At 26.9% G+C, this 68543-nt stretch overlaps 4 protein-coding genes and 1 pseudogene across 7 annotated transcripts; 4 read left to right on the top strand and 1 right to left on the bottom strand.

The window, feature by feature from the left end:
* The first annotated feature begins 9258 nt into the window (after positions 1–9258).
* On the top strand, positions 9259–36500 carry LOC145840309 (uncharacterized). Of its 4 annotated transcripts, none has more exons than XR_014370110.1 (23): positions 9259–9537; positions 9990–10137; positions 12212–12278; positions 12635–12662; positions 12970–13038; positions 13579–13743; positions 13907–13984; positions 14435–14497; positions 15269–15406; positions 15970–16117; positions 16525–16563; positions 16637–16696; positions 16850–16918; positions 18089–18196; positions 18885–18999; positions 19210–19346; positions 19582–19728; positions 21230–21361; positions 21932–22120; positions 23636–23795; positions 29801–29933; positions 30254–32371; positions 35712–36500. XR_014370110.1 is itself a non-coding variant. In XM_082947521.1 (22 exons), the coding sequence occupies exons 1-22, from the start codon at positions 9349–9351 to the stop codon at positions 35790–35792; spliced, it is 2463 nt and encodes an 820-aa protein (XP_082803647.1). In that variant the 5' UTR covers positions 9259–9348; the 3' UTR covers positions 35793–36500. The 4 variants fall into 4 exon arrangements, 2 of the variants coding, with proteins under 2 accessions (XP_082803647.1, XP_082803648.1); XR_014370111.1 differs by having other exon boundaries at positions 30254–32375; XM_082947521.1 differs by lacking the exon at positions 30254–32371.
* Positions 36501–41425: 4925 nt separating this feature from the next.
* LOC145841313 (glutamate--cysteine ligase catalytic subunit pseudogene) lies at positions 41426–43180 on the bottom strand (annotated as a pseudogene).
* A 6772-nt stretch (positions 43181–49952) lies between these two features.
* LOC145840919 (uncharacterized) lies at positions 49953–51133 on the top strand. Its single transcript, XM_082948277.1, has 5 exons — positions 49953–50052; positions 50195–50281; positions 50384–50431; positions 50627–50713; positions 50981–51133. Exons 1-5 carry the CDS (start codon positions 49979–49981, stop codon positions 51036–51038), a joined length of 354 nt encoding a protein of 117 aa, XP_082804403.1. The 5' UTR covers positions 49953–49978; the 3' UTR covers positions 51039–51133.
* A 2925-nt stretch (positions 51134–54058) lies between these two features.
* Positions 54059–56597, top strand: LOC145840797 (lactadherin-like). The gene is made up of 4 exons (XM_082948131.1): positions 54059–54366; positions 54881–55051; positions 55611–55795; positions 56389–56597. Exons 1-4 carry the CDS (start codon positions 54093–54095, stop codon positions 56530–56532), a joined length of 774 nt encoding a protein of 257 aa, XP_082804257.1. The 5' UTR covers positions 54059–54092; the 3' UTR covers positions 56533–56597.
* A 6865-nt stretch (positions 56598–63462) lies between these two features.
* LOC145841312 (uncharacterized) lies at positions 63463–64378 on the top strand. Its single transcript, XM_082948674.1, has 3 exons — positions 63463–63643; positions 63779–63963; positions 64277–64378. The coding sequence occupies exons 1-3, from the start codon at positions 63463–63465 to the stop codon at positions 64337–64339; spliced, it is 429 nt and encodes a 142-aa protein (XP_082804800.1). The 3' UTR covers positions 64340–64378.
* Positions 64379–68543: the final 4165 nt, after the last annotated feature.

Genomic DNA, 68543 nt, shown 5'->3' with positions numbered 1-68543 from the left:
AATAGCTTGGATTACTTAGATAATGTTCATTATAAGTAATAATTTTATAAATAAACATTTGATCTTTTCTCATTACTAGTGGTGTTTTAATTTCTTAAGATTATATTTAAACAAAGTATTTAGTGATCGCTTCTGTTAATCATGGTTGAATCATAGTCTAGCTTGCGTATAGAAGTCAATAAAAGCAATCTATTTCAGTATTTATTATCATCATGTGATTAATTATTTTTATTTGATATGTAAGCATTTTGGTTGAATTAAGCTATATGTTTTTAATATAATAATTAATTTTGTGTAATTTATATATGTAAAGATAGTAAAAAAAAATTAGCAGTATAGATTTTTATCAGTAAAGTATATCCTATATAACCCATCAAGGTTGAATCTTAAAAGTAAGTATTCTTTAATTGAACATAGTTGTTAACTCCTTGAAAAAAATATAGAAAGAAAAGTAAGAAAAAATTTTGAGCAAAAAAGGCCTCCGAATTCGCCCGCAAAGTTAATTGCTGTTTAGTATTTTTAAGTTGTTAAATGAGTTTGCTGAATATATAATTACTAAAAAAAGTTTTTTGACAAAAAATTTTTTTTTAAAGTAATTATTTCAGTTTCTTAAGTTAAGCCATACTAATGGGTTTTCTGAATATATAATTACTAAAAAAAGTTTTTTGAAAAATAAAAGTTTTTTTTAAAAGTAACTATGTCAGTTTCTTAAGTTGAGCCATACTAATGTTAGTCATCGTGTAAAGTTTGACAGTATTACTAAATGAGAAAAAAATTATAAATAACTATTTAAATATCTATATCCATGTCATGTTTAGGTAAATAAGTTAGTTAGTTTGCTTCCTAGTTTTGTTATGTAAAGTTATTAAGATAATTTTTTTAAATTAATGAGCTAATTTGAAATTTTATGATTTAATTATGTACTTAACACATATCTTTATTAAAAAAGTTGACATAAATCTTAAAAGTACTTATCTAATATTGAATCATAACTAAAACTTGATGTGAACAGAAATAATATGGAAATCAACACTGTATTACAACTTAAATTGAGTGGAACAACCCCACATGCCACAAGCAAAAGATGTAAAATGTGGAACTACAAGAACGTAGCAATGTTATGGAGAGAGCACTACGTGTAAAATTTAGATGATTTTAAATTTTTATGTAAAAAAATTATCTACAGCAAGAGGCATTTGGGTTAAGTGTAAATATTAAGTTTTGAGTTATTATTATTTTTTGCAATTATAGACTTAGTGTAGAAAGGTTTTACTAAATATATCTATAAATTAAAAATAAATTAGTTTTTAGACTCATTAAAGTAGTTAGTTCGGAAATGATTTACTTACTTTGTTTAAGTTGAAAAAAGTCTGATTTCTAGGATATGTTAAAAAGTAAATAATGTTGCTGATTGAAGAACAGCTTAATTTTGTTAAAGAGACTTGTTTTTAAATTCTGTATAGTTATTTAAATCATTTACATTTTGCATTATTGTTCCTTTCTAAATTCAATTAATTAACTAGTTACCTAACCACCTAATTACCTAGCTAAAACTATATAAATTTTTTATCCATTTCTACTTGTTAGTTTATTTGCTCGTGATCATCGCGTAAGCGAGAAACAATTGTAAAGCAATGAATTCAATAGAACTTTTGTCTTAATTATATTTTTTAAATTAAAGCCTAGCCTCTTGCTGTAAAAAGATCGTTTTTACTGTTTGTGTTTTTTTATTTAAATACTTTTTGCCGTTTGTATTATCAGCAGTTTGTAAAATTGTTTTATTATGAGTAGGGACAATTGTCTGGAGGTCTTAATATACTGTTAATGCTGTAGGCTTGTTAAATTTTTTTAAAGGGAATTAATGTTGACCTTTGATCAAAAGCTAAAGTATAAACCTATGGCCCGCAACCTTTTATAAGAAGCAGGCTGTATATGCCGCAGTATTGAAGAATAAGTCACTTATAAGAATATATCAGGGTTCGTGCGCGTCAGGCTAAATCAGTTTTTTTGAAAAAAGTTGAAAAACGTCAGGCTAAATCAGTTTTTTTATTTAAAAATTTGAGAATCTCAGTTTTTCTCAGTTCAAATGCTTAAAAATTTTTAATTAAAAAAAACTGAGTAGTCTTTTTAAGATCAAATTGATATGTGAAATAATTTCTATATAATGATTTAGTTATTAAAGACAAAATCAGTCAGTATTTGTAAGAATAAATGCTTAAAACCTTTTGTTGAATCTTTAAAAAATATATAAGAATCTTCATTATTTTGTTTTGAGTAGATTATAAACGTCATAATTATGAAAATTCATAAAAAAATACAGTTTAAACATTACAGTTTAGTTCAACAACTTAGCTGTTTGTTTGAATTTTAGTACTCGTGTAAGCGTTTCATTTTAAGTTTTAGTAAAACACGACAATGCTCGTCATTTTATTATAAATCTTCTGGTTATAATATTTTTACTTAGTGTTTAATTAAATTGAACAATTGTATTAGTAATATATATTAAATTTTTACACTAGTAATAGATTAGATATAACAGTTATTTTAAAACTTATCACTGCATTTGTTATGTTAAGGGGGGAGGGGGGAGTCAATCATCTTTTTCATAATTTAGTCCTATTTTATTGAGTTGTAACTAAGCTATGAGTTGTTTTTTGCAGATTTTAAAGTTCTAAATATTTTTGAGAGAAAGCTAGTAGAAGTCGGAGACTACAATAGTACTAATTAAGACCCCCAATATCTAAAATGACTTTTTAAGGGGATTTTCCTTACTTTGAAAAATGTCAGGCTAAATTGGTCCCAGTCAGGCTAAATGAAAAAAATTTCGCGCACGAACCCTGATATGTACAAGAGTTAAATTGTTAAAAAACATATATACACTTTAAACTTGCACTTACACAAAACTTGGAAAAACCTGAGTTGGACAATTTAGGCTTAAAAACCTGGAATTTGAGAAATATTATAAAATGATAAGTAGTAAAATTTAATGTGAATTATTTTGTTACAACAAAAAAATTGTTAAAAATCGGAATACGTTCAAAATCCACCCAGTCAAATTCGAAAACCGAACGAAGGTTAGGGGTGATAGTGAATAATAAATAAAATTTTAAAAATATTTAAAAACAAAGTAAATAAAGAAAATGGAAAAAAAATCAGGTGGATTTCGATAGTAGGCCTAGAAAACACCATCAAAGTAGTTAACAGTATCTGTTCAGCATTGTTATACAACTGAAAACAGTTTTCGAACTTATAATTACAAATAGACTCTAAAACGTGTAATTTTAAAAACCTGTAAAAATTTTACTTTATACAGTGGCTACCAGACATGTTAAAAAGCTCTGCTTTGTTTACTCGAGCGTGAAATTACTAACTTAAAACAAACCAAAGTTTATACGCTTCATTGCTGAATTACCATAGTAATTGTTAGCATTTTAACAAGTCTGGTGGCTACCCTGAATTAAAACCAGACCAAGATCTTCAAAATATTAACTAATAAAGCTAAGCTATACAAATTTAAATTAATTTGAACTATAAAGATCAGACTTCACCATGTACAAGGTGTGATTAAAGTTAATGATATCAGGTCCCCTATGCCTTAAAATTAATATTTCTGATTTTTGGATACAAAACGTTAAATATGTACGTTTTTCAACACAAAAGTTAGGCAACGTCATGTGGCACATTTTCTGTACTTCCGTGTACCTTATGTGCTTTAATACTCCGAATTTGAGGTAATGATTTTGCTCAAAGAATTATGTCACTTGTGTAAATTTTGAAAACAATTGAGTTCACCAAATTTTTCAATGCATATATATTCTTGACAAAAAATTATAGGAAGATTAAGTTATAATTTTTACACCAATTTATGTATTCACAAGTATCCCATTATATTTGATATAGAAAGTTATAAACTTCATGGATTTTGATTAGCGTACGTTATCTTAATCAAGTACCTGCTAAATTTTTAGATTGGTAAACGGCAATGAAATGTGCTTAGTACAATGATCAATACTCGCTCGAAACCTTAAATTGTAACATTATAAGTTGCTATACAAGTATATTTATAGTCACTATGTTAGACTTTCACTTGAATTGCACACTAAATTTTATAAAAATTAGAATAAATAGAATTTTGAGACACTTGTGGTAAAACATGTTTTGTTTACTTTTAAATACAAAAGAAATAAACGAATAAAATTTCAAACATGTTTTTATAATGATAACTGGCAGTTAATAATATTGTATACTAGAATAAATTTAGGGTGTTCGAAATTAAAATTAACTCTTCTTTCTGTACAGCTTTTCTCCGGTGCATAACTTATTTAAAAATACAACAAAAACATTTTATTTTTCTTAAATTTATATTAGTACTTTAGTATTAAGGCTGATTAGAAATCGTATCTTACTAAGTTAAAATGAATAGAAATTAATTCATACTGTAGTTTAAAGTTAAAAAATGCAAAATGCTATAATAGTCAAATGTTAAAAATAAACTAAATGCTTATGCTGTAAAAAATTGGTAAACTAATAAAGCTTCGTTAGATTAAAAACCAACAAACCAGCGATTAAAATTAAAACTACACTTTAAAATAAAATTCAACAAGAAACTAATTACTTTAAAACTACTTAATATAATGATTTAAAAAGTCTAGTTTGATGTACGAACTTTTTCTCCTTACATAAACTGGGCCTTAAAGATTGAATACATAAGGCTTCCAGAATATGTAGCTGAAAAGAGTTTTCCGCTCTCACTAAAACTGAAAAGTTCTCCTTTTTATAATTTTTAGCACATTCAGGATTGTCCAAACAAGTGTTGCCCAATCGCCGAGAAGTATTTTTTCGTTGGTTTCTCCCAATGGCCATCTTTTTTTACATTTATATGACCTTTTTTGTGCATATATTTATAAGATAAAACGAAAAAAAAATTTTAATTTTGTTTTTCTTCTAATTAAAACCGTATTAAGGATCTGTTTTCATATCGCAAAATCTGTATTTCTAATTTCTATCTAGCATTTTGGAGTTGGATTGGAGAAATCCGTTCAAGCCTTAATAATTTTTGAACACTGAACTTGAAAAACTGTTTACTTTTTCAGCTTAAGCTGTTGATAAGAGTAAGTTTGTTCAAAAGCTGGATTTGTCTTAGGATTAGGCATTTAAAATTAATCTCTATTGAGCTTCCTAATTGGCAAATAAGCATTAGTTTTGTTGCATAGAATAAAAGATAAACAAAGTCAATAGGAAAGCTTGTTAGTGTTTGTTATTTGGTTTTTGTTATAATGCTGTAATAAAAAAACATCAGACTCAATCTTTACACTAAAAGACTTTTGACAGTACCTTCAAAGTAGCTGAAATCGATCTAACTTCAGAAATTTATCAATAGCATGAATGCAACTTAAAAATGCTGCACCTTGAGGATACATAAAAAGCCATATATAAACTAAATAAAGTTGTGGTAAATTAAACTTAAAGAAGTTATTAATTGTTATTTTATATGATGTAACACACTTGCTTTTCCCAGAAAATGTTTGTCGCAAGGGGTAGAGTTTGAGACTGATGTTATTTACCATAAAAAGACAAAAACTTTCTTCCCTTTGCAAAAGTAACTTAGCTTCAGTTATAAATATTGCTTGCACTGCTATATAGCAGTTCTTCTTTAATTTTTGTAAACTTAGCTCAGATGTTTGGCTCAATAGCACAGGGACACTTTTGACATGGACCTCTTATCAGAGCATCAAATAATTTAATTGTTAATATATTTATTAATTTTAATTTAAAACTGGCAGATACGTAGTTTAGGATTTAAACTTCATAATTTTCTCATACTTGTGGTACTACATGTTAAATTTTTAACCTCTAGAGTGTTTGTCAGGACCAAAGGTTTTTTCATTATGCATGGTAATTTAGTTGTTTTCAGCGTTTTAATTCAGTATAGTCGTCACCATTCCAAGCCTCTAAGCAGCTAGATTACAGGCGCCTGCCAAAGCGCTTAGGTTTTTATAAAAAAGAATTTAAATGTTAGTTATAAAAGAGGAGGGAGATTATGTGGCCTGATGTAGTATGGGTCCTAATAACGTCTTTGAAAACTCTCTGAGTTGAATATTGGAATATCAAAACCAAGTGGTTGACACATATGTTTTTGATATGCCATAAAAAAGTTAAAAAATGAAAATTACTTACTTGGCATTTAAAAAGTTTAATACTGTAGAGGGAATGGTAAGACTGGATGTTTTTCTACGATAGAAAATATTTAGATTGAAGTTTTATATAAGAACCTTCTTTTATGAAAAGTTGCTATAACATATTTTTATAAATTTTTCTACACATGCTATTTAAGACCTTCTTAGAACTAATTCTTAAATTTAAATTGATTCATTCAGTAAATTTGGTACTGTTTATTGAAAGACAAAAAAAAGCACTCAAAATATTTAGCCCTAGGACTAAGTGCACAAAAATACCTTTTGGTTATTGAGTGGTACACCATTTGATTACCTTTTAACGTCATGTCCAGGACAAACAGTACCACTACCATTGTTCTTTTGAGTCTTACTTTTTATTCAGTAAACAAGTTTTTAATTTGAATTCATAATTACTTCATGATCAACTTAGAATTAGATAATAATTTTCAATTAATCTGAATTGAAAATTTTTACACTTATGTTACAATTAAAAAGAAAAAAAAAACTTAAAACTTCATAACTTCTTTTGAAAGAAATCTATAGTTGTTTATTGTTATCTTGTCCTTGTTAAAAAGTGTTTAATCAACACCATTTAAAATATTACCCTTTCAAAATTAACATATGTTTGCTAAGATCATATAATAAGTACTTATTTTAAGTTAAGTCTTATTGTTTATGTCATTTAGCACTTACTAACAAAGTTAAAATAACTACATCAAAATTGTGTACGATAGCTAAAAGAATACACTGTAATTCAGTTTTAGTAGATTAAAACACTCTTAGTTAGTTTTTTGAGATAAAAAGTTTCAAATACAAACTAATCTGCTTTTTTTTATAGTCAACTTTTTCAAAAATTTAAAAATTGATTGTAAACCAATCTACTTTTTAATTTTTTGAGCTAGAAGCCTTAAATTTTCAAGGAACTTTTCTTAAATACTTAATATGAATTGACATTTTTGAATTTCAAAAAACTTGAAAATGAAGTTTTTAAATAAAAAAAACCTAAAAACAGGTGGATTTTTAACAGAAAAATAACTTTTTTAAAACAAAACGTTTACTTTTGAGTAACTTTTTTAAATATTAATATCTGTTAATTAAGGTTGGTTAAGGAACAAAATATATAGATTTTAAGAAAAAAGTTTTTTTTTTTCTGTTTACAAAAAACCTATTAAACTTGGTGACTGTGTATCACTTATATTTCAAAAGTGGTTTTGAACTTGTTAATCAGTGATAGTTTTCTAATAGCTGAGATAAAACTATAAAATTTACTAAGACCAACTTGTAAACTCAAGGTGGACCCTCCTAAGCCCTTATTTTTAAGGTGTCCTAAGAAGGATTTTTCTAAACAGTTAGTAATTAAGTACAAAAGTAATGATAGTAAAATAGTTTTTAAGATTTTGTTTCAGGTTTTGTTGTCTAGGTTTGCTACACACTTAAAAAGTTTGAACTTTTGTGAAAAAAAAAACTAGGCTGACTCAGGCTAGTTACAGCTATTTTAAAAAAACTCAAGCTATTTTAAATACTTTTCAACAATCTTGTATTTTTTGACCCTGTTTTTTTACTAAGTCCCATTGTTATTATGTTTGAATCTTGATATGTTATTTTTACTAGTTTTTCGACCTCTTTTTATTCAAATTATTTTTTAATAAGAAATACTTACTTTTGATAATTTTTTAGTTAACTTGTTTCAAGGTAACTAACCAATATAAAATATGTGGAAGTTTGACAATTTTTGTTGAAATACTATACAATTATATATTTAATTTTTATCCTTTAAGCCAAAAACTAAATTTCTATTGCTTCTATAAATTTAATGCAATGTATTTACAGTCAGCAATTTAAATATTATTTCTCAATTTATTTTTACTATTCTTTTACTTTGCTGTGATCAAATAGTAAGTTAAATTTATATTAAGGACATAGGAGGGGGTAAGGTAATTTTTTCAAGTTTGTTTTATTTTAAAGACTTTCATTTTTGCTTGCAGTTGCTTTTTACTATTTAAAAAAAGGGTTTTTTAGTTTTTGAGAAAGTACAAAACTGGAGAGTTCAATAGATTCCTTGTGAAATAATCAAATTTAAAGGCAAAAAATACTAAGTTATTTATTTCTTTTATTTCTAACAATTTTTAGGCAACTATTCTTAAATTTTTTTAAGTTTAAATGTAACTTATGATAATAGTTCTACTTTAGGTTTTTGAAAATTTGGATTAAACGTATCATTTTTTTCTATCAAAAAATATTTTTGTTTTAGTAGAAGAACTAATTTCTGTTTAGGACTAAAGCTTGAAAATACTTTTTTGTTGATAATATTCTAATAAGTAAGAAATTATTTGACAATCTACAATACTTTTAGCAGGTTATCCAAAAAACCTGAAATATGACAATTTAGGCAAAAAAAAAAGAATTTGAGAATTTTTGAAAAAAAAAACTTTAAACAAAACTCATTGATAAATCTGTAATTTTAAACTATTTTTACATTTAAAAGAATGAATTTATGATTAAATCCAAAAAATCCATCATAACAACAAAATCTTTTTTGTTTCATTTAATTTTTTTTCACTAAAAATACACACTTATAGTAGCTAAGCTACTTGCGTTACAGTATCTTTTTAATTTTGTTTTACTGTTAAAAACAATTCTTTTTATCTTAAGTTTAATTTTATACTAAAAATGACCAAAACACTTGTTTTTTAAAAAGCGGGATGACATTAAAAAGAATACATTTGGCAATCTTGTTTTATTCAATCACTTTAAAAAAGTTTCTATTTATAAATGTATATAACTTTCAATTTATAATTTCCAACTCAGTTAAGCAAAAAAATATATATTAAATATAAATTTTGACTTAATTAAACAAAAAATAGTTAAAATACTAAAACCAATAATACAGTAAATTCGAAGAAACTAGATTTTGAGAGACTAAATGCTTTATTTTTACTTTTTCAATAATTAATTTAGAATGTTTACTAACAAGTTGAACAAGGAAGAAAGATAAATAATAGATTTATAGCAGTTTATAGCAGTTTATCCTTGTAATACAACTATCATTTGCATTTTGAAACATCTTTGACGTTTTAATCAGACTTTTAGTTTAAATGCTTGGAACTCTGTATTTTTGTTGCTGAAAAGCTTTTATGTTCCAACCCTTAACAAAACCAATTGAAATATCCTGATGGCAGCAGAGGCAAGGTTCTGTTGTCGCCCCAACTCACACCCGTTCAACGAGAGGAGAGTGGTCCTTTCTGACTCTGTGAAAATTGGCAGGTCGGTTGCCAAATGCAGGCCATCCACCACCAATGCAGTGTTTGACTGCAAAGTCCTATCTCGAAATCATGCAAAACTGTGGTTTGACAATGGAAAGGTTGGATTATGTTTTAAATTTAAGTGTTAGTAAAAATGTTTTTTTAATTTTTATTATTGAACAGTGAATTAACACAATAAAAGAAATATATTTATATTTTCTAATATGATAAAAAAAAAATTGTTTAACAAACAAATACTGCAAACTTTGATTTTTTATTAGATTAATGATTAAATTGGATATAAAATGAATAAAATTAAAACATTGCCATAATTTTTATCATGTTTTTGTCATGGGTCAGTAATTAGTAATTTAGTTGTTTTTCTGTCTTTCCGTTGAATTTCTTTCATTACTTAGACAATAATAAAATATTTATTCAATATTTTTTTGAAAATTTAGTTTTTGTATACAGTTTATTATTTCTACAGTATTCTATTTCATACACATGTAATTTTTTTCTCTTAAAAATGTTATGCATTAAAGTTGTTACTAATTGACAAAAAACCTTTCAGTTCTATTTGCAAGATACGAAAAGTAGCAACGGTACATTTGTGAACAACCAGAGATTAAGTAGGACTTCGGAGGAGAGCGCTCCAATGGAAATAAACTCCTGTGACATTGTACAGTTCGGTGTGGATGTTGTGGACACTACTAAGAAAGGTTTGATAATTTTTAATTTTTTCTTGATTATCTTTGGTAGGTATTTTGGTTGGTGTTTTAAAATTTAAATGAGTTTTAATTAACTATTTTTGACTTACACTGTACAATACATAGCACATATTGTTATAAAATAAGATAAGTTCTTTCAAACTATGTAATTAGAAATAAAAAGCTAAAGTCTAATTTGAAAAACACAAGGTATTAAGTCCATTAATAACTTAATTACTAAAAAAATCTAGATGCAGAAAAACCTGATTAGAATTAAAGTAAAAGAACAGTTTAATTAGTTCATGGTAGTTGAAATGAATTTTTAGTTGTATAGCTAGTTTTGTTTTTTTAATGAACAGAATAGTATATGTTTGTTTAGTTTTTCATTATTTTTAGAGTTTCTTCAGTAAAATATTTCAAAAGACTCAATTTTTTTTCAGACAGTTTAGTTTTTCCAAAAAAAGTATCCGGGACTTCAAAAAGTTAGTTATTTAAAATCAGCTTTCGTTTTTAATAGTAGATATGTTTTTAGCTAATCGTAACTTGTTTTTACTTTATTTTTTAAATAACAAGACAGTCTTCTGTTTATATTTCTAGTTTTTAGAAGTTAATGTATTTTTGTAAAGTGTAAAACAATTTTTTTTGCTGTTACTTACAAAAACTTAATATTTTTGTCTTTATACACACTCGTGCTAAAATTATTGTAGATAAGGCTTGTTATTAATTGCAACACAGTTTTAAGAATATGTAAATAATAAAGCTCTTATAATTAACACATAAAAATTTGTCTTACAGTTTAATAAGTTTATCTAAATTTCTTAGATCAACAAATGAAACTAATCAAATAGATATAACTCAACTTTTCCATTCAATAAAAAGAATAAATTAAGATTTGTGCTACATTTCCTAAAAAAGCTTTCGTTGTAAATACGTATCATAAGTTGTTTATAATTGTTTTAAAATAAAAATGTAAATTTTTTACACTGAGCTTTAAATTTAAGTTAGCTTTTTATAAGTTTTTTATTAAAGAGTTAAAAAAATCTTATAACAAATTATTAAACTTCATTTATTTAGGAAAACTACTCCAATAAATGAGCACGTTAATTTCTTGGTTAATTTGATATTGTATGTTAATACTTATGTAAAACTTTTTTTTACAAATTTCTACAACGTGAGTATTATAAAATTAGTTTCTGTTTTATATTAAGTATAGCACTTGAAATTATAACTTTAATTATGGTTGACGTAATACATTACGTAAAAGATATATGTTCCATGTAATTTGTAATCTATTTCACCCAATTAATTTGTTTAATACTGTTCCTGAAAAAAAAAATTAATTAAAAAATATGAAGTAACTGTTAAAGATAATTTTTTCGTATTTAATTAGTTTTTATTATAACCAGTCTAAAATGCTATTTTTTATTAATTACAAGCAAAAATTTAAAATCTAAATATAATTTTTCTATAAGTTATAGACAAAATTTAAGTTCTATGATTAATTACATAACGTTTATTAATGTAACACTTCAAAAATTAAGTTATAAATGTTGCATTACGTTAAGTAATTTTAACTAAGTTTTAAAAATAAATACTAAAAGTATGAACACTAATCAAAAACTTAAACAAGTTGATCTGATTCACAGATACAAATACAGTAATTTTTATATTGTAAAACGTTTAAAGATTCTGTTATTTTAGTTTGATTCTATTTTTTTACTCTGATTTTTTTAATGTTTTTTGGTTTGAAATATTATTATTTTTTTAAAGACTTATTTAAGGTTTGTTTTTAACTTCTACTTTAATTTTATTGGTTAAAAGATCTAATGCCTTTAATTTTTTCGTTTAATAAAATGAATACCTGAAAAAATTAGAAATAAGTTTTTATTTAAAATTTAAACCCATGTTTAAAACTATCAGCTTTGTATATAAAACTTATTTCTTGCTTTTCATATAATTTATACCTTGGTTATTTTTGTATAAACTTTCTTTAAAATAACAATATCATGAATACTACATTTCATACAATATTTTCAATTTTTTTTATATCAAAAATGCTCTTTAAATTGTAAATAATTTTATACAGTGACGCACGGATGCATCGTTTCTCAGATCCGACTTTTTCTTCCGAACGGAGAAGAGGCAAAAAGAAAGTTAATAAAGATTGAAAAAATATATGTGGCCGTAAAATTAATTGAAAATAAAAACATTTTCTTGAAATACTTAGACATTTAAAAAAATTAACGTTTTAATGTTTTTACTTTTGCTGTTGCTCATATGAATAGTTTTGTCATGACTGTTTATTGCATGAGGATAAATTGACAGTATGCTACAAAATAGTGATGTATAAAGCTAAGGAGTTTTACTTTTTTGTAACCTGTTTTTACTAGTTACAAGGTTTTTTTCTCTACATATCAAAGTTTTAAAGTTGTATAAAGTTTAAAAGCTTTTGAAAATGTGTTACAAGTAAAAAATAGAAGTTAGAAATTAATAAAAGTGTTTTTTTTAGTGTACGAACACCTGGAAGTACTGAAAAAGTAAGTGTTGTACTGTTATTAGAAAATAAAATTCGAAGTAAGATTTTCAGCATAGTGATATTTAAATTTCTTGTCAAGAAAACTGATGTGTATAAAAGTTCTATAAATAAATGCTTTTATTTGAATAAAAAAAAATTAATATCAATAGGTTACATAGTTTTGATACACTGAAGAAAAAAGTTGTGTTCAAGTTAAAAAAGTATTATAAATTTTATAGTAAAATTATTTAACAGTTGTTAAAATTTGATGTTAAGTTTTATAAAACTAATGTCAATTAACTTTCTAACTAAATATGAAAATTTATTAGGTAATTTCCAACTCTCTCATTCCTACAATCCAGTTTGAAGATTTATATCAACTGCAACAGTACCTTCAGGTTGCTTTTTAAATTTTACTTTTTGTTAAATTATATCTTACTATAGGCTAAAAGTTTTGAAATTTTTTCATGTTTTCTGTTTTTATACACTTATCTAAAAAATGTATCAGGCTTCAAGGTCGTGAAAATTTAGATAACTATTTAAATTAATTTGTGCATAAGACATTTATAAATCGTGAATATTTTTTTTAAAGTATAATTCCAAGAAATTACAATTTTATGAAATATTAAGATTCTTTTGTATAAAAAAGTTCTATAGATAATCCTTATCACTTATTTGTATCATAGTAGAAAATTAAATAAATATTAAAAAATAGTGTTCTCAAAACATATATAGTTGTTGATGAATTACATAAAAAGATTTCAAGTTCAAAAAATGAAAGAAAAACTAAAACGTTATAAGATTTAGAAATTTAAAACTTATAAAATACCTAAAATCTGTTTGATTTTGTGCCCGTACTGTACATCTTAGTGCAGCTATTTTTTACAACATCGCGTCAACTTTACACAAACTGAATCAAAAACAACATTTTCTCGCAGGAAGCGATGCACAGGGAGCAGATGCTGGAGCAGAAGCTGGCGCTGCTGCAGCGGTGCATAGACGACAGCAGCGAGGCGTCGAACAAGGGGTGGAGCGCGTTGATTGACGAGGACAAGCTGCTCACCAGGCTGGAGTTCCTCGAGAATCAAATACAATTGTACAAGGTACTTGGTGTGCTTCGGACTTTAAAGGAGTTTTCCGTGGAATTTTATAAAGGATAAATTAGTTATGTTAACACGATGTTCCTCAAAGTATCTTTTTGATATTTTTTTGAATTAAGTAAATTTGTGTGAATATTGTTTTTACTTTTGTGTTGTTTTATTGCAGACCAAAGACGAAAACACGCTTCAGTCTAAAGTTCTCAGTTTAGAAGAAGAAAAACATCAGTTAGAAAACACCTCTAAGGTATTAAAAACTCTTTAGTATATCAAAAAATAAGTTTTTGTTACTTAAAAAAAAAATTCAAAGCTGTTTTTAACCTTAAGAGCTAAACGTTATTATTTATAACATTCGTTTTATCACAAAATGTTGGTGTTCTTAATATGCTTAAAATTTAAAAGTTACATATTTGTAAAACCCTTTGTGCCAGTCAGTTTTCATAAGAAAAAAATTTTTGGCCTGTTTATTTATATATATATTTTTAAATAAAATATATTTTAAAGATAATTCTAAATTTCATGACCTCAATAGAATTAATAATTTCAATAATAACATAAATTAGGTAGATAACTTTTAAAAAATACTAAAAAAAAAAAAAATAATTTTTTTTTGATTTACTAAAAACTATTAATACTTGTTGCTTTTAACATTATTTTTAAATTAAATTTTAGAAATAAACAAAAAATTATTTTATAGGAAACCCTCTGCCAAGCAGTCAAAGAAAAAATGGAGGCCGCAGCAAAAGTTTCCAACCTCGAAGTATGAAATTTGTTTATTAGCTCAAATATTTTCTTGTGTTTTTCTTTACGTAATTATTAAAGTCGTGTTATTTAGTTAAAATCTCATGTTTTTACTTTTAGTGTTTAATTTTAAAGTTTATTTTTTTAGGAAATACAATTGAATGAGTAAAATAGTTCTCAATTTTTACTCATTTAGAATGTTTTTGTAAATTTGGTTTTTGATTTTTCAGCTTTAATTTTTTGAGTTAAATATTAAATTAATTTAAACCGAATAATAACTGTTTTTATTGATTTACTACTAGTTATAGTATTAACTTACTATACACCTCAAATATGATTTAATATACATACACAAAGACAAATCTAAACTGCATAACCACGTGTGTCTACAATTATTTACAGTCCAATTTATTCAATGATGTATTTTAATTTTGTTTTCTATATAAGCCAAATTTTTTCAATCAACTTTTCTCAAACACCAACTCACCACAAAAGTCGCATTTTTTTCAAATTTATTATTTATTTTAATTATTGTTATTGTTTTTATATTGGTTTTAAAAATTAGCTAAAATTTAAACCTCACCACCTAAAACTCAGTCTTAATATTAAAATTTGATTTGTTTAGTTTCTTAAGTAAAAATTTAGTTTTTTTTTAATTTGATTGTTTAAATGCTATTTTCCATGACTGTCACATACCTTTTTTAGATTTATTCAAGCACTGACGAGGTCTTTGACCGAAACTTAGTTTGTAAAATAAATTTTTGAAAAAATTAATTCTTTTTTTTTCAAGTTTCAAGTGGGCAACCTGGAGGACGAGTGCACGAACTTCAGGCTGGTTCAGGAGGAAACGAACAAGCGCGTGGTTGAAATGAGCAGGCGGCACCAGGACAAGTGCGAGCAGTACGACCGGCTTACCTCCGATTTGAAGGTGAATTTAATATTAAATAAAATATTGATACATTGTGTGGTTATGAAGTTTACTTTTCAAATAAACGTCAGCATAAATATTAAACAAGTACTTTTTAATATTTATATTAATATTTTTTAATATTTCTTGGACCTTTTAACACAAAACAGGCTACACTTGACATTAAATTAGTTTTTACTTAACTTTGTATGGTTATGAAGTTGAGAATTTTTAAAATCAATAAAGATTTACCTTTTGTATGTTCTTGTTTTATTGTAATGTTGACTGTGCGTTGAAATATATGAATAAGGTCAAGTGCTAATTTGAATTGTTTTACCTCGTGTGCCAATCATAACACATGACTTCTCATGAAAAAGTTTGGTTTAATATTTTTACGAAATAATTTTTCTGAATATGCTTTCTTATAGTTTTAACTTTTTAAATAAACGTCAGCATATATATCATACAAGTATTTTTTGATATTTCTTGGACCTTTCAACACAAAACAGGCTACACTTGACATTAAATTAGTTTTTGCTCAACTGTTCAAGTGTGAATTCTCTGAAATGTTGGTTTGTTTTCAGGAGTGGGAAACGAAGCACCGGGACGCTCAGAACAAAATTGAAGTTTTGACGAAAGAAAAGCAGGAAATGCAGGAAAAATACGAGCTGAACAGCAAGCAGCTGACCAATGAGCTTTGCCTTGCCAAGAGCGAAGTTGAAGACATTCAAAGTAAAAAAAAGTTTGAGTACATAGCAAGTAGCTGTTTGTTAAACGTCAAATTTTGCGTCTGTTTAGTTGGTTGTAAAGTTTATTGTCTCGCTCGTGTGGTTTAGCAATAAAAAAATTTCAAATACTAAAGTGGGTGTAAAGTAAAAGGTGTTATATAACTTCCAAAAGTTGTTTTATATTTTGAAAGCAGGACAATTATGTAAATTTGTTAGGAGCTTTCCGAACATTTTCACTTCTACTTATGTACATTTAGATTTAATCTTTGAGTTTAAAAATGATTTTCAAAGCTTTCTTATCGTTTTTAACATTTCTAAATTATCAAACAGTTACTAAAATAAAATTTCTAAAACGTAAGTTACACTTTTAGTCTCGTTTTTTATCTACAACTCACATTACTACTATTACAGACAGCATAAAAGCAAGGCTGGAAAATGTTGAAGACGCTGGTACGTTTTAAACCTATAAAAATAATCAAATAATATTTACTTTCATTAAAATAACTTATACAATTTCAATCAGAAACTCAAGTCGAAGAAAATGAGCTTCAGGAAAATAATTCCAACACTCCTGACTCTAAAGGTATAAGTTATTCAAATTTTAATTTATTAAAGACATATACCTTTTATTTTGGATGAAAAATGTGTTTTGTACAAATAGTTAATTTGTTGATGCTTTACGTTTTTCTGTACTATACTTAAAAAGTAGAAAAATGAATCAGTGTTAAATGCTTAGATGCCCTCCTAACAAAAGCTATTAAGAATTTGGACGAGCTTTTCACGTGCATACCAGAGTCAGAAAGAGGTATGTGTTTTTGTTTTTATAAGTTTACGTAAGAATGTAGAATTTTACGACAATTTTTTTCACTTTTTTGTTGCTCGACCAGAAACATTTAAGTACAACTTACAATACTTATATTAACAGTACGTAGCTAAATTAGTTGTTTTTGTAAATGTTGATTGAGAAATTTTTTGTAACTGTTTAACAAAAACTAAACTATTTTTGATTAAAAACAAAAAGGAACTTTAATTTGTATATAAAAATCTGTCGTTTATCTGGTTTGCATTTAATTTGATGGTATACATAAACATTACAAAACTAAGTCAAAATAAACACTAACCTACTTGAGTGAAAATCAGTCAATTAAAAAATGTTTTAAATTTTAAAGAATTGTCTACGTTGACTATAACATTTTGTATATTGTAAATAAACGTATAACAAGTTCATTGAGTTTATGGAAAGCTTGTATTATATGGATTGTATATTGTAATCAAATGGGAAGGTATTCAAAGCACATGGCAATTTATCACGGTCCAAATTTTTATCACGTCATGTGACCACTACTATTCTCTATGACGTCACTGTATGTTGTTTCAATTAGGTGCATGTGACGTGCGTTGTTTTTAACGGGACATAATTAGATACATACTAATTTCCATATTTAATCTGTTGTTCATAAAATGCGTTTATTACTTTTGTTCCTTTGGGGCTGATTCAGCAAGTATTTTACTCTATTAGAAAAATTTATGATTTTAAAAATATGCTTATTTAACTTTTATTTTGACAAGTTCAAGTTTGCTTGAGAAAACGTTAAAAATATGATAAAAACAAAATAGTTTTCAAATTTCTTTTAGTAAATAATTACAAGTGTTTTATTTACTCTGCATTAAAATAGCTTCGTCATATTTGAAGCAGTGCTGTTAATATTTGAAATTATAATTGGTTTAAACCAGGGGTCGGCAGGTCAAAAAGGAACGTTTTTTATGTGCTTTAAAAAACATATTTAAACATTTTTTTTTCGAACAAAAAAAATTTAGGCGATAGATTATCCTTTAAAGGTAACACTAATTTTTTATTTTTGTTTTTTGAGAATATCAATATATTAAACTAGATTAAAAAAAATTCAAAGTGGCCCGCGGGCCGCAGTTTGCCGACCTTCGGTTTAAACTCATAAAAATTGCTTTTGATTTTCAGAGGAAGTTTTTGAAACTATATGCGGAGAGTGCAGGAAGAAATTTACTGTGAAACAGTCCGACTGTGCCACTCAAAATTTACTCAACGAATCTCTAATAAATTTGAAAAGTTTGTTTTTTTTTGATTTTCAATACAAACAAGCATCTACAAAAAAAATTTGTGTTGTAATTTTATTTTTTAAAATAAATAAGTTAAGAATTTGAATTCATGTAATGCGTCATTCCCAAAAAATACTACTTTCTTATAGTCTTCATATATATTTGACATAAATTTTTGAAATAATAACTTAAAACATAATTTCTTAAAAAATTTGAATCTAAACAAGCTCATTAAATTAAAAACCAACTTTTTCAAAAGTTACTTATTTTATAAAAAATATAGACGCTTTTCTTTATTGTTATTATTATTATTATTATTATTATTATTATTATATATTCCGTCGAAATGTGAATCATATGATTTCAGAATCTGTTATTAACTGACGAGCCCTTTAAGCAAAACTTAGTTTGCTAAATAAATGTTTAGAAAATAAAAATACAAAGCAGTCAATGAAAAAAGTTTAGTATCTGCTTTGTATTAACCTCTGTGTAAAAGTTTTCGTAAAAAAGTAATATATTTACTTAAATTTTAATACCTATTCAAACAAAAATTATTTAAATTTTTATTTTTTAATTATAAAGGTCATTACTAATCTAGACATACACAATGCTGTTGTTTTTTTATTCAAACACCAATAGCACTAACATTCAAATATGTGTGTGTGTCAAAATGACCTAAGATTTATTTAATTTTTCAGATCACAAAACCGAAATAGAAAAGGTGACGCTGCAAGCTTCCGCGGCTCCCATTGAAAAGTTACCCCCTTCGGTCGAAAACTGTCAGGTTTCAGAAACTTCACAAGAATCCACTAGGTTGGTTTTACGAGTTGTGATAAACATGTTCTTTGTACTTTTATGATTGTCATTTGTGTCTTTAAAAATCTGTTTGGAATATTTTAGTAATTTGTACTAAGTTTACTATCTTTTTACTAAAACCAGTTCAATAAAAATAATTTGAGACACTTTTGCGTGAGTAATCTCAACAGTGGAAGTAGTTAAAGCGTGACTCACCTCAAATTGCAGGCCGCCTTCCAATGAAAAGTTAATGGCGGAAGAAAATCGGCTGAAGCTGCTGCAGATTGAAACTGAACGGCAACTGAGCATCATCCGCTGCCAACTTTCAGAATCTCACCAAAAATCACCCAACCTGCAGGAGCAAGGTATTTTACCGTCAATTTTTATTTTTCATCTCTTTTATTTTGTCTTGTGTTTTTTTTTTTGCATGTTTTTTTAAGTTGTGTTTTTTCTTCGACGCAATGTGACCCACACAAACAGTGATTCATACTTGTGTTTTTATAGTAAAGTGATTACTAGCTTAAATTTTGTCCAAACCAAACAATTTTCTTCACACTTTGCCCACAACCCCCGTTGGACATTAAAACGGCGTTTATTCAGAAAACTCCGCCGCCGCCACCTCCGCAGACCTGCCGCAGTCCTCCTCCGCCTCCAACCTCGCCTCCAAGTCGAAGAGCCTCCGCAAGAGCTCCTCCCTCATGCTGAAGAGCCTCCCGTCTGTGTTCGGGGGCAAGCGCAGCTCGAAAAGTGAGTTTGCACAAGGAAGCGCATGCCGAATAGGTGCCACACGAAACTAACTGAAATAATAACTGTCATGAATTAACCTCGAGTAGTTGCTTGATGTAATTAAAAAAAAAAGTTTTCTCGTGATATTAAAGTATGCAAAGTGTTTGTTATCAAACTTCAAAAATTTTACCATATTTATATGACCAACTAAAATAAATGTTGTGGAACAAGATGAAAAATATTTTTATTTAATTTTCTTTGTAGACTTAAAGTTTATACTGGAATAAATTAGCAAATGTGAATACTTTTTAATCTTGAGTAAATAACTGTAGCCGTATACTGTGTCATAACTAGTTTTTGAAGATAAAACTATATATGCAAAAAAAAAAACTTTTAAACATAAGTATTGATTTGCTTTATTTGCTGCATGTTTTAAATTATAATAAAATCGAATGCTGTTTTCACATATGTTTTTAGTTAAAATTCAATAACTAGGCATGAATAAGAAGTTTAATTTTTATCACCGATGCTTTTGTGTCATCCTTATACTGATTTTAACTTTTTATTTGCATGTTCATCTTGAATTTACAATTATAATTAAAAATATTACAATCTTAACGATACGCAAAAGATGCTGTTTTTTTGCGCGCCTGTTTAGCAGAAGCTGTTTAAAAGTGCTGCACCCAGCTCATCTGTTGCACAACTTTTGAACGTTAATCGTTCGCTCGCCAAAATCAATACCGAAATTTTCATCCGGTTTCACTCGAACTGCTGCCGCTGCATGAGTCAATGAAAAAGCCGCTCAATACGCGTGTGCGCGATGAATTATTTACAGAATGTTACGGACGCCCGCGATCGTTTGGAATGTTTTCCTGATTGTTTTTGTTTAATTCAATCTCGCCTGACAATAAATATTAATAAGAAAGTTTAATAGTTAACCTTTAAGCTTATGAACGTGCGCTTTGATTTTATATTTATTACAAATAGCTTAAATAATTAGTTAAAAGTAGTATCAAGTAAGAAAATAATATACTTCAATTTTTTTTAAGGCTTTTTTTTTCAGCATGTTTTGTTCAAAATCATCCTAGCATCCTGTTTAATAAAGTAGTGTTTAATTTGCATCTGTTTTATATTAACCTGTTATAAGTTTAATAATTGCATACAACGTTCAGAGCTATATATATATTGAAAATAGGAAGAATAAAAACTTTAAACAAAATTAGTTCGTTAAAACCTATTAACAAAGTCTTCAAGTGCTTTTTATTTTACAAATAGTAGCGTGTTTATGTGCATTAAATTTTGGCTCTTTTTTGTACCTCTTTAAAATTTTTCAAAGTATCTTAAAAGCTCACAAATATATTAGCCTGAAATGCTATTTGGAATACATAAAATATACAAAAATTTTGTTTTCGTATAAATTTTAAGCATATAAAAAGTTATTTTTTCCAGTTTAGTTGTTTTTTACATTTTTTTCCTCTACACAAAGCATAAAGTCACACGCTCATGAATTCAAACATTGTAGAAAAAGCAGTTTTGAGCGAATCAGACTGCGGCGAGGCGTCGAACGTCGTCGAAGCGGAGGAGCTCCACAAGGAAATAGCAATTCTCAGATCAACAGTCGAGCAGAGGACCGGCGACAACAAGAAGCTTGCGGGTTTGTTGTCTGTTGAATAATGATTTAGTAATTGCACTCAAACATGCTGTTTGCGGTATCAGTTGTAAAATGACCGCGTATCTGTTTAATTTGCGGTGGACAGCGTACGGCCCGCCAACTGTAATATCTGGCCCTACAGTTTTTATCTTAAATAAAATTTGTTAAAAATTATTGAGTTTTTTTTTTATGTTAGCATTTTTACTTAGATACAAGACCATATATTGAATTTAAAATTCTTTTAGGACCATATTTAATAAACTTTAGGTATACTACTAAACCTCTTTTTAACTTATAGTTTATTTTAAAATATTATAAATACAGAAAAAACTTAATCTGGCAAACATATCGTACATAATTTTTTTTTTGATTTGCGCTTAAGCTTTATGATAAGTCAAGTAAATTTGAATCTTTTGTAAAACTTTTATAAACGAATACTTTATCAATAAAAAGCTGTACACAAATGTCTTAATTCAAGTTAAATTTAGATTTTTTTTTCTGTATGAAATATGTGTACATAAATGCAAAATTTAATTTCCTTTATATACAGCAATTAAACTAAGTTTAAAACAGATCAAGTCGTAAAATACGAAGAAGACTTGAAAGAGGCCAAAAGCCATGCTGAGAAGCTGTTGGATGAGCAGAAAGAAAATGAAAATTTGCGACAAAAAGTTGAAAATTTCCAACTCCGCATTGCAGACGCCGAAGAAAAATCAAAAAAACAATTTGAGGAATATGACAAAAAGTACTCCGACTTAGAAGGTTGTTTTTTCATTGTACTGCATAGTTTTTTTTTTATCACATAAGAAGGTTTTAAAAAATAATAAAGTATTTAGATTTATGTTTTTATGTATCTAATTCATTACAGTCACCTCTTGCGAATCTACGCACATTGTGTTCACAGCAAAATTGCGTAACTATACGAGAGAACGTAACCAAACGAGAGGTAGCAAATATACCTACTATATAGTAATGACAAATTTTAACAGTACTTTTTTAAAATTAAACACATGTTTCTGTGTGCTAACAAGTTAACACACTTCAACGGAGCTCTGTAAAAAATAAATACTGTAAGGAAAGGATAGATGCTAAAGTAGGTATATGTATGTGTTTATTACAGGGTTACCACTTTACCTTGAAAACCTGGAATTCAACAATTTAGGCAAAAATTACCTGGAAAAACACGGAATTTGAGAAATTTTGAAAAAAAAATTCTGGAAAACTCTGGAATTTTAACAATATGTTCAGTAGTAAAATTTCAATTTGACTCAAAAACCTATCATAGATATAAAAAAATTTTGTCATCATCAAATTTTTTTTTATTAAAAAACATATTTAAAGTAGCTTTACACTATCTTTTCAATGTTTTTATACTATGAAACACAGTTTCTTACCTTAGACTTAACTTTAAACTAAAAATAGACCCAAAAATGTGTACTTTTAAAAACCTGGAAGAAATTTGGAAAACCTGAAAATTTTTTTGGAAAAACAAGTGGCAACCCTGTTATTAAAAGTAATAAATACTATAGATTATTGTATATTAATAGTTAATAATAGTTACAATATATAATGTTAAATCGGACTGTTATAAAACTATGTAATATTTGTAATTATTCGCACGCAGACCCGAAAGATACCAAAGCACAAAACTAAAATTGTGCTTAAGTATTAAAAGCCCTGAACAATAATTAAGTTACAGCACCGTACATAAAAACACTATAATAAAACTGTATATATATTACATATTAAGTAAGATAATTAATTATTGCTTTAGAAAAGGGCATTCGGGTGTTAGAATTAGATAGGTCTTATACAGATGTATTAAATGTATAATATATTACAATTAAATTGAAATTATTACAGTTTTGTTAAAAATCTATCTTCTTCTGTATTATTAAATTAAAAATAAAATTATCAACTGAATATATACAATATATTTACAATATTAAAGATTAATTTTTTTTTGTATTTTTAAGAATTCTTAAATGCGTAATTAAACGAGATTGCGTTACCAAACGAGTGCGTAGATTCCTGAGAGGTGACTGAACTTTTAAAATGTTATTTGTTTAATAATTTTTAAAACAGATAATAACTGAATTATAATGAAAATAAATTTCACTTTTGTAAGTCACTTTTTTTTGTACCCGTAAATATCTATAAATACAATAGTCGTATACATATTTAAGACAAAAAATACAAATGTTATTTTTAGAAGTTGGTTTGCAGAAAAACTAAATTCTTTTAATTAAGCTAACGATCTTCAACATGTCATAACAGACAAGTTAAAAGAAAAAGAATCAGAAGTTCGGTTGTCGTTGGAAACAGGGGAGCAACTGCGCCAGCAACTGGCAGTTTGTGAGGAGAAAATAAAAAGCTTGCAAGATCAGTGCAGTTCTAAAGATGAAAGTTTAAACCAACTCACTGAATGCAAAAACAAGTTGGTCATTTTTGTAAAAACTAATAACTAAATATACAAAATAAGTTCCCCTTAATTGATAACTTACCTTTTTTTGTTACCAATTGTATTCGTTTCAAATAAAACCTTCGGCCACTTAAGCTAGTTTTGGTATTTAAAAAGAAATCAGACTTGCTTAAGTTAGTTAGAAGCTTCATGCAAAGCTTGGGCTGGTTTTTTTATTTTTATGGAATTTTTACTCTATTTTTTTGATTTGTTTTAGTTATTTAGTGTTAACATTAGGTTTTAGTGTATATTATATAGGTCTTAAGATCTATTATCTACATTGTGTCCATTTAACCTCAAATAACCTGAAATTTTGAACAATTTCACATGTAAAGTATGTAATAAACTTAAGATTAGATAAGAAGTACACAAATTTTTTAAACTATAATATAATTATTATAAAACACTTTTTAAGCTTCATTATTATATCTTTTCACTAAGTTTGTTACATTTTCAACCTCAATTTTATTTTTCAACTAAATAGAAATAAGAAAACATTTTAAAAGTCTGGAAGAAAACCAGAAACTCTGTAAGAAATTTTTGAAAAACCAGGGGCCAACTTGTTTCTAATAAACTTTCGACTTTTAAGTTATACGAGTACTTCAACAATTAACATTTTTACATTAAAGCTCATTAATGAAGGCTTCCTCAACCTTTTTTTTTTATTCAAAAAAAAACAAGTTGGTAGTATACCAAATTGTAAGTTTTTTTTTAAACATCTAGTTATGTAAAGAAATTTTTAAACTAATGTGCACTATTATGAACTCTTGTAAATGTACAACATAAGATATTGTTTGCTTGATTCTTAAAAGGTTTACAGTATTCGTTTAAAATAAATTGGCTTAATTCATTGACAGCTTGTAGTTAAACAAAAATGTTTGCATTTATATAGTATTTTAGTGATAAAAAAGCAACTCATTCACACAACGAGCGCAAACCGAAAAGGTTTTCAAGCATCCCACTTTGCACGCAATTCAACTGGAACGAGCGTTTCACACATTTCAAAAGTGACTCATCAGCAATACACGACCCTTGCAAAAGCAAGCGGCTATTCAGTGCGCAATTTCTTACGCATTTCCTACACAAGCTCAGTATATACATTCAAAGCGCAGCGAAAATCAATATTTGCGTTTCTGCTGCGGCGCGCCGTTTCGATTTCAACTGCCCCCTTTTTTTAGTTTGTCGTCGTGTGTTTTACACGAAAGCACTTGAAAATATCGAGCGTTTCTGTTGTCTCAGCCGCCTAAAAATATTTATTGTTCTTTCCTTGAAAATCGCACCGCGTCAAGGTTTCTTTTTTTCTTTTCATACTTTCCATTCTGCTGTTAGGGTCTACGTAGAAAATCAAAATGTGTACTGGGTTGAAAATTTTAACTGCAAAATATACAAGTAGTAAAAAATTTATACTGCAATTAAATTATAGTTTCACAAAGAACACATAAATACTTTTCCTGTCTTTAGATTTTTTACTTTTTCTTATAAAAAATATTTATAAAGTGTAACAGGATATACTGTATGATTTAACTTATTGCTGTGTCTCCTAAACTTTGATTTACCTTATACTATTCGTCTTTTAGAAGGTACTAGTTGCTAAAGACATATAAAAACACATTGTTTCAACTTTTCAAACAAACTTTTGTTTCAAGAAAAGGTACTTAATTATAAATGTTTTTTTTAATATTTTTAAAACTTGTGACGTTTGTTTATTAAAAACTGAAGTGAAATTTATGATCATATATATTCAAATAAGTACTTGCTAATAGTTGGTTAGTAAAAATAGTTGGAATATTCAGTAATAAGATTAATTTGAGCATTACTTTTCTTAATTTAGTTATTAACCAGTTTTAATTAATTAATTAATAAAGTTAATCTATACAGAACAAGTAATTTTATATTTTTGTCTTTAAAATTGGACATGGTTTACATTTAATATAGAAAATATTGATTTCGAACTTAAAATTAATAAAAAAAGTATACATCTTGGCTATAGGTTTATATAAAATAATTTAACCTTTTAGCTCTGATTGAAATTATTATTTTCACAAACATATTAGGATTTTGGGATGTTAGATTCAATCAAAGTCATAATATATGTTTTATAAAGTTGCTTGTTTTTTGAACTTTAATATCAGTTATAGATATGTATTTTTATGCTGGTTTAAATAAAAAAACTTCCTATTTAAGAATTTCATATTGAAACTAGATAAGTTATGTATCTTCTAGTAATAATAACACTGATTTTTTCCCTAAAATCCTAAAAAACAAATCCTAAAAATCCTAAAATTCTATTATTACTACAAAGTAATAATAATTAACTATTTAAGATAGACTTTAGTTATACTTTTGTTTTTCTTTGTATTTTTCGGGACAAAATACTATAAAAATTTAAGGAAAGACAGTAGAAAAATATTTGAATTTAGATTTAATGATTTATTTTTGTAAAAGCTTCATATTTATTTATAGTAAATATTAAACTAACATTTATTATTACTTTTGAACATTAGTCTGCTTTTGTACTTAATTAAAAAACAAACAAGGCCTTTACTAAACACAAATATATTTCAACAAATTTTCATCAGTGTCATACAATTGTTACAAAATAGAGAAATTTTAAGTCTTTATAGCCTTGCAATTGAATCAGAAATTAGTTGGTCAAGGAAAACACAACACAAAAAAAGCAATTGAAATTCTAAATAAACACAATTATATATAACATAAGAGCACTAATTAACTTAACAAGGATAATGAATAATCAAAATTTTTCTGCTTACCAGGGTTGCCACTTTACCTTGAAAAACCTGGAATTTCAAACAAAAATCACTAAAAAATCCTGAAAAAAGCTGGAATTTTAACATTTTTCACATGTTCAATAGTAAAATTTTGATTTGACTCAAAAAATCTATCATATAAATTTTTTTTTTGTCATCATCAGAATTTTTTTTATTAAAAAACATATTTAAAGTAGCTTTACAATATCTTTTCAATGTTTTTATACTATTTAACAAAGTTTCTTACCTTTAACTTAACTCTAAACTATAAATAAACCCAAAAATGTGTTAAAAACCTGGAAGAAATTTGGAAAACCAGGAAAAATTTTTGAAAAAACGAAATGCAACCTTGGCTTACATAACTTTGGTTTATTTAAATGAATGTATATGGCTTCAATTCTGATCAGGTCAAAAACATCATTACAGCTTTTTAATAATTTAAATTTCGTTTCATTATAACTTTTCGGACTTATAATTAAATGTTCTGATATTGAAGTTGTATTCATTGCATTTGAAGTTGCTATACTAATTGTCTTTGACTGATTGTTAATAATTTCGTTATAACCAGTTTTGAAATTTTTTCAAAATATATTGTGGAATATTTCTTTGAATTTGTGGATGAATTGGAACATCAAAATGAGATGATTGATATTTGTGCTGATACACAATATAGCTTAGAAAATCAAATTGTTAAAAGAAATAATTTCATTTAACAAATAAAACTTTCAACTTAAGAAGTTGAATTCAGTTTCAACAATGTATTATACCGTCAAATTGATGGTATAGCTATAGGGTCCCCTTTAAGACCTACACTGGCCAATATCTTTACGGGTCACTTGGAATATAAAATGTTACCTGAATTAAATTCAAGGTGTAAGTACGTGAGATACGTAGACGATTGTTTCATTATTAGTTGCAGTAAAAAAATTAGCTTCTTAATATTTGAGAAATTAAATTCCCTACATAGTGTTATCCAGTTCACCAACGAAACTGAAGTAAATAATCAAATATCCTTCTTGGATGTTTTGTTTAAAAGAAATGATAATAAATTTGTCATGTCGTTATTCACATGTTAATATCTTAATTTTCTAATCTCATTGTAACAAGAGGAAAAACACATGTTTAATTAAAACTGTATTTCACAGAGCTAAGAAAATATGTTCTCCAGAAGTTTTTGAGATTGAACTTAATGTTATAAAAGAAATGCTAATAAAGAACGGATATCCTAATCCTTTGATTGATAGAGTTTAAAAACTGAAATTAACTGATTAAATTACATAAAACCTTATGGTCCTGAGAAATGTTCACTTCTTTTAGTTTTTCCTTATGCAGCGAAAAACCGACTCAGATTGAAAGAAACACAAAGAAGTTAACGGAAAAATTATATCGTGCTGCTAAACTTAGAGTTGTTTTTACATCAAGTCCTGTTTTGAGTCCTAAAGGTAAAGACCTCATATCTAACAAACATAAAAGTTGCGTGATTTAAACGTTTGAATGCTTTTGTTCAAACAGTTATATTTGTCAAATTACTAGGCACCTTGAAATTAGAATTAAAGAGCACATTCCAAATAGTGTAAGAGAACATTTTAAAAATCAGCCAAAGAAAATTAGTATAGCAACTTCAAATGCAATGAATACATCTTCAATATCAGAACATTTAATTAAAAATCCCATTTATGGTAAAAGTTATTATGAAACGAAATTCAAGTTATTAAGTAGCTGTAACAATGTTTTTGACATCATCAAAATTGAAGCAATATACATTCATTTAAATAAACCAAAGCTATGTAAGCAGAAAGATTTTGATTATTCATTATCCTTGTTTAGTTAATTAGTGCTCTTAAGTTATTATTTAATTATGTTTATTTATACTTTAAATTAACTGCTCAAAAATATAGTTTTAATCGTTTGCTAACAAAAGATCCTAGTGAAGTTTGTTTTGTGTTTTGCTTGACCAACTAATTTCTGATGCAATTGTAAGGTTATAAAGGTTTAAAATTTTCTTTGTTTTGTAACAATTTTATCACACTGATGAAAATTTTTTGAAATACATTTGTGTTTAGTAAAAGACCTTGTTAGTTTTTCATTTATTATTACGTTATTAAATGACCCAGTTTTTAATATGCGACTTTCAGAGAAGTTTTGGAATTACTCATTTTATTACTTCAACTCAATTTAATCTTACTCAATAGTCAAATATTTAGCTTTGAAATGATTTTTAGTTTTCAATAATTTTTAGTTAAAATACATGTTTTTAAAAGTTTTAGGATTAAAAAACTTTTGTTTTGGCTAATTAATAAATGTTTTCACTCAACCCTCTATATAACTAAAAAGTATTTAATTTACTCCTTATAACTTCAAAATTGTTTTATATTATCTAATTAAATATTTTACTTGAAATAGTAAAACATTACCACCACATTAGCATAATAAAGCAAAATAGAGTTAGGAATATTTTAATACGTCATAATCAACTCGTGAGTAAATTTATAAACTTTACTTTTATAACATCAGTTTTCAAACACAAAAAACTGAAACTGTACAAAATACGCCTTCTTTGCTTTCTTCTGAAAATAAACTTATGAACATGCAACCAAAAAGCATTCGTCGGACTAAATCGAACACTAATATTTCTAATGGAGAAGGCAAATCAGTCAACAAGTGCAAATCGCATTCTTCTTTGCATGATTTAAGCAGTCTTTTAAAAATTTCATCTTCAAAAGATTCTAAACTAGCTATTGGAGATTATGGTGCTTTAAGTGGCCCTGATAAGAAGTTGTTGAAGTCGTATTTGATAATGAGAAGACAAATAACCAAACACATGTTACTGCAAGGAAATATAAAACAAACAATGCTAAAATGGTCAGGTTTTTATAATTTAATGAATGTTCTTAAAAAAGGTGTCTATGTAGCTAAATTTAAGTAACACAAAATATGTTTGTATATAGTTGAAGAAAAAAGAGAAATGCTTTTTTTAAAGTATTTAAGTTAGTTTACATTTAACATAAATGATTCAGCAAACTCATTAGTATGTCTTAAACATTATTATTTTTTTTAGTTTGACTAAAAACGTCATTGACGTTTACTTTCTAACTTAATTGAAACTTAAGTGAAGTTAAACTAGTGAGTTAGTTTTTAACTATACAGCCATTTTGTTAACAATTAAGTTTTTCGAAATCCTCAAAAATGTTAATTCAAACTGCAATCCTTCAGGATCGAAGAAGAAAAGAAGTTATTAGAAGAACAACTGGACGGTTTGAAAGAAGTGCAGAAAAGAAACGAAGAGTTGATTGAATCGGCGCAGCAGCAGCAAAGTCAAATGCTAGCAGGGAAGCCCACGGAAGAGGTAAGCATTTAGTTTACATATTCGTATGTCAGTGTCGTTTGCTTTGTTTACGTTTTCTTTTTTGTTCGAATGTTCTTTGACCGTGTGTTGTTGTAATCGCACAGTTTTGTCAACAAGTGCATGGGCAAAGTTTTATTTTACACTATACTTTTGATAAGCAACATAAGAAAAAATAAAAGATATATTACAAAACATAATGTAGTTTCGACCTTTCAAAAGAGTTTTCCTAAGAAATAAAAATTGCAAGTAAACAGGTTATTTTTAAGTAACTTTTTCATTAACTTCGGCCACTACCATTTAATATATTCGCGCATTAACAGGACCCAGAGAACAAAATCACCAATAAAGGAGACTCACAAAGTGCCTAATCATGCCAGCAACTTTATATATATTTATTTTTATTTACCTTTTCTTGACCGCTCAATCAATATTTGTATCATATACTTTTCGTTTCTGCATCAACACGCTACTTTCTTACTAACATAGACTTTCTCGCTCTTTTTTGATATTATATTTTACTATAAAACTACCTTTATTTTAAAGGTATTGACCTAACTAACTTTCGTTTAATCTGACATTTTAGATCTTTCTCCTTTGCTTGTAGCATTTTTTCATCAAACTTTTTTTATCTGCGATGCTACAACAACCATTTCAAATAAATTATCTGCATAGGAAAATTTTAGAGTTAATTGCATATTTCGCGCAATCTAAAAAAAATAATTCAACTGCTTGTTATTTAATGCATGATATTTGACGCTTTCTCAGGGTTAGCTCAATATAATTATAAAATTCAGAATTAGTGAAGTATTTTGCTTGTATGCTTGGAAACATAAAATTTTTCGATATGTTTATTGTAGAAAGCGTTACATTATATTTACTGTTTCAAAGTTATTAAATTTGTTAATTGAAATCAAGAAATAAAAAATTTCCTCTATTAAAAGATCTGTTTGAAGTTGGTAAAATAAAATTAAAAGTCACATTATAAAAGACATTTCAATTGCTATTAATTAACTTATATTTTTAGAAACTGCAATTGTTTTTTTGGCTGTACATTTTATTTTATCATTAAGTGTGCCTTTTTTCTAAGTCATTTAATTTTTCATTAAAGTTTTTAGAACACATTTAACTTTTACAGCCTGTCTTTTAATTATGGTATAATAGTTTTTAGTTTAATTGAAAAAAAAAAGCTCTGTTTGATAGAAATATTATTTTAAATGCTGTTTAAAAATAGTTTTTGAAGTAAAAGTAGTTTGGTATAGCTGTAACTAAGACATAATATGTGTGGGTTTTTTTGGTGCCTGAATACTGAAATCAAATTACCTATAGATCTTGATGTTCACCAAGTGTAAAGTTTTCACTGTGCATAACATGTGCCGGTACACAACTTTGTACAGTTTTCTTTACATATGATGGTGCCTTAAATTTTGATACAGACAGTCTTTTGTCCAATAATTGTATCTTCTCATACCAAAAATTAAATTTAATATTATTTTCATTTCATGCCAGTTTACACACAGAATTTGTACTTTTTGTAACTGTTCTTCTAAACAGTTGTTTACAATACACGAAAAATTTTATTTTTTATAATTTTTAAATGATGCCAACTACACAGTATAAGATATAAGAGAATGACATTTTTTGTTTGTGCTGTATTAAAAATATCAAAATTTAAAGCACTTACATTTCCAAAACTATATTATATAGTTTTTTGAATTATCTAACAAAAATCAAATGATTACCATTCAATAACAACAAATTCAATTTTTATAAGAAATTATCCAAGTTGAAAGTTTCGACCAAAGAACTGAAATCAATTAAAATTATCAATTTGAATGTGACATGCGTAATTTGTTAAACATAGTTTTTAAACTTTATACTTATTTATTCTAGCCGCGTAGTGAAAAGCATTTGTTTTTGAATGCAAGTTTTTACACATGCATATATAAATATACTCGTTGCAATTTTTCTCTCATTTCTTTCATGCTGGGTATGGCAAAAGGTAGAGCTTCTTGGTGACTGCTCTGTGGACTCTCTGTTGGCGGGTAATTGGCTTTTTGTTTTGCCATGATGTTCGCACATCATGCAAAGGTGCTAGCAAACAAAACTACAGTTTTTCAGTTTTTTTTTTCCCTTGCTGAGTTTTAAATTCAGTGGCGGAAAAAAAAACTGGAGCGCGTTTAATTTCGAGACTAACCCAATTTTTTTTTTATGTGTGGCGTAACGTCACATACAAAGCACGTTTTTTTTTTTTGCAAAAAGTAGAAATAGGAAGCATGCATTTTACGTTGTGTTACTAAAAACAGCCGTTTTTCTTTTGTTTTTTTTTTCTTTTATTTTTGTTTTTGCTGCCTTCTATGGTTGTGTTTGGGCACTTTAGCCGGGAACAGCGATTAAGTTGACGCTTGAAGATCGAGGGTCGCCTCCGAGACCGCGTTGAAGTATGTGAGTTTGGAGCTTACCTTAATTTTTTATGTTTCCAACGACTAATGTATGTAATAAGTTCAAGCTATCGTTGTTTTTAAGTGTACTTGGTTGTTTTTTTTTGCGCGTTCATCACTTAACTGTTTTTATTGTTATTAAATCCTTAAAAAATCATAGGTGTAAAACAAAGAAATAACCATTTATAATTTTATACCTTAGCAAGCTATATTATATCAGAGGAAGTTTGATAAAAATTAAATATTTGGGTTTAATTATGTGTTAGTTTTATTTGAGCAAACCTTTAAATTAAGGCCATAGGGTGTCCAACATTTTTTTTTTACAAAAATTAATTTTGGCTTTTATATGAAAGCTTTAAGTACAAACTACAAGCCAGTTTTTATAGAATTCAAAAATATCATTTAACTTTTGAGATATTTGATTTTTTGTAAAAATTTTCCAATATAAACGTATGGGCCGCACATTTTTTGGGGTCAATTTTCTCGGAAATTTTTAAAATTCACTATCTCCTCCTTCATTTTTCAAGCAATCTTCTTCAAATTTTCAGGAAACCTTCCTTATAATAAAAGAAAAAAAAATTATTTTAGAATTTTAGTAATTTAAAAAAATAAATATTTTATCACAAAAGTTAAAAAAAAAAAAAGTTTTTCTTTCAAAAAAAAAAAAAATTTACAAAGTTTTATTTTAATTCCAAAGTAACGTTTTTTTTGTTATTGTATAAAGATTAGACTTTGAAAGTTTGAAGAAGATTGCTTGAAAAATGTAGGAGGAGATAGATTTTAAATGAAATAGTCTTTTTTCGCTGTTTTAGTTTTCACTTCCCATAGGGAACCTATTATGCGGCCGACTTTGACTGGTCATATCTCAAAAAATAGTTTGAATTTTTTAAAACGATAAAAAGTATCTTGAAGCTTAGAAAAAAACTCTATAAAATAAGATCAACTTGTAAAAAACATGGTTTCCTCCTCCCCCCCCCCCTATGCCCTTAATATCAAATAAAGCGACATACAAGTTTACCTTTTATCTGTATAGTTAGTGCTGTTGAGTTTTTAGTATGGTCAGGGTTGCCAAAAAATCTGGAATTTTGAACAAAAATCACTAAAAAAACCTGAAATTTTTAACAATTTTAACATGTTCAGTAGTAAAATTTAATTTTGACACAAAAAATCTACCATATCGATTAAAAACAATTGTCATCATCAAAAGCTTTTTTTTATTAAAAAACACATTTAAAGTAGCTTTACAGTATCTTTCAATGTTTTTGTACTATTTAGCACAGTTTATTACCTTAAACTTAACTTTAAATTAAAAATGGACCCAAAAATATGTACATAAATCTCATTAAGACAGTGTTGCCTGGAATCCTGGAAAAACCTAGAATTTGAAAACTTAGGCAAAATACAACCTGGAGTTTTAGAAATAAAAAAAAAACCTGGAATTTTGAACAAAAATCTGGAAATACCTGGAATTTCAAACCATTTCTAAATGTAAAGTAACAAAATTTCAATTACATTAAATAAATCTATCATTACGATAAAATTGTATCATTTTTTTTGATTAAAAGGCACATTAGAAGTAGCTTACAGCATCTGTTCAATATTTTTGTACTACTTATGACAGTGAAGTTAATTTTTTACTAAAAATGGGCCAATAAGACTTGTTTTTTAAAAACCTGGAAGAAATTTATAAAAAATTCTTTGGCAATCCTGTTAAGAATACAAGTAAGATCTCTCTAATTTGAGGAGCATTTATTTTTGTACTAGACTCAATAACCTAAGTAAGATAGAGGTTAAAATGCTAAACTGATAATATATACTTATTGGACCTATGAAATACTGTTTGATGTTTTGTAAACTTCATTAAAAATTTAATTTTGGTATCTTTTTATGAAGCAAGCTAAAATGTTAAGCAAGCTTTGCTTAATTTTTTTTTTTTTCATTTTAAAACCTGATTTAAATGTCTTGCAAAAAAAAGCTTTTGTAAATAAAGCTATAATATTATAAATTTATAAACTATAGTACAATTGTTTTCTTACAGGATGTTTAAAAAAGTAAAATAGTTTTTTGTTTAAACAGATATACCACTTAATTGTTTTTAAACAGTATTTTTTCAGAAAAATTATAAACGTAATATAAACTAAAGTACGTATTTTTTAAAATTTAAAATTAATTTATAAAATTAACAAGAAAATCATTATAACTTTGTTTAATAAATTTGGTGTTTAAGACTTTTATTTACTACATAGTTTAATAAGATTTACGATTGCTGTTTTAATCCGTGATTTAAGAACTATAAGGAAAACTTAAATAAACGAACTGTTAAATTTTTCTCAACAAAGTGTACTTTTACTCATCAAAAATAAATATTCAAGTTATATTAAAGAAGTTTAAAAGTAAACTATATTTTTAATTTCTTCTATAGTCTTATGATGAATTTTTTTCACTAATATTCAATTGTAACAATGTTTACTTATATACATCAATGTTTAGTTTCTGCTCGTCTCAAATTTTTAGCAAGCAGTTTTTGTTTGTATAAAGATAAAGAGTTTTTGTTGATATTAGTTTAATTGTACCTAATAACTAGATTATATATACCTGACTAAACTTGTTTATATTTTGCACCGACCATGTGTTCTATTTATAAATAGATTAGAATACTAAGTTAAAAAAACAGCAGTGGAAATATTTATATAAGTATCTATGTTTATTGAAATATATATAATAACAAGTTTACCCCACTATAACTCTATATTTTAATTTTGTTTATGTAGTTCGTTAAGTAAAGAGGCGATTGGGAAAGTCTGTGACCATGCAATTTGTATCACTCTATTTTAGTATAAGTTCATTTGTTTTGCAAAACTAGTTTACTCCAAATATTATTTCAATATTTTAGCAAACTTGAGAAATTTAAAGAAATTATAATTGCATGCTTGACATTGGTTATCTTATCATTTTTTGTTACTTATTTGTCAGTCACATTTGGAATACTACTTTTTTTTTAAGAATGAATTTTATTTTAGGCTAGATAAGTTACACCAATAATCACTTAATATTTTAAATGGTGAAGAATGTTATAACAGAATTTAAAAATCAAGAAGTCTATAACAAGCTCAAGTAAATAAGTACTGACAAGCCATGATGTTTTAAGTTTTATGTTGCTACTAAAAAAGAAAACATTATCGTTATACATTTATACATAAGATATATAATATTTTTGAAATCACAATGATTTTTTAATGTTTTTCTAATAAAGCTACAAACTGCAGTATTAATTATGCTCTTGCACTAAAAATTTTATTTTAGATTGCATTTCATAACAACCTTTATTAAACTTTCACAGAAAACAAGGCACATCATGATGATCGTGGTCGTCATAATTTCCATAGCAACCTGCTACATCTACCGGCAATTGCAATTTTAACTACAATAAATGCGATCTTTACATATTTTGAGTCGTTTTTCAGTTTTTATAAACTTCATGTTTTAAGTTCAAACATATCCGCTACAACCGCTATTCTCAGGTGACCCTTTTTAAGTTGACCTTTTTTTTTCAAAGAAAATTTTTAGGTGCTTTTTAAAGTAAAGCAAATATCTTCAATTAATATGATTCCAGGAAACGTTCTTTTTTTGTTTAACTCTTTTTAAACTGCGTAACTTTTTTTTGAATTTTTTTTTTGTTTTATATATAAAAAAATAGTTGACAGAATAAAAGATGCCATAATTTTGATATCATGGTATGTGGAAAATAGCATCAGATTTTAGTTAATCGCAAACGCAGTAAAATCGAGCTTTTTGGTTAAAATAAAAAAACTTATTGCAGTTTTTCTTTTAAAATGTGCCTATAAACTCCTAGGACGCTCGTTATATATATATATATATATAATGTAATTTAAATATAAGTGAAGCGGCCGAAATTTTGATTCGGCTGGTTTTAGTTTTTCAAAACTGTTGTCAGTAGTTTACTTCGACAGTCTGTTATTTATTTTAATGCTTTATATTGTACTTTCTATCCTCATATAAAATATTTTTATATGACCTCTTTGTTGAGTTCTACAAAAACGGTAATCAATTCTTTTAGAAAGTAAAATGTTGTAACTTTTTTTTTCTTTTTGTCGAATAAACTATGTTTTATTAAGTTTCTGCTATTACTCCACATATTTAAGTACTTTTTAACTTTTACAATACAAAACATTTTATTTGTATTCTTATAAAACTATTGATTTTTGTGATGTACAATAACTAATAAGTAGTGATCTTCGGATCAGGCCGGATACTAATTTTTATGGGTGCAGTAGATCACTATTAACGAGTTTAGAATTCTATATTTATACTTATGTCTTGTAAGTGTTTGCAAACTAGTGCTTTCAAGACAAAGTATCGTGAAAAGACTTAAACAGGGTTTTATAAAAGTTTAAAATAATTTTTCCGGTAACTCAGTATAATTTAATAGTTGTGTGTACGCATAAGTCAGTTAACAAAAACTTTCTTACGGTCCTTTCATGCACTGAAATTAATTTCATTAGCAGTTTCGACACTAGCTTCTTAACTTAAAAAAAAGTTATAATTAAATTTAATTGATGTTATAGAAAGGTTTTTGTAAGTCTACTACTAGATACTTTTCAAATTCATTAATTACTTATAGAAGAATCTTTGTGTAGTTTTGCCGTTTGTAAAATTAAAACCATTCGTATTTTAGTCTAGGTTATTACTTAAACATTAACTATAATGAATTATAAAAAACTTGCAGTGTGTTGGCTTTTATTATTTAAAAATGTAGCTCATCATGTTTGTCTATTTTAATTCTTTAACCAAATATTGTTTTTATCGGATAAAAAAATACTAATTATAAACTTAAAGTTTTACTAAGTTGTCCAAATGTAGTTGGCTAACTCAGTTACAGTGTTGTTTCTCAGAATGGATGTGTAGTTTTGGACTGGTGCTTCAAATGTGTTGCTTTTTAACCCGAAGCAGAATTTTGTTGCTTTGTGGAAGGGACGTTAGTTTTTCAATTGGAATAATGCTGCAGTTGTGGATAAATAAAAATATATTTTAACTACACAATAAGTAGAGTTAAATAACAACGATAGGGTTGTTAATTTGTTTCAGCTAGCAGATTTACCTGCGAGAAATAGATTAATTTTATTTGTAGAGATGTATTCCTATAAGTTTTTTTTTATTGATAAGTATTAAAAATGTGAACCAGTTATACTTAAAATGTAAATATAATAACTAGTTGTTTAAAAAAAGACTAGTAGGGGTAACAGTGATATTGAAAAATATAAATAAGGAAAATATAAAAAAATCGAGTGGATTTTGATAGTTTACCGACTAATGGGCACATCATTCGTCTATTTTGAAAGTCTTCCACAAAAAACTCTTTGAATATATAATATATTTAACTTAACTTCGAAGACGTACCTTTATATCTGTTTTAAATATCCTTTTTTTTTAATTCTCAGATATTTTAAGCAAGAAATCATGAATACTTTAAATTTTGTTCCATCTTAAGAAGGCCTTGATGCTTCAGTTGGTGCCAATTTTGTTATACCAGTGATCAATAATAATTTATCACTATCTCAAAAAAAAATTCAACTTTTTTTATATTTTTCTTAAATGTTAAAATCCAGTACCCATATCTTAGCTATATTATCAGCTATTTAAAAGTATACACATATATTATTAAAAAAATACAAAGATCAGTTTTTGTAAACCTTTTATTTACTCTGCATAAAAGTTCCAGTAAATGTTTTCTTTTTAAAAGTAGTCACTATAGCTTTCATTTTCAAATATAAAACTTCTAGACTGTACTTTTTTTGTTGTTTCAAAAAAAACTATACCTGTTTACTAGTTAGCGTAGAAAATTGTTATTGATTTAATTTAAAATTAACAAAACTATTTATAATTAAAAATACTCATTGCAAGGACTGTAAAAAGGTATTGATTTATCTATACCTTTATTAAACACAAGTATAACACTTAGTATAAAACTATACAAAATTACTGTCTATATAATTTTAAGAAGTAATCTATAATTACGATATTACTCCAATTCTGAAACTTAAAATTCTGGGTTATCATGATTTTTTCTTTTAAAACTTATTTTATTTATGTATTTTACCGTCGTAGTATTTTTATTAGAAGTTGTGCTTTTTTTTTCGTTGCACTTTCTAAATTATTTTTAAAATCTGACTAAGATAAAATTAAAACTTTTACTACGGATGTTTAAAAAATTAAGATTTTTACTTATTATTTAAAAATGTTTAACTTTATTTTCACCCTCAAAATTCTATAAATTAGACTTTTTAGTAAACTTAAAATTTTTTGAATTACAAGTCAATTTTAAAATATAGTCATTCTAAAATTTAAAAAAGTTTTTATATAACCACAATTTACTGTTTTATTCATTTGTACATGTCTATTAATCTTATTTTTATTAATATACAACTTAATGGTTCAAAAATAGTAATTATAATTCATTATTTACAAAAAAAATACAATATTTAAATATGCATATTGTTTATAATAGTTTACAAGTTTTAAGCTATTAGAGTTAAAAAAATAGACGTTCTATATAGCAAGTTTGATGAAACTACAACTACCTGAAATACGAGTGCACAGTATTTATGCAGGGTTCGTGCGCGTCAGGCTAAATCAATTTTTTTGAAAAACGTCAGGCTAAATCAGTTTTTTTATTTAAAAATTTGAGAATCTTAGTTTTTCTCAGTTCAAATGCTTGAAAATTTTTGATTAAAAAAATGGAGAAATTTTTTTAAGATCAAATTGAGATGTGAATTTGTTTATAAATAAAGATTTAGTTATTAAAAACAAAGTCAGTCAGTATTTGTAAAAATAAATGCTTAAAACCTTTCGTTGAATCTTTAAAAAAAAGTTTAAAAATCTTCATTATTTTGTTTTGAGTAGATTATATACGTCATAAATATGAAAATTCATAAAAAAATACAGTTTAAACATTACAGTTTAGTTCAACAACTTAGCTGTTTGTTTGAATTTGTTTACATTAGCTATGTTATTCAGAGCTTAGTTGGTTGAAGTGTTTTAATTTCTAATTTAAAGGATTTATACCGAATACTTTTTAGATTAAAATTTTAGCAATTCATTCATATATTTTACTGTTTGTTTAAAGTTAATAGAGATATTCAAAACACTAAAACTTAGCTTTATGATATAAGTACTAAGTTTTGTGGGAGTACAAATTTTAGGTATAATTTATTTTTCTTTACAAGAACAAAATATAAAAGTTTTTTTTTCAAGTCTGATACGACATCAACAATCACTGTATTTATTTAGAGTTTAGGATTTATATTTATGTATCAATTTTAAGTATTAGTCAAAATACTATAATATTTTTTTTTTACTTATTTTAATGTTTGTGTAAGCATTTCATTTTAAGTTTTAATAAAACACGACAATGCACGTTGTTTTATTATAAATTTGGTTTTAATGATTTTACTTAGTGCTTAATTAAATTAAACAATTATGTTAAGTAATATATATTAAGTTTTTACACTAGTATTAGTAATAGATTAGATATAACTCTTATTTTAAAACTTATCACTGAATTTGTTATGTTTAGGGCATAGGGGGGTCAATCACCTTTTTCACAATTTAGTCTTATTTTATTGAATTGTAACTAAGCTCTGAGTTGCTTTTTGCAGATTTTTAAAGCTCAAAATATTTTTGAGATAAAGCTGGTTTAAGTCGGAGACTACAATAGTACTAATCAAGACCTCCCAATACCTAAAATGACTTCTATATGGGATTTTCCTTACTTTGAAAAAATGTCAGGCTAAATTGGTCTCAGTCAGGCTAAATGAAAAAAATTTCGCGCACGAACCCTGTTTATGGCTATTAGTGAATGACTAAAGTTACAGTAACATCAGTTAGCTGTAATAAAGTTCAATTTTTGTTAATAAAAAATATGTGTAAGTAAGAAAAGAGAGTAATCTTGTAGAATTAAATAGAAATATTCAAAATAGTGTCTTTATCTTTTGTATTGCGTCAATTCAGAAAACATACTTTTAGCTACCCGTTGTGAGTATTTTAAGCAGAGCTAACACAAAATTATATTTTCTAATATAGCGGTCTAACGCTTTAACTTTCATACGTTTTAAGAACTCTATGTTTAAAAGCTATAATTTAAGGCTAAATTAAATAATACAGATTTATAAATAATAGTGCAATGACTTAGTTGTAAAGAGCAGGTTAAAATTATTACAACTCTATCACATTAGATCCTTTAAATGTGTTTATCCTTCTTTTTTTTTATAAATTCACTAAACTAAATTGTTTAAAAAAAAATTGTATTTAAATTATTGCTTTTAATTTTTGAAACGTTTTATAAGTATTTAAAAACAATAATAATAACAAAAGTACAGCATTTCTAACAAGTTTGTTGTACAAATATTTTATTTCAAATAATTCCGTATTTAACCATGTTTCACTCCACTAGATATCTTCAGTTATGATTAGTTTTTTATTCAAACAAAGTTTGAACTTAAATTAAAAGTTCTAGTTTTTACACTTGGCGAAAGTATACAAATTTATTACACTGCTAGTTTTACAAATAATTTACAACCATCTTTCTAAAACCCAATTATTAAAAATTAAGTAAGCAACGAAACGTTGTAAAACTATATGTTTGAGCTTTATTTCACGTTTAAACAACCGTTAATGTACGTCGACTGCACTTTACTAAAGTTTTGAAGAGAGTAAATAAACAAATGAAAACTTTTGAAATACGTAGTTTATAATAATGTAAAAGTTGACAAGTTGTACTCTAATAAAAAGTAAGTAAGTTGTTTATAAAGGTGGAAATTAAAAAAATATAACTTGAAAGATAAGTTGCAAAAGGGTAAGAAGCAATCATTTGAACAATTTACAAAACTTAAATAAAGATATATTTTTTAAAACTACATTTTAATTCAAATTATAAGATGTCAGGTTGTACATTATAAATTGAATCAAAGACCATGGCATGCTTAAAGTTTAGACAAAAACATCAAGGCATGAATAGCACAAAAAAAATTAAAAAAGTTAAACTTTCCACAAAGCTTTCATCATGTCGTAGTTGATCTTGTGGTTCAACTTGCTGTCTCCCTTGTAATCTTCGTGATCTTCAACGAACCGCCTCATCTTCTGCGCGACCGTCAGCGTCTCGCCGGAAGCCACGTCGCTCAAGTGGTTCAGGTAAGCGTCGATCTTCCTCCAAGTCTCGTCCGCGCAACTTTCACTCTTCACATACTCTCTGGCGAGCCCGATCAGCCCGATGAAGTTCCTCCCGTCCCCGTTGACGATCTCGTTCACGGACATCAGCGCCACTTCGCCTTTCCCATCGCGGCCGACCTGCAGCTTGTTCGGAAAAAGGAACTTTTTCCTCCCGACGGCGTCCCTCGCCTGCGCCCTGTCCATGTTCAGGCGATGCAGCGACAACGGGGCGGTCAGGTCCACGTCGAACTTGGCGAACGACCTGACCAGGAGAACGACGAACGCGGCGAAGGCGGCGTTCTCGAAATCGGTCGGCTGAACTTCCATGACCCTGAGCTCGCACCTCCAGCCCATTGGAGATCTGGGTGCCGGCGGCGGTTTGAGTCTGACCGGCTGCCACACGTAGTTGTTCATCACCTCGAAGTTGCAGTAGCTTTCTTCTACGTTCGCTTCCACTTGTTTGTTGGACAATATCAAAGGGTCGCGCACCCAGATGTGCGCCACGTGCTTCGACAATGCCTCGTCGACGCCTTGGGAAAGAAGAAAATCGAAAGCGTCACGGTCGAACGAGCATTCCATGTCGTTCAAACCGAGGTGGTCTTCGGACAAGTACATTTCCGCCGAGTCCCACCGCGAGCTGCTCACCATTTCCTTTCTCCTCCGGTCGTCGTTGCACTGCGCCATCATCGTCCACCGGGTGTCCACGTCCGAGACGTGGCCGCGGAAAAAGGGACTGGACGCGCTCATGGCCAGCAAAACGGGCGAAACCGCCACGAGCTGGTCGTACACTTTCTTGCACTCCCGCAAGTTTGCCAGCTGCACGGTGGTTTGCAGGCAGCAGCTGCTCATGGCCATCCAGTCGCTGTCCATGTAAACGTGATCGTCCATGCTTGCGTCCCGGTCTTCTTTCCTGTGGAATTTTTCCCTGAACGGTAACGAAGTGTTCTCGTCCTTGTAGATCGGAATGTTGCAGGCGAACTTGGATTTTTTTCTCAACATCATGTTGTGATGAAGGATCTTGTAGGCCGGGTAAGTGCAACAGGCGTCGTCGTGGAAAAATATAGACCTCGTCACCGGGTTTTCGTCTTCGGGTCCAATTATCAGGGCGGGCATGGTGAAGCTTTCGCACCCGAGCAGAGGGTATGTGGTCACGGTCACCACTTTTTCGTTTTCGCCCAAAACGTCGTTTATCTGATCTCTTCTGCGCCTCATGCTGGCCTCAACTTTGACCAGATCGTCCAGCGCGCGACCGTAGGGTCGATAGGGCGAACTCTCAGCCATAAACTCCCCGTTTTCCGGCCTCCAATCGGCACGGTGCTCCTCGTCAACGGCCTCGTTTAAATTTCGCAGTTTTTCTAGGACTTCGGTCCCGTTCAGGACCAACCTGACCGTCTCGGCTTTGTCGTCAACTCTTACGATCATCTGCTCGACCTCGTCGCCCCATTTGAACGGGAAATCCCCAAGATTCTGCATTCGCTTGAAGTTGTGCACGAACTGCTGCAACCCCTGCTGTTTTATCTTGGGAATGAGGGGCTCCGTGTCTTCCCACGTGAGTATGTCGGGAGCGCGTTTGTGCATTTCCATTATGTAAAAATACTATTAGCTGCTGAAACAACATTGAATGGTGCTATAAATGAAACGAAAAAGTGTGATTGACCCTAAATACCATACATACGTTCGTTTCGTAGTTTTTCTTAGAAAAATAGTCTTTTTTGAATTAGGAATACTTTTTGAAAACACTTCAAGCTTAAAATGTTTTGTTTGTTTTTAAAGTTTTATTTAAAATAAAACTTTTTAGAGCTATATTTCCTAATCAAGGTCTAAACGACTAATTTAGATTTTTTATATACGCAAATTTTACTTATCAGATTCAGTACAGGTAAACTGGTACATAATGACAGAAAAAATATTCGGTAGCTTAAAACGAATTTTCTAAAATAATCCAATTAAATACGAACTGATAATCTTTATAAGCTGCTATATGACTTAGGTGTACAGATTAATTACTTTTTTACAAAACTAAGAACATCATTAAAATTTTAATATTTATTTTATTTCGTTTATTTTTATAAATATGATATATTTAAATTCTTAACACAAACAGTAATTAATAAAACACATATCTAAACCACCTCTGCCAAAATTTAAGACATTTATAGCTAGCTATAAGCAATTGCAATAAAATTTTCAAGAGCTAGTAAAATAGTTATACAACAGCTCCTAAACTTTGTAAAAACTTTTATGGCATATCATTAATTAAAAAAATTTGGACGTAGTACTTAAATGAACTTAAAATTGTTGAGAAACATAGTAGTATTTTATAAAAATATTTTTTGCATTGACATAAAAACTAATTTATTTCGAGGTAGGGTCGTAACTTTGTTTAAACTTTACAGATATGAAAAACTCGAAAAAAAAAAATTACACATCTTTTTAAAAGATGTATTTTAACTTTGAAAAGTTTTTGAATTTAGTTAACCAATGAAACAGCTTCGCTTATCAAAACAACTACAGAATACTAAACAATGAAAAAACATAAATATAAAAATTATTTTAGATAGCTTAAAATGATTTAATTTATGTTTACATATAAAACTTACTAACTTAGGATAGTGCTAAGTATTTTCTATGCAATATTCAGCTAGCTTGGTTACAAAATTTACATCAAGTAAAATTATTTTAAGATTAAAAGTTAAATGTTTATAAAACCTTTTAATGTTTTTGTTTTTAATTTAGTTGAAGAACTTTAAAGACGAAATAATTCTACAAAGTTTTTTACCGAAGAATATTTATTAAACAAATATCAATAAACAAAAAAGAAAATTAAATATATGCAAAAGAATGACTAAACAAAAATAACAAGTTCTAAAATTCAAAAACAAAATAACATTTCAGTTTTAGAAAAAAAAATTAAAGTTTAATTTAGAACAGCAATTTGTTTACTTTTAAATAGCTCTCAGCATATGTTTACACTCACATAAATTAAAAATTTAATAAACTATAAAGTTATTGAACTATTTGCTCATTTGATATTATAGTTTTAGGCTTCTTAAATTTTAAAGTTCTTAAAATCTGTAATATTTCAAAAAACAGTTAGCGAATGCTTTTTATTGGTAGTATAAAGATTTTTCATACAAGTTTTTATATATTTTTTAGAAACTAAAGTTTTTATAAAAAAAACACAATACTTAAATCAAATACAGTAACTTTTGCTTAAAGTAAAATTTTAATGAAAAAAACTTAAATGTTATTAAAACAAAAGTATTTTGAGTAATTTGTTTACAAAATACAAACCAACCGCACATACGCGTAAATCAATCGGTTAACAAAATAGAATAACAAAACTATTAATTTGATTTGTATTATCCATTAGTTTAATTTTAACATAAATGTTTTGAACTAAGTTATAGATTATACTTCCTTTTAGATGAACATAACTTTTAAGACACAAAATATTTTGTTTAGGGTCTTACAAATGACGCTAATACAGTTGGTTGTGGTTTTATTAGGCTATATATTAAATAACAAAAGCAAAAAAAAAGGTATACAAGTTGAGATTTTAACTTACTCTAAAACTGCAACCTTGTTATACGAATAGGACATTAATTTACCATATCATTTAAATCTTGTTTTATTATTTTTCTCAACTGAAAATATCGTTAAACTTTAAATGTCTTAGTTTTACATTAAGTGTCTCAAACCTATAATGCTGTATTTCAACACAAATCCATAAAAATCAAAAGTTTAAACAACGCACATTTACTAACCTATAAAAGTAATAACAGTTCAACTTTTTTAAACTGAAGTACATCAACAAGTTAACAAATTAAGAAACTTGGAAATTTGAAAATAAGTATGTAGTTTTGTTTCTAAAATATTTATAATGTTGGATAAACTTTTTACGAGTTCAAATACAAATACACAAAAGTAGTAAAATAAAACTTTGTTGTAAGTATGTAGTATAAATCATTATTTTCTTTTTAAATCTGATTTATAAGCGTTAAACTGTTTCTTATTGTATTATTTAAACTCAAAACAAGAACATATTTTGTTAGTCAAGCTGATATTTAGTATAATTTTGATTTAATTTAACGTTTTAAGTGATATTATAAGCAATTTTAGTATTTCGACATTTAAAGGAAATGTTGAAGTTTAATATAAATTAAGTCATTTATATACAAGACTACAAAGAAATTAAGTAGAAATTTTTAGTATCATAACATTTTATGTACCGCTTAATTATAATTAACCGGAGTATATCTTCCTACAAACAATGATCTTAGCAATTAAAAAACCTATATCTGCCACTGTCCTTAACTATTTTCATAACGGTTCTGACTAATAAACTATTTTGTCTATATTGGCGAAAAAGCTAGAAGCTAAACAAAATATATTCAAGTTAAATAGATATTGATAATTTAGTCAAGAGACATGTTCGAAATTTAAGTTTTAAAGTTCTAGTAAGTGATGTTCTTAAGAGAAAACAAGTTATAAAATAGTGGACACTCAGATTAGTTTGTTAGTTTTGTTTTAAAACCAATGTTAGTTTTTTAAATTTCAATAAAAGTTATACTTTCACTTGTTAAGTATATATCATAGTGTTTTTTACAAACCATATGTCTTTACGTATTTGAAGCTAAATCTAATAAGAGCTTTTGTTTGTGCTAAAAATCCTAAGTAAAACTATTTTTTTTTTTCAATAAATCACAATAAAGTTTTAGTTATTATTTTTAGCCGATTTAGTTATTATTGCTATAGTATAACAACTTGTTAGTTTTGTTGTCTCAATTTTTTTTATTAAGTGTAAAGTACTGGAAGCATATATTTAGAAATCTATTTATGATAGATTAAATGCGTGTATAAAGTAAAATAAGTTTTTTTTAGTATTTAATAAACAAAAGAAAACTGTGAAGTTTAAGCATTTATTATCTATAGACATTTCTCCTTTGAACAGAAAAGCTCGTTGTATAACACCCACGTCAAATACTTCCTGCTAATTATAGCTGGACACAATTGGAAGGCAGAAATTTAAACACGTTTAGCTTTAACATTTATATTAAAAGCTGTTATTCGGACTAATTTGAAAAAGTTGATTGCGATAAAATCAATGTTATAACTTATTTAAACTACACTTACTTTTTGGATGGGATACATATGCTGAAAAAGCTCTATGCTTTTGTACTTTAAAAAATGCAAAAAAAAAACTTAAGCTCTTTAAGTATATTTTAACAAATTTTGGTTAGTTTAATTTTTTTTTTCCTTTATACTTAGTTTTAATATTACAAGAGCAAGAAAAGATTGAAATAATGGGTAGTTTTCAAGAAGAAGTTCTTTTCACGGCGTCACTTTTGCACGGAGGATACACTTTTGTGCGAAGACACAGTTTTTAAAATCAACTAAAGTTTTTTATTTTTTGTTAAGTTTTAGGATATTGTTGCTGTTTACTGCAAATATTGTGCAATTAAAATTTTTTCTTTTGGCTTATAAAAAACAAATTAAAATCTTAAATGCATTTAAACGAAAGTTCTCAGAAATTCTATGCATTCTAAAACTTCATACATCTTAAATTGAAAAATTAAATGAGTAAGTTACAGTTTTATTTTTAAAGCAAGTTTGTCACGAACTTAGTGTTTAACACCCACTTGTGCAACGTCTAGTACTTCCTGCTGAATTAAACGTGGTACATTTGAAGTTCTAATTGAAAAGCAGAAATTTTGTCACTCTTAATAGCTTTGATGAGAACAGCTAGTCAAAAAGGCAGGTTAGCTACGCGGTGAACTTCAGTAGTCAGAACTAAGTTCAGAATGAATCTTATTTAGTTACAGTTTTAGGACTTTTAGTTGTTTGCTTTTTAATTTTTTTTTTTTTCCTTAAAAAAAAATGTTTTTCTTTAAAATTAAATTAAATTTTTGTAACTACATTTGCTTCTTGTACTTGTATATAAATAGAGTTAGAGTTAACACATGCTTATTTTACGCTTATAAAAGCTTTCTATCTATTTTTGAACTAATTTCATATACTAAATAGTCGATTTTGCAATATAAATTGTGATACACTTTTTTTATCCTTTTCATAGACAAATTACATAAAAAGAGTTTAAGTTTGTATCCTGCTCAGAGAATCAAAAAAAAATTGTCTCATTTAAAAAGCCTTTAATTACATATTAAGTTACAAAATACAATATATATACAAATAATCAAAATTGTAGCTTAACTATAACTATGAGATGTTGTTCAGGATCAAAACCATCTAAATTTTAGTTTTTGAAATTCTTAATATAGTAACTAAGAATTTAATAATTCTTAAGTAAATTAAAATTTCCTTAACTTTAGAACTTAAAGGTCATAACAGTTTAAAGTTTTAGTTTAATTGCTAAAGCTATAATTCGAAATTATTTGAAGCAAACATTTAAAACATTAAAATGACATTACAAAGACAACGTCCTGGACAAGACGTTAAAAGTTATCCGTGGTGTGCGACTCGATAAACGAAAGGTTTTTCGTGCAGCAGGTCCTAGAACCAAAATATTTTGAGCGCTTTATTTTGTCGCTCTGAAACTCGAAACAAATAAAATTGGCTCTTAGATTTACAAAGATGCACAGACATTATTTACGCATGCTTAAAATGTTATGAAGTGTGTAGTTACAAAAAACAACTAAACATTTACCATTAGAATGTTTTTTATTTAGTTTTCAAAGGTAGCTTTTTATAAGTATATGATAGCTTATAAAGTTAAATTTAGCATTAACTACAGTTAACTTTAATAAACTATTATACATTTGCTTAAATAACTGGTAAAAAATGTTTAAACTACTACAAATTAACAGAGTTAGATAAATTATAAATAACTGTTTTTTTTAAATTTTTACGTAACATATGTCGTAAGAAAAAATAAAGTGGACACTTGAAATATGTTGTTGAACTAATACTTGATCAATATTAAAAATTCTAAAAAATCTCAACAGCAAAGAGCTCATTTAATAACTAAAACTAAATAAAAACTTAACTTAGTAAAATATAAATCAAAGTTTATGTCTTAAATATAAGACAACAATAAATTATTCTTTTTATGTTGTGTATTTAAAATTATACACACTATTCCGAAAATTGTTATTAAAGGCTTATAAAGATGTTTTTTATGGTATTTTAAAATTTCTGTAAAACTTTTATTGCACAGTAACTGTTATTGAAATATTTTAGATATTTTGATAACACAGCAAAAAATTTTATTTAATAAATTTTTTTACATATTTGTTTTAAAACGATTTTTATGTGTTATAAAATGTATAAATATGTTATTTTCAAACAAACTTGTTTTTTTTTTAATCTAAAGTTTTCAATAGCTTGTTTTTTAAAGACTACTTTGAAGTATATATTATTCTTTAGAATTTTATGTAACCGATTTGTTTCCTTTCATTTACAAATTGTATCAACTTATTCAAGCTATTGAATTTTTCAGTTTACTTAAACTAAGAATTTATTCAAATCATTGAATAAACTTCCGTCCTTCATCTATTCTATCTATATAATAAATGTATGTTCAACTCATAATAAAAAAAGGTATTTAAATTGCTAAGTTGAGTAGAAACAAGATTTAGTTTAAGATTAGTTTATTAGAATAGTAATGAGTGTTTAGAAATTAAAAAAAAAATCTTATTTAAAAAAAAAAACAGTTTTAAAGTTGAAAACCATGTATAGTTTTTTTTTCTTATAAATTAAAACAGAATAGTATTTTTTGTTTTTCGATTAATTAATTAAATACTTTCTTCCAAAATAAACTAGAAATTAATATAACTTTACTGCCGTTTGAGAAAAGTACGCCGAATACAGTATTTATTTAAAAGCAAATGACCTTAAAATCTAAACATGTCACAAGATAAGCAAACAAAATATAAGTAAATCACATTATTTCACAAATAACACTGCTTTTGCAAAAAAAAAAACATATTTTGCAAGCTGTATTTAGGAGAAAAACAAAAAAGTTGTTTATGTCGGTACTTGTTGTCTTTTAATCGAATGATGCTCATTTGAAAGCAAATATGTGTCGGTTGTGTTTACATTACCTCAAGGTTAAATACACATTGGTGGTAGAGATTTGCTAACACGTGAAGTAAAGCTATATAAATACAATCGCCAGCACACATAGTCAGAATTTAATGCAACTAAAATGGAAAAGTTCTTCAGAAAATATAAAGTTGAATAAAAAAATTAGTTTTATTCAAGGCTTGTTTTTAAAATGCATGTTAAATAAACAAAAGTTCTTAAAATATACACTTAGTTTTTTAATATTAGAGCAAATAGTTTTAGTAGACGTATTTAATTGACTTTACTAAATTTTAAACATTATAATTTTTCTGAAGATCAAATAAACTGTAAAAAATCATGAAATTTTTCGGACTTTTAGCGTTTTTCTTATGCTTATTTGTCATTGCTGATGCGGATAACAAATGTGCGAAGTAAGTTGTTTTTGCTAAAAACTAACAGAAAAATATTTAAAAATCAGAAAATAAATAACTACTTTGTTACAAACTTTAAGCTCGTTTTAGTTAACAAACTTGTTTGCCATCATGACTTTTAAGTGCACATTTTGCTTTTCAGGCGGTGCAACAGAAGGTACAGACCTATTTGCGGTACTGACAACAAAACTTACGGCAACAGCTGCATGTTCAAAATTGCCAAATGCGAGTAAGCAGTTTTGTTTTGTTTATAACAAGAAACTTGAGAATATTTTTTTACCTTTTTGTGGTATAGTATTATAAATAACGCTAAAATTGATTTTACATTTAGATCTGGAGACACCCTGAAAAGGGCCTACAAAGGCGAATGCTGTAACAGGTGAGTAGAGCTTAGCTTGGTTATTAAAAAAACTCACTACTGTTTTTTCCTTCAAATAATTATATTTTGTTAAAACTTAAACACGACTACGTCTAAATAAAATATGATTCTTTTTAAAAAAACGTGCATAAAATGTAAGCAATTTTTAGTGCTTTATTTTCAGTTGCTCACTAATCAAACAAAATTTGTTTTCAGGGCCTGCACATTCATGTACATGCCAGTTTGCGGCAGCGATGGCGTCACTTACGGAAACAAGTGCGCTTTCGAATCACAACAGTGCCTGTCAGTTTGTATAAAACTTTGTAACTTTTTATTTTTTATAAAGAAATTCTTTAAGTTAACTGGGCTGTCTTTGAAAAATGGTTAAGGCTGTAAAATAATTTTTTTTAACTAAGAACAGTCCTTAAATAGTACTATTAGTTTTTAAAATTCGTATTTAATACTGATTTTTTAAACTTAACTTAAACTAAAAAGATTTTCAGAGCTCTGACTAATGTTTTACTTATAATGTGTGAGTAAAATCGATATTAACATTCTTATATTTTATAGAAATGATAAGGACGACAGTAAGCCTGCACTCGAACTGGTGAAAGAAGGGGCGTGTTAAGAATAAGTGTGCATTGAAGATTTTTTGTCAATGAGATATTTAACTTATGCAGATTTTTTTTTCTTTTGAAATTTTATTAAAACAGTTGTGCTTTACATGGACTTGTTTATTTACCAGTTAATTAATACTTTTGTATAAAAATTTTTATATAACTGTATTTAAAAAATAACTAGTTCAAAATATATAAGCTCTGGAAAAATAAAGCTTAAACAAAGCAAAATAAATTTTAGTTGATTATAAAGTAAATAACTTCAACAAAAACTATAGGGTATACTTTTAAAGCAGTATTTTACACTTTAGCTTAATAATAACCTTGTAATTTTTTAGTTTAATAATATTATTATTAAAAATTAAAGTTAACTAAACTAAAAAAACAAATAACTGTGTTTTAAAATAAACTACGGTATTCAAGAAGAATACTTGTTTTTTAATAATTTTTTTAAACAACTTAGATACAGTTTATCAAAAAAATAACTGTGTCCTAAATACCTATGTTACCATTTTCGTGTAATGTCCTTATAATTTTTAAGTTAAATAAAAGGTTTCATGTTTTCATCATAGTGTTTTAGTACTTGTTCAAAACAAAAACAATCGCTCCTCTAGATTTTCCTATGAAGTACTTCACCTACAGCTGTATAACTTACAACTAGTATCTAAAAATAAGAAGTATTAAATATGGAGAAATTATTGTTATTAATACAAGTTTTTTAAAAACAATTAAAGTCAATTTTTATTTTGTTATAAGTTAGGATCAACACCGGTTAGTATAGAATTACTTCTTTTTACAAAAAAAAGTGCATCCATGAGTAGTTGGATAGCTTGGTTGTACTTACAAATTGAGTAATACGATTCCAAACCTAAGTTTAAAAAGCAAGCCTCTATTTTTTAGTTATAATTACAAACATAAAGCTTAAAATATACAGGTCAAGTTATAAGTTTTATACATATGCTAAGATTAACCAATACAATTTTTATCGAATCAAAAATTTTAAATAATTTCCTAAGCTTGTAGCTTTATATCGCTTTTATTGTTAATATTTCATAATCTTTAAAATAAGTATTAAAACTTTGTTGAGAAATGTTCTTCAAAAAGTGTTTTTAGTTTTATTAGATTTTCAGTATTACAAAAACTAGCTATTTTAAAACTTTAAAATTAGTAGATGCGCTTTAGATAAAAAATATTAGTATTGGTGCACTATGGGTTATAAAAAAACCTAAATATTTTAAATTAAAAAGTAAAATTACATACAAAAGAAAAACAAATTGTTTATATTCAAATTAAATTTTAGTTGATACTTTTCTCGTATGTTCACTCTGTAGTTCTTGAATGCTACTTTTTAGCTTTAAAACAAAATCAAACATATGAAATTCTTTTTATGAAACAAGCAGACTAGTATGTTTTGATGGAAACGTATTTGTTCGTCTTTAAAGTTAACAATAGATATATTTGTTATATACATTTATTAAAGTAGTATAAATTTAAAGTTAAAAAGTAGATAAGTATACCACTTACTAATTTTTCAAAACCTAAAAATCATAATGTTATCTACGTGAAATATTTTTTGTATGTAGTCAAAATAATAGACCTCCAATAATTTTAAACAAAAGATATGTTGTTTTGATAAAGTTTTAAAGTTTTAAAACAGAAAACCTTACGATAAAAAAAACCATTAAAACTGTTATAGAATAATGTAATAGATCAAAAAGCTAACACAGTTTACGACTGTTGTTACATACGTAAAAGAAAAACACGAAACTTATAGCATCAAAGTTTTATAATTGTATTTTAAATACAAGTGTTAGCTAAAAAATAAGGACTCGTTGAAGCATTTAACTTTTAAAAGTTTTCACATCTGACTGCTATTAGTGAAACATAAAAAAGTTAAAAATATATTTTTATAAAAATATTTAAGACTATAAGGCTTTTATCTATTCTAAGCAAGATTAACTGAGTTTACTTAAAAAATTAAAGTCAGCCAGAATTTTAACTTAAATCTTCTGTTAAAAATAAAACGTTTTCAATAGCAACTTAATGCTAAACAATAAAATAATATAATTAACTTAAAAAACTTAAAGCTTATAACCGATCAAAACTTTATTGGCTTATAACCGATCAAAACTTTAATCATGCATTCTTAGCATTCTAAAATAACTTTAATGATTAAAAGTTTTACTTTGAGTTGAAACGATGCATACTTTTTATCAATACATAAACCGCTACAAAAAGCTTATAAACATATATATACTGTTGTTTAAAACAAATTGCATTAAAACAGCTTACTCTCACCTGCGTAAAACTGTGTAAAATGATAAAAGTACTTTTTCTAAAATTGTAAAACGACAGCTCGTTATTTTAACTTGATTTTCGATCTAAACAGGACTTACAATAACTTAACATAGAATATTTTTTCAATAAAAAGCAATCTCGATACATTACTGATAACGTTTATTTCATTAAATTGTTACCAAGATAATTGATTAAAAATTAGTACTGTTCTGCAACTGTAAAAGCGCTAATCAAATATTAACATATATATATTTTTTTTTTTTTGAGTTTAAGAAAATATTTTATTAACAAAATTTACATTAACTAAATAAAATGTTTTATTTCTTAAACTTTTATGCTTTAAAAAGCTATAACTAAGAGTTTTTATTGTTCTTTATAGATGGACTAATGTTGAAAATCTAAATTTCAAAAGTTGCATAGAAGTTGCATTAGCTGTTAAAAATACATTATATGCAACTATTGTTCAATTTATGAAGTGGTTTAAAAGCTGCACTTTTAATTCTTCTAAAAATAAATCTACTTGAAAGACTCCTTTTGCTACAAATGGGCCGCTAGACTACTTTAAAGTCCTTCGTTGCAATCAGCTAAATATTAAACTTTTTTTAAGATAAACTTTAAGTATAGTTCAAGTACCCTCTGTTTTAAAAACTACTCTCGACAGATTTAAGAACACTTAAAAAGTCAGGCTATAAAAAGGGTTTCAGTCGGCTTAAAACTCATCAGTTCTTATGACTTAATTCACTTAAATTTACTCAAGACAAACTGACATGATCAAAGCGACTTTGGTTTCGCTTCTTTTCGTAGCCACTCTTGCGAGAAGCCAGAATTGCGCGAGCACGTGCCGCGTGGTTTGTGACGAGGTAGACAACCCAGTTTCGCCCTCGCTCGCCCGGGGTCCAAAGGGAGAAAAGGGCGAAAGGGGACGCAGCGGGCCGTCGGGGTTCCCGGGGATACCGGCCCCCACCAAACTTATCCACAACCTCGAGGACAGGGTCGCCAGGTTGGAAAGCTACGTCAACAAGCTGCCCATGAAATACAGACGCAAGTTGAAAAAATACTATTGTTTTATATTTATGACTGAAAAAGTTTAATTAATTGATCTTAATAAACATGCTGAGATATTTTGGTATTTTTTGATTAATATATTTGGTAAACTAAAGAACCTTCTTACTAATTTAATTAATAACGACAAAAGGTATTGAAAATTTTTTATTTTTTAATTGTCTTTACTTAAAGACTTTTTACTTTAATGATAAACGTAAAAAAAAATACTTATATTTACTTTCTACTAATTCTAAGTTGTTCTTTAAAATTTAGATGAATTTAGCTAAAATAACTGAAGTTTAGCAGTAAAGTTAAAAACCACTTTGCTTAGTAAAATCATTGGTTTTACAAAAGTATTTTTTTTTTTATGATAAAGTTTTACTGTTTACCTTATAATTTTAATCTTTATAACTTGATTCCGTGCACAGTGAAAACTAAGTACAACTAAATCAAAGCGACATCAAAAAAAAAAAACACCGAACAACAACAAAATAAATTTAACCATTTTCAGTGGACTTTTGTGGATCTGGTATTCAGGACAGGAGTGTGGTGGCTGACGACCAGATAACCGCTTTTTCCTTCTACAAGAGCAAGGAGGAGTACCGACCGTACCACGCCAGACTGTTCAGCAACGGGAGCGGACACGGGTGGTGCTCGGATGAGACCAGGGGAAAAAGTTCCGGTTTGGGGATTTTTATTTCGAATTTTTCCATGTTGAAAACTTGATTAAAAATTTTTAATTGATCTTTAAACATTAAACGCTTATCATTTTTTGGTCTTAATTTTTCTTTTATCATTGTTCGGCTTGTTGTTTTAATATTTTTATTTAAAAAAAAGGGAGCCGATAAAATTTCTATCTGTTTAGTTTAATGTAAAAGAATAAATCAGTAAAAATACTTAAATACTGTTACATAAGAAAACTAAAACATAAAAGTTCTATCGTTTGACTTTAATATAGTCATAAACATAGTTTTCAGTAATTAAAACAAATAAGAAAATTGAGTGAACGAGCTTTTCCTCTAAAAAAAATTTAACTTATAAAATACCTTTGAAAAGTTAAACATGTTTTCGTGTGTAGTCTAATGTAAGGCTGTGACTGACTTACTTTTTAGTCACAGCAAACACACTTTTAAATAGAGTAATTTTACTTTGCACTTTCATTAAGTATAAAAAATAAAAAACAACTGATAAAAAGCCTCCGTCTTCAAACTGTTAAAAGTAACCCTCCCAACACAACAAAGGTCAGTACTACAGCAATGTCTGGATACAAGTAGATTTCAACCGGCAGATGACGCTGTACGGAGTGGTGACGCAGGGCAGCCGGCACATCAGCAAGGAGTGGATGACGTCATACTACGTCAAGCACGCGAGTCATGACGGCGGTGAGTTCACCACGGTCATGGACGGCTCGGGAAGGGCGCCGAAGGTTGTTGGACAAATGTGTTTTATTAGTTTATTTTGTATATTGTTTTTAAATTGGCACAAGTTTTGTCGAAAATAGTTGGGTAGATAAAGGTAAACAGAAAATATCAAAATGCATCAGCATTGCTTATGCTGAATGTTCATGCTTGTTTTTGCAATTATATCAAATAAAAATTTAAATAAAAACATAATGTGTTAATTATTCTGTAATAGCTTTTATTCTTATGATACTAACTTTCAACATTTAATTTAGAAACACTAATTCCCAATGCTTAATAATTCTTGCATACTGAAGGTATGACGCAAAATGTCGTCTAAAACAATGATCAAAAGTTATAACTCTTGAACCTAGATAGATAAAACTCTTAAGTTTAAATAAAAAAAAAAAAAAATAGTTCTATTAATTGCAACTTTTTAACACCATAGTCTTTTGAACTTTTTAAACAATATTAAAAGTTCGGACTAAGTGTTCTATTTATTACCAGGCTTCATTAGGAAAAAACTCCGATCTTAACAAATATTAAAGAATTAGTAAAACGATTTTATAGTCACCACAAATAGTTATAAGCAAACTTATTTTCAAAAACATCATTTTAGCTGTTTAGCGGAAATACTGACAATGTGACACCGAAAATCAACAACTTCGATCAGCCAATCACAGCCCAGGTATTCAGAATCTATCCAATCGGATGGCACGTCTACCCGACAATGAGATTCGACTTCCTCACTTGTGAATTCTGAATCAGATTTGCGTTGTAAATGTTTCGCATATTGATATATCTTGTTAATAAAGTATAAAGGCAGTATTTTTTTTTTGTTTTTTAACTACTTTTAATAAACTTTAATACTTTAGCAACTTCCATAGTAAAATAAACTTCCAACTTGTAGGTTCCATAGTAAAATTTTGAAAACCTTTAAAACTCAAAAAATTAGTTTTTTGTTCAACTTTAAAATACTATGTTAATTATTTTTTAGAACAATAAGACTCAAAGCGACAAGTTATATAGTACATACTACAAACTTATTAAACTAGCGGTAGTTAACTTAACTTTCGCAAATTTTTAGAAAACTAATGTTTTCGATTAAATAGCACCGAGCTCATCGTAACAAAACTTTTTTTTATCGGAAAAAAGTACTATGCGTCTAGTATAAATAGAAGTATTTGTATTCGAAAACTGCTTACAGTTTTTTTACCACTTACACGCAATATTTAAACAATACAAAAATATATAGTATGAAGTTTTATAATTAAATACTGTAACTATTATCATTATAATACTGCGTATTAATATTGTGAAGTAAACATTTAAAAGATATTTTTTGCAAATTCTAAAAAATGAGTGAACAAGTATGAGTCTTGTTTTAGTTGTTTTAAATTAGATTTTGTACTTATTAAAAAATAAATATTCTAACTTTTTAGGCACGGTTATTGTCTTTGTTTTTTCTTTTAATATTTCTTTTATTTTTCGAAGATTTACCGCTACAGAATTTATAATTTTGTTATTATTTGATCTTGGTTTGCTAAAATTAATGATGTAAGTTTTGATTTAATAAACAGTTTTGGACTATTGAAAACACCCAGTTACATATTTTATCAGATGCTTCAGTAGTACATGATGTTTAAACGACAGTTAAATTAGTTCAAATAAGGTAAAACACAAATTTTTTGTTACAATTATAGTTGTTAGAAATAATACTTTAAATAATATCAATGTTTTAATTGCAATTTAGCATTAAACAACTTATTTTTTGATTTAGATACTAAAAAGTACAATACCCTTTAAAAACTACAATACATAAATTTCTGTAATAAATAATCTATTTAGTTTTTAAAAAAATAAAAAACTTATTATAAAAAAAAAAGATAATAAATGAAGCAAAAAACTTTTGATTTAGAGACGTAAAGTATTTGATCAATTACTCTTCATTAAAAAATCAGCATTAAAATGTTTTAGAAAAACTGAAAGCCTCAAGGCTTCTTTAAGTTGATATATGAAAAGTCAAGGGCTTTTATTTAAAGAGTATAAAATTGCCAATATACTTAAAATTTTTGGTTTTAATTAACAATAATTTTTTTTTTAATTTGTTGTTAGTAATTATCTAATTGAATGAAACAAAATTAAATTACAGTTTTTATAAATTAAATAACTAATTAAATTAAACTTAATACTTCCAACTGCAGTTACCTAATTTTTTGTTATGGTTTGACATAACTAAATAAAAGTTTAAGTTATTCATTATTGTCATTAAGAGTTAGCAGACAAGATAGATAGAATAAATTATTAGTTTTGCGTGACATCAGTAAACAAACCAACATTTGTTAAAAATCGTATTAGTTTTGATATTTGTGCAAATTTGTAATGTAAAAAAGACAATATGTTCTAAAACATTTAAACGATTTATTTTAAGTTTGTTTTATAAAATAAGCTTAAGTCTGCTATCTTCTGTTTTAAACTACTGCATTTTGTAGTAAAAAATATCAGTCTTAAGCTAATCCTTATGCGACAATAAATATATTTAGTTAGAGTTCTAGTTATTGTAACAACTTTTAACTATATATTATTTCAAATCTCTTTTTAACTCTTAAAATTCTTTGAATACTTGTATAACCGGTATTTAATTTTGTTAACGTACATTTTTAAAACTATAATTTACTTTCAAATTCAGAAGTAATATATTTTTAATTTTTTTTTAACTATTAAAACAAATTTTTTTTTTTTTTTAGTTTTAGTTGATCATATTTTCTATACTAAGTAAGAATTTTTTTACAGTTGTTGACTAATGTAGAGTTCTAAAGTAGTTTTTCTTTGGTTATTAAGTCGCTATAAACTTTATAGCAGTTTTAATTTAAGATAAACTACAACAGTGCTTCTGAAATGGGGTTCCGCGGAACCCTAGGGTTCCGCGACGCCTTTTAGGGGTTCCGCGAAGCCTTTCGAAATTTAAAAAATAAATTTGAAAGAAAAAAAAACGTAAATCATAAAACTTCAAAAAAATAGAACACATAAAATGGAAAACATATATAATTATAGCATTCATTTATCTGCTTAGTGTGTATTTAGCGGTAGGACTTTTAATGGGTATTCATTATTAATAGGTGTCCTGGTTGCGCAATTTTTTGCAAATTTTTTGAATTTCTATTTTAGTGAAGTCATGAAAATACTGGTATTATCACTAAAGCAAACAATGTAGGAGCGATCAAAACAAATTCTAAATGTTTAAACAATATAACTAAATAAAAAATCTTTATCAGAAACTTATTTCTGGTGTATTATATTGTTTCAAATGTTGTAAAAATGTTTAAAAAGATGTCTATTAGCTTGATTTAAATATTAATATGTATAAAAGCTTTTTTTTTTACTTAAAAAATGCTACTATAATGAAATGAAATGTGTCGAAAATTATTTCATTAGCAAGGGTTTAGAGTGGAATAAATGTGTAGGCATTTGTACTGACGGTGCAGCGTCTATGACTGGGTATAAATGGTCTAGTGAGGAAAATGAAGGATAAAGCAGTTGAAGCTAAATGGATACATTGTTTTTTTTACATAGAGAAAATTTAGCAACAAAACATCTTCCTTCTTGTTTACAAGAAGTTCTCCCAGCGTCGATTAAAACTGTTAATTTTATAAAGAAAAGTGACACAATGGCCAGATGTTTCAAAGATCTATGTGAAAGTTTAGATGCTGACCATCTGCGACTTCTTAATCACAACAAAGTTCGCTGGCTGTCGAAGGGGCGGACACTGGTTCGTCTCGTTGAATTAAAGAAGCAAGTGTTCACCTTTCTTAAAGATGAAGATTCAGAATTAGTGAAGTTCTTTGAAGTGATGTTTTTTTTTTTGGCCAGGCTAGCTTATCTCACCGATATTTTCGAAGAATTGAACGCTTTGAACTTAAGCATACAAGGAAAGCAAAATTCCATTTTTGTCATGACAGACAAGATTGGGACGTTTAAAAATAGAATTAACTTTTGGAAGAAAAAGGTTAGCAATGGTAATTTTGCGATGTTTCACCGGTTTTATGAGGCCAATGAAAAATGCATAAAATTCAAATTTTCTGACAAATATACATGCACCTTGATCTTTTGTCTATAAAGTTTCAATATTATTTTCCTGAAGATGTTCGCATCGGAAATTTTAGGATTTTGAATCCTTTTATGTGTGATATTGGTTCAGAAGAAGTGAATCTTCCTACAGATACGATAAGATTTCTACAGAGTTGCTGCAACTATCTGAAGATAGCAATTTAAAATTGAGTTTCAAAGGGAAGGAGCTCTAGATTTTTTGATTTGTGCAATTTCAGAGTGCCCCGTTTTAGCAAAGTGTGCAGTAAATTTTTTTTTACCATTCACCACCACTTATCTTTGCGAGTTTGGCTTTTCGCATGTAACAAACATTAAAACGAAGCAAAGAAACTGAATGCTGACTCCAACCTTATCTGCCTGTCTCCGTCTATCCACAATCCAGCCGCACATTGACATACTTGTTGCTAAGAGCCAAGTTCAAGTTTCGCACTAAATGTTTTTTATTTGTTTTTCGTTAGGCATCTTACCCGTTTATTACACTAATATATGAATTCGATTAGGTTTATGTTCTTTTCGTTATTGTTTGTAGCTCTCATTTTGTTTTTATTATGCAAGGAAAGATTTTTATGACGTTGCGATTAATCATGTTTGTTTTCGTTTATTTATTATAGAATCATAAACTACCTATTGCCTCTGGTGCACTTTGAGTTTGACTCGACTTAATACTATTACAATTGGTATGATTTCTAACAATGATATAGTTTTGCTAAAAAATCGTTTTTCACTGAAATTCTTTTGTTTTTTGCAGGAAATATTATATTAAACATTTTATATAAAATTAAATTAGGGGTTCCGCGGAAAAGTTGAACTTTGGAAAAGGGTTCCGCCACTAGAAAAAGGTTCAGAAGCACTGAACTACAACATATTGTAGAAGATAAAACCAGTTAAAGAAAAAAAGTATTTTAAATGTATTCCTGTCTTATAAAACTGCTTAAAAACGCAACCACTTAATCTTATAATATTTAGTTTAAATTGTGCAACAAAAAATTATTGCCTTAACCAATCTTTACAAAGAAAATCAGACTGTGGCAATAAATAATTGTACTAGTGTTGTACAGAGTAATTGTACAAAAAATACATCTATAAATTTTTACAAACATTTTTTCAGTTAACAGCGATTTATTTCTCATTAAATTGTTATTAATGTCATTAAATTTTATTTCTAGTGTATAATAGTTGTTATTAAACAAAAACTTTTTAATATAATACAGTTTAAAATTATTTTAATAATTAATCAACATATGAAAGAAGTAGTCTGAAGTGCAACGTAAATTTTTTTTATCTTTTTTAATATTTAAGTTTTGATATTATTATGAAAAAACGTACTTAGATAGTTAAGAAAAATTTCAATAAACAACTTGGTCATGTTGTTTACAGGCTAACATTTCGCGCAAGCTTAGTACAAGAAATATTTTCAAATAATATTCTAAGTTTTCTTTTTAGAAGCTACGTTAAAATAAAATTATCATATAAATAGTTTCAATTCTGTAAAACTTCTGAAATGTGATTTTTTTTAATATATACTAAATGTTTTGTCAAAAGTTTTTCTTCAACTTGCTGTTTTAAATCGTTTGCTGTTATCACACTCACTTGTCCAAGCAATTGTTTCAAGAATAGTTAATTCACTGAACATAAACTATTTCTGTGTATAAACTACTCGTGAAATAAGAATGTTTTAAGTATAAGAAAGTTTTAATACACATTACAGTATAAAATACAAACGACGAAGTTAACAATTTCTTGCACGTTTAAACCACGTGAGATATCTTCAAGTAATTTGTACCAGCTACGAAGTATAAACACCATTGTTTGAATAATTTCAAGTTCTGAAAAAATTCTCAGACGTCAAGTCTGAAAACACTCTTGTTTTGTGATCTGTCATTTTTTTAGTGTATTGCGAAAGACAATGCTTTTATAAACTTCGTTTTTTTTTTGCCAAATAAGGTATTTATAAGTTTATTTTTTTGCCTACCATAAACCAATTTCTATCATTTTCAAAAAAACTACAACAGCTAAAATGTTCAATTTAATTACATACAATTTACTCTAGTTAAGGATTTTAAAAGCGCAATAATGATGAAGTTTAATTATAAGAACTTATTATACATCAAACATAAGTGAGTATTAGAAACTTAATAATGAAGTTAATTGTTAATAATTAGTTTCCGCGTTGTAAGCTAGAAAAAGTTTAGGCAGAAGCTTATAAAAGTATGTAAAAATTTTGTTCATTACGTTCAGTTGTAGCTTACTTTTATGTTTAGTATGTCAATTTAGTTGAGCAAGTATATTTATTTTTAAATTTTTAATTTCACATAAATCAGTTAAAACAAAGCATTATTAAAAAATGTTTTTAGTTTTTGTTAATCAACTTTAAATAATATTGAATTAATTAAGTTACAAAAGTATCAAGAAAACTTATATTATTTTTTTTAATAAAGACGCTCTTTATCAATACTTAATAGTATTTACATTGTTTAAATAAAAGGTATCTAATAATAATTAAATTAATGTTTCTCAACTGTATTTTTAAACTAATACAATAAAAAAGAGTTTATAACTCTAAAAAATTTAACATTTATTTAGTTGCAATTGGTTACTCACATACAAAAAAAAACTTTAGTAAATTATAAAATAATCATAGTCAAATATGTTTTTTTTACAATACCGAATTATTTTGTTACAATGAAAAATCTGCTAGATATATTTACAAGTAACTAGTAAAATTTTAACCTAAGCATTCTACAGATCTTGTAGATATTTAATGTACTTAAAGGACTTTGAACTTTTATAACTGAGTTTTACATTTAAGCATAGTTTTAACTGTGAACAAGATTAAGTTAGTGATTAAGCTATGTTAATAATATCAAAATTAAAACAAAACCGTTATAACCGTTACTGAGTTTTACTTTAATTTTTGAGCAGCTGTATTTAGTTTTATTTTATACAAACCGATAAGCTCTATTTAAAGAATATGTACACTGTAATTAGAATTTTTCTCAGATTAGTTTTCCAAAATAAATTTCATTTAAACAATTTTTATATTGCTAGAAACATAAAACTTAAGTTATCACTATTTCTCATTAACAGATTTATTTTCAAATGAGAATTTTATTTAGAAGAGCTTATATAAAGCTAGATACAAAGAAAATCACTTAGAATTAATTCTCTTTTTAAGTTTTATTTTCTAAATAAATATTACATTTAAAAATTTTATAGCGCAAGAAACAAAATGGTAAACTATAACTTTTTCTTATTTATAGGTATATTTTTTCAAAGTGGTATTTTGTTTAATCGTTTTTATACCGCAGGAAACATATACAATAGTCTTGTGTAAAAACTGAGATCACAAACTTATATTATAACAAGTTAACAATTATTGCCGTAAAAAAATTTTAATAAGTTATTAGAGATTTTACAAAAATGCTATTAAAGACTAAATTAGCTTTAAAAAGTCAAATTGTTCTAAAAAGCATAATAAAAATAAAAATAAAAGCTGTTATTTCGAAAAATTAAAACAAAACGTTCATGTAAGTATTTTATGACAGATAGTTAGCTAAAGCAAGCACAGTAACACCTTACAACTAAGATGAAGCAAATTTACACCGTGAACGTGCAGGCCAAGCTGGAGGTAATGTGCGATGAGATGGAGTTTTTCGAGTTTTCGAAGTCTGAAAAAGCTTACGAGTTTCTTGGAGATGAAACTGTAGGCAAGATAAAGCAAGTGATTTTAGAAGAGCACAAATTATACAAAGAAAAAAGCTACAGATGTTTGTTTAAATTATACAGTTATGCTATAAAAGTAAAAATAAATAAAAAAGAAACTTTTACAGTATTTCTACACGTAAATCATATAAGAAAAGCTATGTAATACAACAAATTTAAATGTAAACTTTCAATTGCAGCAGAGCGCCATCTGAACCCTCATCTGAAGACAAACGAGTGGTATGTAGAAAAAAAAGAAGTGCTTCTTGAAGGATACTGGCCTAACAGTGGCAAGTGCAAATACGAAGATGTACCCAATGGCGTCAAGCTGTTTACGCTGCCTGATGGAAGGGACTTTATACGCAATGTTATCATCATTATCAAGGTTCATTTTAACTTCTATTCAGATCTTTAGCATTAAGTAATTGATTTTCTTTTAATGTTCTTTTTGTTTCATGGAATTTAAATTGCAACTACTTTAATTTAGATAATTTTGGGTAAATATATAAGTATTTTAACTTTGCACTTTATTTTTATAAGTTTTAAAGTTTTTACTGTCATTTGATATTTTCTAATGCTGAAAACTTGAGTAAGTTTAAAAAATTAGTAAGTTCAAATTTCTCACGCTTCTTGGCTCAAACATTTTTTGATGTATTAAATTTATTTTGACTCACTGACTTATATTTAATTGCTTTCAGATCGACATTTGCTCTAAAAAGCCAATGAAGAAAGCTACCAATCAGAAACAAAGACGTAACTGAAACTAGTGGATGATTTAATTGTCTTAACTATTAGTCAATAAAGTATATATAAGCCTTTTTGTGTAAATATTTTTAAAGTGTTTTTTGAAAGTTTGTTAAAGGCCTTATTACTTTTAACAAGTTAACATAAAAAGTATATAATACCGTAAACAACGAATACTATTTAAATAAATAGCTTGATTGAATGTTTTAAGATGATAGAAAAATACTCAAAAAACTATATAAACGTTTGATTTCATGAATTAAGTACAAAATGTGGTTAAGTATATGTGAAACATTTTAAAAGACTATTACTTTCTGTAGAAAAGTTAGATTTAGCATAAATCAAAGTTTATTCTAAGTAAGTAACTTTTGTGTTTTTAACATTTACAACAATAACTTAGTTTTTCTATTACTATAGCAGACTTAAAAAATTAAACTTTAATTTTATTTGAAGTATAAAACTATATTCAGTTGTTAATAAAAAAAAAATTACTACAACTATACCTATAATAACATTAATTGTATTAAAAGTACCGTTTTATTGCAAGACAATACACATTTTTATCATTTTACTTGATTACAGTTTGAGCACGCTTTGGGAATTACTTATTCCCTTAATAAAAACAACTTAGATACTTATAAAAATAAGTAAAACAAGATAAACAAAGTAAGACTTAATCAAAATTATACAAGAAATAATCAGAAGAAAGAATTAACACATAATGGATTTTTTAAACAAAAAACTAATCAAGAACAAAATGAATTATTTAAAAATGTTAATAATAACTTTTGATCTTTTATTAGGACCAAGTTGATTATTTAAATTGGGTTGAAGTTTTTCAATTAATAGAACTTCTGTGGGTTGTAAGTTACTATAAGAATTGCAAACTTTAACTACAAAACAGTTACAAATGTTACTACAATTTTTGCAATATGAACAATTCTCAATGTGTTTAAAAGCTGCACTGTTAGTTGGAGTTATATGCTCCGTTGTTCTTAAAATAGTAGTCGTCGGTCTCATTAATATACTGGTAGTTCAGATCACCTGGACACGTGAATATATAGGCAACTTTCATATACACAACTATTTGAATCCTTTAGGGAAAAGTATTTATCTAATTTTTCTGTTATCGTTACTTGTGGTGTACGACTCGATAACCAAAAGGTTCCTTTGTACACCAGGTCCTTAGACCGAACTTTTTGAGCGCTGTTTTCATCGTTCAATAAACAATATATATATATATATGCAACACGTACTTTTACTCCAATGTCTTCGAATTTTTTCGTGATGTTTCTATAAAAAATTTCCGATGACATTTTTACATACGGTATTGTTATGCAGTGTTTGTTTTGTATGACTTTCAGTTTTAATTAACTCGGATTGAGTATTGTTTGTTGTATTTGTTCATCAATAAACTTTGTCGGGAAAAATTTTTTCACTAAAACTTCTTTTACTTTCAGCCATTCGTTATGCTAAAACTTTTCTGAGTCAATATTTCTATTTCTGTAGTACAACTTCTCAACCAAGTTTATCTTCCAAGACTGCGGTACACACGAGTTAAATTTCATAAACACATCTGTGCTGGCTGGTTGTAAATAATTTGTTGTCTTTTATTCTTGCTTGTGTGTACAGATATGAAATTTTGTATTCCTGACAAGTTTGAATTGAAATTTCATTTAAACTTGTTGTTTAAACTCGGGTGAAAATTTTGGAAGATAAATTTGAACCCAACTATTTGTAAGAACAAAGGAGCATATAACTCCAACTAACAGTGCAGTTTTTAAACACATTGAGAATTGTTCATATTGCAAAAATTGTAGTAACATTTATAACTGTTTTGTAGTTATCAAAGTTTGTAATTCTTATAATAATTTATTATCTACAGAAGCTCTATTAACTAAAAAACTTCAACCCAATTTAAATAATCAAATTGGTCCTAATAAAAGATCAAAGGTTATTATTAACATCTTAAAATCATCCATTTTGTTTTTTGATTAGTTTTTTTGTTTAAAAATTCCATTATGTGTTAATTCTTTGTCTTGATTATTACTTGTATATTTTTGTTTAAGTTTTATTCAGTTTATCTTTTTTAAGATGTTTTTATAAACATTTAAGTTGTTTTTAATTAGAGAAAAAGTAAAGCTTGCTCAAAATGATGAAAAAAAGTTTTGTCTTGCAATAAAATGCTACTTAAAACTTTTAAAGGTCTCCCAATACTACAATTGTACTCTGTATACTGTATAAAAAACGTTGCTACAAAGTACTCTATACTTCATCTAAACAACTGATACTACCTGATATAAAAACTACTTCTAACACTTATTATTATGTCATGAACTTACTGTAAAGAGATTTTAAGTTTTCTTATTAGTTTCATGTATCTTTTAATATTCTACAAGTTTAGTACTTGAAAAAACATCAGTTTCTATGCTGCGCTAGTTTCAAAACTTAATATTTCAAACTCCGAGCAATTTTGAATATTTATCTTTTTTGTACTTATTACCATCGAATTTTAATTAATAAGACCTTTCTTACACTTTTTTTGTAGTTTTTAGGTATTTTTTTATACTTTGAAAGTATCATAATAATTCAAACTGTCGAAGTTTGAACTGTCATCTAACCTACTTTCTGAATAAATTTGTTGTTTAAAATACTACAAAAAATTGTTACTAAATTGCTTTTGTAACAAAATATACTTATATGATAAAATTTATGTTATTAATTTGGAATTTATGGATTGCTGTGTAAATAACGGTATATATTTTCAACAAAGTATCAAAACAAAATCTAAAATTACTTGATATCCTTGGTATAATTAACAACTTTATAAACTTTTATTTTCAATTTTGGATTTAAAAAGTAAGCATCTTCTTTTTCTTTGGATTTAAAACTTAAAACATTAATTCAAAGCTATAAATTAGATAGTTGAAAAAATAAAAACGTATAAACAATAGCTTTGAATAGTTTTATTGAATTAAAACACAATTTTAATTTAAAAACCTTTAGCAGGCAGATTTTACAGTTTTTTTAAACAATGTTAGTTAAACAACTTTGATAAATATTAAAAGCCTTTAAAATAAATTTCGTTTAAACAAACTTTCTAGGACAAAAAATTTAAAAAAATAACAAAATTTATAAATTAAAATTTACAATTAAGTAAATTTATAAATGAAAGCTTTTTTTTTGTATGAAAATTCATTTTTACCATCAAAATATAAAAATAGCTTATTTTTTGTCTTTAAGTAGTATAAACAAATAGTTTACTTAAATTATTTATATTTAACTTTTTTTTTTGATTTGTCAGGTAACTTTAATTTTTATAGAAAATTTCCTAAACAAATATGATAATTTGTAACAAACTGTCTAAAAGCCCTTTAAGTGGCTCAGTAAAAAATGACTTATATTACCTTATTCTATTTTTTTTTTTCTAACATGAAAAATATATAGAGGAAGTTTTTTTACTCGTTAGAGTTTTGTTAAAATTTAGGAATCTAAATAAGTTAAAATATAACTGTGATGCTGACTTTATTATATAATTCTCGAGAGAACTTTTTTTTATAATATACACTTTTAAATGTGTTTATTATCTAAATTAACAACAAGGTTTAAGAAGATTACTTAAAATAATGCATACCAATCTAGTCATGTTGACCAAGGAAATTCGCAAAATAATACACAACTAAATATCTTGTGAAAAAGATTAATATATCATTGTGTAATCAAACAGTTAGAGTAAAGTATACGTTAATAATTGAATTAGATCAGCAGTTATGCTTATTTTAATTCATACCTTACGATACACTATTTTAAGATTGAAATAAAAGTATGAAACCAACATTAAAAAAAACCTCGTAGAAAACTATTTAATTAGCTAAAGGTGTAAACAGGAAATATATATTTTTAGTAAAACTTAATACTACATTCTACAAAAAGTACAGTGGACGAACGATACTAACGAACGTTTAAACATTTAACAATAAAAAAATAAAACGTTCAAAATTTTTTTTGTGATAAAACGCAATCTTATACGACTTGGAATGTAAGATCTTCAAAAACTTATTAACTATTTGATTTGAGTAAAATAAACCTTTCTAAAATTTGATTTTGGAGATGCATTTTCTTTTTTAAAATAAACAAAAAACAGAACAGAAGAAAAGCAATATAAAGCAATATGTATGTACGAATTTAATTACATAAGATAGTGTAAAACGTTTGTTTAGA

The sequence above is a fragment of the Thalia democratica genome, chromosome 7, assembly GCF_965202585.1.
Source record: "Thalia democratica chromosome 7, ktThaDemo2.hap1.1, whole genome shotgun sequence".
Lineage (NCBI taxonomy): Eukaryota > Metazoa > Chordata > Thaliacea > Salpida > Salpidae > Thalia > Thalia democratica.
Note: the sequence above shows the minus strand (reverse complement) of the source record. Positions and strands in the feature narration are given on the sequence as shown.

Bases quoted from the DNA above. Each gene is read 5' to 3' on its own strand.
- LOC145840309 (XM_082947521.1), top strand. From the start codon at position 9,349: ATGGCAGCAGAGGCAAGGTTCTGTTGTCGCCCCAACTCACACCCGTTC. The intron at 13,039-13,578 runs GTTGCTTTTTAA...ATTTTCTCGCAG, and splicing joins AACTGCAACAGTACCTTCAG to GAAGCGATGCACAGGGAGCA. The intron at 13,744-13,906 runs GTACTTGGTGTG...GTTTTATTGCAG, and splicing joins ATCAAATACAATTGTACAAG to ACCAAAGACGAAAACACGCT.
- LOC145841312 (XM_082948674.1), top strand. From the start codon at position 63,463: ATGAAGCAAATTTACACCGTGAACGTGCAGGCCAAGCTGGAGGTAATG. The intron at 63,644-63,778 runs GTTTGTTTAAAT...TTTCAATTGCAG, and splicing joins CAAAGAAAAAAGCTACAGAT to CAGAGCGCCATCTGAACCCT. The intron at 63,964-64,276 runs GTTCATTTTAAC...AATTGCTTTCAG, and splicing joins ATGTTATCATCATTATCAAG to ATCGACATTTGCTCTAAAAA.
- LOC145840797 (XM_082948131.1), top strand. From the start codon at position 54,093: ATGATCAAAGCGACTTTGGTTTCGCTTCTTTTCGTAGCCACTCTTGCG. The intron at 54,367-54,880 runs GCAAGTTGAAAA...AACCATTTTCAG, and splicing joins GCTGCCCATGAAATACAGAC to TGGACTTTTGTGGATCTGGT. The intron at 55,052-55,610 runs GTTTGGGGATTT...AACACAACAAAG, and splicing joins GACCAGGGGAAAAAGTTCCG to GTCAGTACTACAGCAATGTC.
- LOC145840919 (XM_082948277.1), top strand. From the start codon at position 49,979: ATGAAATTTTTCGGACTTTTAGCGTTTTTCTTATGCTTATTTGTCATT. The intron at 50,432-50,626 runs GTGAGTAGAGCT...ATTTGTTTTCAG, and splicing joins AAAGGCGAATGCTGTAACAG to GGCCTGCACATTCATGTACA. The intron at 50,714-50,980 runs GTCAGTTTGTAT...TATATTTTATAG, and splicing joins TTCGAATCACAACAGTGCCT to AAATGATAAGGACGACAGTA.